The following is a 72,089-nucleotide window of genomic DNA, read 5'->3' as shown; positions in this document are numbered from 1 at the left end:
CAAACAAGAAATGTGCTTGTGTTCCATTGATATACTCGATTGCTCGGAGTAAATCATTAGGTCCAAATAAATGTGAAGGAAAAGTGCATTCACATGAACTTAAGTGGTTTGTATGAACTTCAACAACATCAAAAGACTCACCTGTGTGACTCATAGATTTGTCTTGAGGAGGGGTGTTCATTGACTTCCTCTCAAGACCACAAAAAGTATCCTTTGTGTGGCCCAAATTCTTGCAATATGCACAGAAGAGGTTTGGTTTCTTGGAGTTGCGGTCAAGAGTGTCACTAGATTGCTTACGTTTCCCAATGAACTTGACAATCACAGTTTTGGCGAACTTAGGTTTATTGTGGTCTTTCTTGTTGGGAATATGTCCCTCCAATGGGAGGAACCGACTGTTCAGAAGTAGCCGAAAACTGATAGTCGACAGTCGAAGAGTCGATTGTTTGAACAAATTATTATTATTATTATTATTATTATTATTATTATTATTATTATTATTATTATTATTATTATTATTATTATAGTAATCATAATAATCAATGATATGTAGTAGTGGCTACAATTGTAAATAATATATATGATGTATTAGTTGATATACATCTAGGGCAAAACAAACGAAAGTGCGATGTGTGCGACAGAGAGGGAGAGAGAGAGAGAGAGAGAGCGGTGCCATAGCTGTGTCCATAACAGCAGACGCTAAGAACCCTATGTGGTTCATACACTCATAATCAGAGTGTTGTAATATCTGTCCTTGACATCCACTCTATAGTGAAGTTTTTCCTCTCCCGTGGTTTTCTCCTGTTTTAGGGTTTCCACGTAAATATCTATGTACTGCATCGCTATGTGCCTGTGTTGTATATTTTCAGAATCGTTTGATCTTGTGGTTTTATGAATCGATTCTCAACAAACTAGTATCAGAGCTTGAGCTGCAAGCATGGAAGGAGGTGTGAGCGGCTTCCCAGGCATGATAGTTCTAAACTCACAGAACTATGCAGACTTGAAGATAAAGCTGGAGGACCTTCTCATAGTCAAAGACCTGTACAAGCCAGTCGACAGAGCAGATATACCCAGGGGGGTATTGGAGTCCGATTGGAAACTTCTTAACAGAAAGGCGGTGGCCACCATCCGACAATGCTTCAACGTAAGTGTCTTGCAACATGTAGCGAACGACACAAATTCACACGAGATGTGGTAGAAGCTATCGAGTCTATATGAGAGGAAGAACGCGCTCAATTGAAGTTGACTGATGAAAAATATCATATAGCTGAAATACAGGGACGGTGAGAGCATCGTCGAACACATCAGCACATTCATGGGGTATGTGAATCAACTTGTTGCAACCAAGTTTCCCCTTGATGATGCGATGCAGGCCATCCTGCTGATGTGCACACTGCCGGATAGCTGGGAGAACCTGGTGGTCACTCTCAGCGCCTCCTGTCAAGAAGAGAACTTGTCTTTACAAACCGTAAAGACAAGCATCCTAAATGAGGAGGCAAGGAGGAAGGACAAGGGAGTCTTGTCCCAGTCGGAGTCGAATGTAACACAACATTTGGACAAAGGAAGGAACTGGCAAAGAAGTCCACCAAGGAGAGAAAAGTCCCAAGCCAAATCGAAGTCCAGAGGTAACCTAGTGTGCTTTTACTGTGGTAAACCTGAACACTTCCAGAAGGACTGCCGACACATGAGAAAAGATAAGGGTGTCGAAAACAATGTCGAACCCAGGAAGATTCCTGATGAGAAGAACACTTATGCCATTGCTACGAGCAATGAAGAACTATTGTTCATCTATGAACAGACAAGTTCAAATCTTGCAAGTGAAGAATGCACATGGGTGATCATTCCACATAACTCCGTCGCGAAAGTATTTCTCGACTTACATAGCCAGAGATCACGGTTATGTGAAAATGGGTGATAATGGAGAGTGCAAGATAGCAGGAGTCGGAAGTGTCTGCCTGACGACGTTGACAGGGTGTCGACTAACTCTGAAGGATGTTCAACACGTCCCCGGTATCAGATTGAATCTGATATCTTTTGGAAGGTTAGATGACCAAGGCTATAGTGGTAGTTTTCAGAATGGAAAGTGGAAGTTCTACCAAGGAAATCTTATAGTAGCCCAAACACAGAAAGAAGGCACATTATATATGATGCATGCCCGACTGTGCAAATCGGATGTAAATGTGGCAGCCGACTCAGCAAGATTGAGATGGCATAAGAGGCTGGGACACATGAGTGAGAAGGGAATGCACCTGCTAGCCAACCAAAAGCTTCTACTAGAAGTCAAGGGAATGCACATGGAGAACTGCGTCGACTGCTTGGTCGGAAAGTAGAACAGATTAGTATTCCACACAAGACCACCAAGAAGAAGAGAGGTTGCACTAGAACTGGTACACACGGATATGTGTTATGTAGATGCTCCATCGCATCGAGGTGGATAGTACTTTGTGACGTTCATCGACGACTATAGTCGGAAGACATGGGTCTTCGTACTGATGTCGAAGGATCAAATATTGTCGGTTTTCAAGGAGTTTCAGGCTAGAGCTGAACGAGAGTTGGGTCGGAAGTTGAAGGTTGTTCGAACCGATAACGGTGGCGAGTATAGAGGGCAATTTGAGAAATACTGCAAGTGCCAAGGTATTCAGATCGCATACACAATGCCAAAGACCCCAGACTTGAACGAGCTTGCAGAGAGGATGAATCGAACAATCATGGAGAGGGTAAGGAGCATACTCTCTTATGCGAAACTGCCGAAATCCTATTAGGCTGAGGCGATGTACACAGTTATTTGTCTAATAAATAGGTCTCCCTCAGTACCATTAAAGGGTGATGTCCCATAGAGAGTGTGGACAGGGAAGGATGTCTCCTACCAGCACCTGAGGGTGTTTGGATGTTTGGGGTATATGCATGTACCGAAGGATCAGAGGTCAAAGCTTGACAGTAAGTCGAAAGCATGCATATTCATGGGATACTCAGAAGATGAGTTCCGCTATAGGCTATGGGACCTAGTCGGCAAGAAGGTAGTGAGAAGTCGGGACGTAGTCTTTCTTGAAGATAAGACGATCGAAGACTGGAAGCAACAGAAGTTGTATACGACTCCCCTATCAACCCCGACTATCGTCAATCCAAGGTCAGGAGAACTGACAACATCGGCTGTTCGGAGACGGCTAGTCGGCACAACCGAATCCGAGTCGTTCGACTCGGAGAGACTGACCGACTATGAGTTAGAGTCAGCAAAGCTGCTAAGGTCAATTGAATAGTATGAGTTGGAGTCGTCCAACCTAGAGATGTCGATTGACGTGCAAGAACCCGAGCGAAGAGAAGAGTTGGCAGAGACATCTGAAAGAGAGCCAACAACGAGTGGAAGGAGATACCCACTCAGAGAAAGGAAAGCACCGACAACCCCGCATAGTGGTGAAGGGTTTTCAATAGAAAAAGGGCGTCGACTTCGACGAAATATTCGCACCCGTCGTGAAGATGACATCCATTCAAACTGTTCTGAGTATAGCGGCCAGTATGGAACTGGAGATCGAATAGTTCGATGTCAAAACCGCATTCTTACACGGGGAGCTAGAAGAAGAAATCTACATGCAGCAACCCGAAGGTTTTGAGGAGAAAGGGAAAGAGAACCTGGTGTGTTGACTGAAGAAAAGCTTGTACATTCTGAAACAAGCGCCACGCCAATGGAACAAGAAGTTCGAGTCCTTCATGATGGAACATAGGTTCAAGAAAACACGGGCCGATCACTGTGTGTTCGTCAAAAGGTATGAAGCAGGAGAGTTCTTGATTCTCTTGTTATATGTTGATGACATGTTGATAGTTGGTCAAGACACAAAGAAGATTGGAAGCTTGAAGAAAGCTCTAAGCAGGTCGTTTGCCATGAAAGACCTCGGATTGGCTAAACAGATCTTAGGAAAACACATAGTTCGAGATAGAACTCAAAAGGTGCTATGGTTGTCACAACAAAAGTATGTGACGAAGGTCCTAGAGAGGTTCAACATGTTGGATGCAAAGCCAGTCGGTTCGGTGTTCCCGACAGGTTGCAAGTTGAATGCGAAGCAGTGCCCAAAAGGGGAGAAGGAGAAGGCCAAGATTAGGAAAGTACCATATGCCTCGGCTGTGGGGAGTCAAATGTATGCTATGGTCTGTACAAGACCAAACATAGCATTTGTTGTGGGAGCAGTAAGCCGATAAATGAGTAATCCAAGAAGAGAACACTGGGCAGTGTTAACTCTTAGGGCCGGACAATGGCCTAACAAAGGGTGTCTACGGAAGACACTTCACCAAAGGGGTGTTACGGCAATAGGATTAGACTCAACGATTAATCTGACTTAATTAGGCTACTTAGCAAGATCGTCCTTAATAATCACACGCGTAAGATATAACAATGAATGCAGAACGGCAATTAACACAAAGAGATAAAAACACTAAGCTTTATTAATTAACCGCTCCTCATTACATTGTATCCGGGCCTTTAAATAGGTTTCCGTTCTGTAGTACAAAACGGTGCCATCCGCACCTGTTCGGGATCAGTCCGGATCCGGAATGGCATACCGATTCTGGTTCGTCCATCCACACTAATAGCTTACTTACAACCATTCCTAATAATTAATTAACTCCTCCGTTTCACACTCTGGACTCCTTTGCAGGCCGGTAACACATGGCACGCCCGTGGGACAGTACCTTGTACGTCGAATCCACCATCCGACCCTTGCTATTCTTCGTCCAAAATATCCAGAATGCTTTGTTCGAGAGTCTCCAATGGTTCATCTGGAATTGGTTGATGTTGTTGTTGTGGTTGCTGCTGCAGCTATTGCTGCTCCGTTGATGGCTGCTGCGACTGGTCCTTTGATGGTTGCTGCGGCTGCTCCTCCGTTTGTTGCTCTGACATCGGCGTTTCCGTCGTTGCTCCCTCCATCGTAGTGGTCTCCGGTTGACTGGTTCGGCCTGGCCCTCGGCCGGCGACGGTTCCTCATCACTAAGGTTAACCGTTGCCGCTTCCCGTGCTTTTTCTTCCCGAACCCGGGACCGCTCGTAGCTTTCAAACTGGATTTGAGTGTCCAGCCTATCATCGTCTAGCTGAGCTACGAGTTGCCGGACCTACGCCTGCTGTTCATCCGCCAAGACTTGGAAGTCTTCGGCCAGCTCGTCCCGTATGGCGGTGAAGTCCTCGGAAGTCAACGTGTAACAATCATCTCCTTCCTTCCGCTAGTTTGCCACGTCTGCCCGTAGCAATTGGAGTTCCGCCGCATTTTGTGCCCACTTTGTCCACCATCTTACGGAGCTTTCGTCAATCAAGCGTTTTGTCTGATTCAGCCATGCCCGGAGGATGCACTGAATCCGGCCCGTTCCCATCTGCGATTTGATCTCCGCCGCTTGTCGTTCCTCCTTCAATTGCTTGATGATTTTGACGTTGTCTTCCGCCTGCTCCTTGTAATGCTTCAATTGCCTTTGATATGTGCTTTTTAATTTTTGCAATACCGTTGACGCTCTCTCCTTTTCTTCCTGTTGCTGCCTCTTGAGCTCCATCCGGACCTTCTCCGCCTCGTCCAACCGTCTTGTATTTTCCGCTCGTTCGTCGGCGAGCGCCGTCGCAGCCTGATCAACTTCCTACTGGAGCTCGACCACCCATTCCTTATGCTCCGTTTCCAGCCGTTTGTAGTCCCGGTGCAGGTGCTCAAAATCATTTGTCTTTTGCTTGAGCCGTGCGTTGATCTGTCGACGGGCCCGGTCCTCGCGGTCCTTCTGTTGGCGGAGCTCTTCCTTTAGCCGTTCAATTTCTGTTTCCGCCGTCTTCCGCAACTTGTCCTTTTCCTGTAGCACTTTGTCTTTTTCCTCCCTTAGTCGGTCGTACGCTTGATGGCCTTTCCGGAGGATCTCCTCTGCCCGGCGGAGGTTCTCAGCAGTCTCCTTTAATTCTGCTTCGGCCGCTGTCTTCAATTCTCGTTCCCAGCTCCTTAGCGCTTCTTCTGCGGCAAGTTCATCTCTCAATTCCGCAAGCTCCTGGGCTTGCGCCGCATCTCTCTCTGGAACGGTTTCCGTTGCCGGGGTCTTATTAGTATGTACAGGTTGGTCGGGTTCTTTATTCTGTACACTTACCGAAGTCACCGGTGATTGGATCTGTGTTGCCGTTAAGGCCATTTTGGCCATTTCTGTCGTGACCTGATCCAAGTCTTTTTCAAGGCACCGAATTCTGGACCGAGCCGTCTCTACTTGTTCGGTTGTGACGAGCAACCGTTCGCTGTGCGCTCTTTCTTCCGCCTCAATATACCCCACTGCTCCGGCAATCTGTTCGCCTATCCACCGGAGCCACAGGCTACCGGTGCATTGTTGTTGCGCTTGCATGGAGGTTTGACGGATGGGCTCGCTTGTAGATGGGTGGTCTCGCCTAATTGCGCCGAGTTGCAATTCCGTTTCTGCCCGTGGACCACCCTGCTGTCCTAGTTCCCCTTGCGCTTCTTCTTGGTTGGCCGAGGGAGGCTGTATTGACCTTTCCGGCTCTGGCGGAATGGGACTTGCCGGTGCTGCCGGTGGTGCAGGGGCTTCTGATTCCGGTGCCATGTGCACCGGTTCCGGTTCCTCCCTTGGCATGGGAGTCTCAGTATGGGGAGCCGGTGTTCCCTCCGTCTAAGGGTCCGAACGTTTCCCGGCTGCCTCAACGGTCCTTGCCGATGACCTTCACTGGAGGTGCTCCGTAGGCTCCTCCTTTATTTCCTCTTCCTGATTCCCGGCATTGAGTTTTGCCGCCAAGGGGTCCGCTTCTCTATTCACCGGTCGGCGGAGTGTAACCTTTACGGGCCGTACCGGTGGTTCCTCCTGCGCATCCGTTGGCCGCTTCCAGCTGGTGGCGCTCTCCTTTCCCGCCTGTTCTGCGTCCGCCGCCTTCCCCTTAGTGGCCTTAGAGGCCAACAGCTGTTGTCTTTTGGAAGCAGTCTTTGGGGTGCCGTCCGCCACTCTTCCCCGCTTCTTGGGCTCGACGGGTGGCACAAGCAAGGTGAGCCACTGCGTTACTGCGTGCCATATCCTCCGTCCTTCTCGGCCTTCTTTGTCGTCTTTTCCTCTGACGATCTCGATTGCCGCACACAAACCGTCTGCGATCAATACCGGCCAATCCACCTTGATCCCTTCATAGGTGGCGATGATCATCCTTGCCCGATTCTGCGGCATGACAGGGGGTCTAGGGTACACATGGCCGTATTCGTGGAGCACACGGGCAATCTCGCGGAATAGCATATCTCCGCCGCCCTGTGTCCGGTAGCCCTTGCTGGCTAGGGAGTACTCACCAAAATACTTGATGAGTTGCTTCGATGTCGGATTGTCGATCGTGAATATGCCTCCCTCCAAAAGGCCTGTTAACGCACGGATCGCCTCCGCCGTTATGACCTCTGTGTCGATTTCTTTGATCACCTTGTCGGCTTCTTTGTGTGGCGGTACCTCCATAATCGTCAAGAAGCCCTCGAGCCCGTGTTTCTTTAGCCATTTCTTGGCGGCTTCCGACAGTGTTTGCGGGTCCATGTCTGTGTCGAGGTCGGATTATGGTGGCGAGGTTGGCTGGTGATGAGAGTGAGATTGAGAGAGAGAGAGTTCAGAAAGCGGGGGTTCTCTGTGCGTAGGTTCTCGTCTGATGATCTTCCAGCGCCTTGGTGCTTCTATGCTCCTGGGTTCGCGAAAGTAGAGGGTCTCCACGCGCAGTGGTTTTTCTCTGTGCATTCTGGCGCCTTTTTCGAGTGTGTGCACGTTGTGTACTAAAATAGCATTATGTCCTGTGGTGGCGCTTAAATGCCCACTACGTACCTTTTCGCTCCTCACTCTTTCGTCCATTCATACCTCGCTTTTTTTTTCTTTTTTTTTTTGATAAATTTTAATGTGGTGTGAGGTTAGTTGTCCGTTGGTCCTATCGGACCCTTACCAGCCTCATTACGGTTTGTCGTCACCTTATTCTCCCCTGTTACCAGCTTGCTGTCTCCTCCGTCTTGGTGGTTGTCGTTCCCCTCACAAGTTGTCGTTTCCTCACCGGTGTCGGTCCTTTGCTCAAATGGGTTCTTGGGCATCCGTCCTCTATATGGCTTCAATTGGAATCCGTTGACCCATTTGCCTAGCACTTCGCCGGCAAGTATCCCTAACTGGTAGGACCCATTATACTCACGTGTCAGCCAATACGGGCCGGTCCATCTAAACCGTAGTTTACCCGGCATTTTGCCCATCCAGGTCTGAAATATTAACACCGTCTTGCCGATTGCGAACATTTTTTCATTTCCTTTCCTGTGTCGGTCGACAAATGCTTTCCGTCGCTGTTGTTCCAATTCTAAGTGCAGGATGCTTGCCAGTCGTTGTTCCTCGAGTTCACACAGCGTTGTTAACCGTATTGCCTCCGACTCCTTCACGTTCAGCCGTTCCCGTAGCTGGATCCGTAAGCTGGGTACTTGGAATTCCACCGGGATTACCACCTCTAGTCCGAACGCTAACCGGAACGGTGTTGTTCGGATGCTCCTTTTATATGTTGTCCGGTATGCCCAAAGCGCGCTATGTAACTTGGTATCCCAATCCGTTCGGTTTTCGTTGACAATCTTCCGAAGGATATTCTGGAGTGTTTTGTTCGTCGATTCAGCTAACCTGTTTGCTTGCGGATAGTATGGTGTGCTCCGTTTATGGACAACGGCATAGAATGTCGTCAGGCTTTCAACTACTTGGTCGAGAAACTGCCCCCCTTGGTCGCTTATTAATTCGATTGGGCATCCGTAACGGCACCAGATGTATTCGTATAGAAATTTTGCCATTGACGCAACGGTGTTGTCTCTTAAGGCTTTGGCCTCCACCCATTTCGTGCAGTAATCCGTCGCGACGATGACGTACCGATTACCTGTTCTCATTGCCGGTGGTTTGAACGGTCCAACAAAGTCCAGCCCCCACTTCTAGAATGGTTCGAGTGGTAGTACAGGCTGGTGTGGCATCCGAGCCTGCTCCGTTGGCTGGCCCATTCGCTGGCATAGGTCACATTCTTTTGCGTACCGTACAGCATCTCTTAATGTAGTTGGCCACCATAGGCCACTTTGCCATATTTTCCTGGCCATCGCATCTCCGGCATAGTGACCTCCGGCAACTCCGCAATGGGCTTCCCTCAATATGAGGTCCTTTTCATCGCTGCGCACAGCCCGTCTCCATATGCCGTCCGCGCCCTTTGCAAGGAATAGACCCTTCTATTCACCTTCTTCACTCTGCCACAACCGAGTAAGCGCGAATCGATGGAGCAGAAAATAGGAACCACACGGAGAAACAAAAAACGCGAGTACACAGGGATTAACGTGGAAAACCCTAGACGGGAAAAACCACGGGAGTACAAGACTCCAAACCAACACTATACAGAGAAGTATACAATGGCGAGCTGCAAGGCGACGACCTTGAGCTCGCTGTCCTCGCCACAGGCGGCGGAAATACACAGAGGCGTCTACCTCTTCCTCTCTCGCGCTCTATCTCTCTCACGGCTGCTCTCTCTTCACTCCTCTAAAGTGGAAAAACAGAAAAAAATGAGAAGCAACTGTAAAACTGTTTGCCCTAAGTCATATTTATACTTATATGACTTTGGGCTATTTACAACTGTAGCCTCAGGGGCCCATAGCGAACATATTCACGGATATGTCCCTGCATCCGGATCGCTCTCCGGGTACATTCGTCATCCGGTACCGAAACCGGGGTCTTCGTCATCCGGATCCGAAACCGAAACCGGGCTTGTCGGCATTCATCTCCGATATCCGACCATCCCATCCGAAGGGACCGTAATCCCAACAAACTCCCCCTTCACTTCGGCATGGGATGTCTCTCCAATCCGATCCTCTTCCGGCATGCTTCCAGCTTGTCGGGTGTGAGCACCTTGGTCAGCATATCCGACCCGTTCTCGTCTGTGTGGATCTTTGTCAGCACGAACTCCTTGTCTTCTATCCTTTCCCGGATCCAGTGATATCTTCGCTGGATGTGCTTCGTCCGGGAGTGATAGGCCGCGTTCTTCGCAAGGTGGATTGCACTCTGACTGTCGCAGTAGAGTCGGTACTCCTCCTGTTGGATACCGAGCTCTCTAATGAAGTCCTTCATCCATATTATTTCCTTGCCGGCTTCAACAGCCGCCATGTACTCCGCCTCCGTGGTTGACAACGCAACCGTCTTCTGCAGCCTCGACTGCCAGGAAACAGCTCCCCCTGCATACGTCATCACATACCCTGATGTGGACCGGCTGGTATCTGCATCAGCCGACATATCCGAATCGGTAAAGCCGTCGAGTTCGGGCTTTCCGGAGCCGAATCGGAGGCACACGTTTGCCGTGCCCTTCAGGTATCGGAGTATCCACTTGGCCGCGTTCCAATGCTCTTTGCCGGGATTGCTCATGTACCGGCTCACCACTCCGACTGCATATCCGATGTCCGGTCTCGTACACACCATGGCGTACATCAAGCTCCCGACAGCTGAGGCATACGGTACTTTCATCATATCCTCCTTTTCAGCCTTTGTCTTGGGACTTTGCTTGCTGGACAGCTTGCAGTTTGTCGGGAGGGTCGATCCGACCGGTCTTGCTTCCGACATGTTGAACCGGTGAAGCACCTTCGTCACGTACTTCTCCTGTGACAGCCACAACTGCTTCTTCTTCCGGTCCCGGATGATGTGCATCCCTAGTATTTGCCTCGCCGGACCCAGGTCCTTCATTGAGAAGGTTCGGTGAAGAGCCTTCTTCAGTATCCGTATCTTGACCTGATCCCGTCCGACGATCAACATGTCGTCCACGTACAGGAGGAGTATTAGAGAGTCTCCTTCTTCGAACTTCTTCACAAACACGCAGTGGTCGGACTGCGTTTTGAGGTACCCTTCGTCGGTCATGAAGGAGTCGAACTTCCGGTACCATTGCCGGGGAGCCTGCTTCAGTCCGTAAAGGCTCTTCTTCAACCGGCATACCAGGTGCTCCTTCCCTTTCTTCTCGAATCCTTCCGGTTGCTGCATGTAGATCTCTTCTTCGAGGTCACCGTGAAGGAATGTCGTCTTCACGTCCATCTGTTCTACCTCGAGGTCCATGCTTGCCGCTATGCTCAGCACCGTTCGGATGGAGGTCATCTTCACTACCGGAGCAAATATCTCGTCGAAGTCGACGCCCTTCTTCTGCTGAAACCCCTTCACCACGATCCTGGCTTTGTATCTCGGGGGGTTTCCGGCATCTCCCGGTTTCAGCTTGAACACCCACTTGTTTCGAAGTGCCCACTTTCCTTTCGGCAACTCCACAAGTTCATATGTGTGGTTCTCATGCAGGGAATCCATCTCGTCCTGCATGGCACTCAACCACCTGCGGCTCTGGGTGTCATGCTTTGCTTCTTCAAAGCTCTCCGGCTCCCCCTCGTCGGTTAGCAGCACGTGCTCTGGTTCCGGAAATCTCCGGGGGGCCCTTCTCTCTCTTAGAGGATATCTCCGTTCCGGAGCTTCGGTAACCGGTTCTTCCGATTCTTCTTCATCCGAATCCATTTCGGGATCGGGGCCGGTTCCGGTATCATTTTCGTCTTCTTCGGCCGGTTCGGTTTCTTCACCGTCTTCGGCCGGATCCTCGAGTGCTAACTGGTCCCTTGCCGGTCGGGACTGCTCCTCGTAGAGTTTATCCTCACCGGTTGACTTGGAGCTCTTCATCTTCTTCTCCGACTCCCAGTCGGCGAGTGTCTTGTCCTCCATGAAGATGATGTCTCGACTCCTGAATATCTTCTTGTCAACCGGGTCCCATACTCGGTAGCCGAACTCGTCGTCGCCGTATCCGAGGAATATGCATGGCCGGGTCTTTGGATCTAGCTTTCCTCTCTGGTCCTTTGCCACATGCACGTATGCGAGACACCCGAACACCTTCAGATGCCGGTAGGATACTTCCCTACCGGTCCACACTCTCTGCGGCGTGTCTCCGTCCAAAGGTACTGAGGGTGATCTGTTTATCACGTATGTCGCCGTCGACATCGCCTCAGCCCAAAAACCCTTGGGTAATTCCGCCTGCGCCAGCATACTCCGGACCCTCTCCATTATGGTCCGGTTCATCCTCTCGGCCAGCCCGTTCAGTTCCGGCGTCTTCGGCACAGTAAACTCGAGTCGGATTCCCTTCGAGCGACAGTACTCCTGGAACTGCCCCCGGTATTCCCCTCCGTTATCCGCTCGTATCGCTTTCAGCTTCTTGCCGGATTCCCTTTCCACTCTCGCGTGGAGTTCTTTGAAGACGCACAACACTTGGTCCTTTGTCTTCATCGGTGCCGTCCACAGCTTCCGGCTGTGGTCATCAATGAATGTCACGAAGTACTGGGCTCCGCCATGTGACTTCGTTTCTACTTGACACACATCAGTGTGTACCAACTCCAATGGTACACTACGTCTCTTCGGTGGCCTTGAGTGGAAGGAGGCTCGGTTCTGCTTACCGGCCAGGCAATCGGTGCACTTCTCCAGGTGCACGTGCTTCACTGGAATAAGGTTGTCTTCTGCAAGCCTCTTCATCCCCTTCTCACTCATGTGGCACAGTCTTTTGTGCCACAGCTCACCGGCAGTGTCGGCTGCCACATTCAGCTCTTCCGGACATAACCAGGCATTCATCAGGTACAGTGTGTTGACCTTCCGGGCCCGAGCCACTATCAAGCTCCCCTTGCTGAACTTCATGACACCGTTCCGGATGCTACCCGTGTAGCCTTCATCATCTAGCCTCCCGGCCGAAATCAGGTTCAGTCGGACCTCCGGAACGTGTCGGACATTCTTCAGCAGCATTTTGCATCCGGTCGGGGTTGTCAACCACACGTCTCCTATGCCGGCAATCCGGCACGTACCTTCGTTTCCCATCCGAACACAGCCATGCTCGCCGGCTGTGTAGGATGAGAAGTATCTTCTCTCCGGGGTCAGGTGGAACGATGCTCCGGAATCGACCACCCAGGTCGTCTCATCGCCGGCAATGTTTAGTTCACCTTCTTCGGTGATGAGCATGATCTCCTCTTCACTTGCCGCGAGTGCCGTCGTTCCTTTCCGGTCCTGTCCTCGCCGATCCGAACCATTTCGGTCCGTGGCTCCCCGGTATGCACCGTTTCTCTCCGGTGACTTCTTCGAATCGGTGTTGTCGGTTCCATTGTCCTTTCGGTAATGCCGACAATTCTTTCGGAAGTGCCCGGGCTTCCCACAGTGGAAGCATGTGGGCCTTCCTCTTGACTGCGACCGGGTCCCCGACTTCTCCCGTCTTTGCGGACTCCGGTTCCATTGTCTTCCCCGATCCGATTCGGTAAACAACATCTTCGGGTCGGAGGCCGGTTCCTTATCTCTCCGACGCGCTTCTTCATTCAAAATACTTGTCTTTACCGTTTGTAAGGACAAGTTATCTTCGGCGCAGGAGGTGCTGAGAGTTACCACCAAGTTCTCCCAGCTTTCCGGCAATGTACACATCAGGATGATGGCTTGCATTGCATCCTCCAACGGGAACTTGATCGCCGCAAGCTGATTCACGAATCCCATGAACGTGCTTACGTGTTCCACCATACTCTCGCCATCCCGGTACTTGAGATTCACTATCTTCCTCATCAGGGAGGTTCGGTTCAACGCATTCTTCCTCTCATAGAGGCCCGACAGCTTCCGCCACATCTCATATGCGTTGGTGTCGTTCGCCACATGTTGTAGAACGCTCACATCGACGTATTGCCGAATGGTTGCAACGGCTTTCCGGTTCAGAAGCCTCCATTCCGACTCAAGTACCCCCTTCGGTATTTCCGACCTGTCAATCGGTTCGTACAGGTCCCGAACAATCAGAAGATCCTCCATCTTGATCTTCCAGTCGGCGTAATTCTGTGCATTCAGCACCATCATCCCCGGCTGCCCGCTGCCGCCGCCTTCCATTTTCTGCAGCAGTTCGCTCTGATACCAGTTTGCTAGGAATAGACCCCTCTATTCACCTTCTTCACTCTGCCACAACCGAGTAAGCGCGAATCGATGGAGCAGAAAATAGGAACCACACGGAGAAACAAAAAACGCGAGTACACAGGGATTAACGTGGAAAACCCTAGACGGGAAAAACCACGGGAGTACAAGACTCCAAACCAACACTATACAGAGAAGTATACAATGGCGAGCTGCAAGGTGACGACCTTGAGCTCGCTGTCCTCGCCACAGGCGGCAGAAATACACAGAGGCGTCTACCTCTTCCTCTCTCGCGCTCTATCTCTCTCACGGCTGCTCTCTCTTCACTCCTCTAAAGTGGAAAAACAGAAAAAAATGAGAAGCAACTGTAAAACTGTTTGCCCTAAGTCATATTTATACTTATATGACTTTGGGCTATTTACAACTATAGCCTCAGGGGCCCATAGCGAACATATTCACGGATATGTCCCTGCATCCGGATCGCTCTCCGGGTACATTCGTCATCCGGTACCGAAACCGGGGTCTTCGTCATCCGGATCCGAAACCGAAACCGGGCTTGTCGGCATTCATCTCCGATATCCGACCATCCCATCCGAAGGGACCGTAATCCCAACACCCTTGTGGTAAAGTGTGTCTCGCAGTAAGCATAAATGTCGGCTTTGCACCGCCAGGCGTTTCCTTTCGTCCCGGTTCATCTCTTCCGGAGGCAGTCCTGTGCTCAGAAACTGGTGCATATTTGTGAGCCACTTGTCTTCTTGTGCCACCGTCTCATCTGCTGCCATTTCCGTAGTGACTCGAAACAGCTCCACATCCGAAACTCGTCCGCTACTCCGTCGCCCGTCTCTCCGAACTCTAATCGGCTTAAATAATCCGCTATGGCATGTTGTATACCAGGTCGATGGAATATTTCGAACTCAAATTCCTGTAACAGTAAGGTCCACCGGGCCAATTTACCGGTGAGTGACGCCTTGGACACCAAGTAGAGGAGTGCCGAATGATCTACATGGAAGGAAAACTTCCTTCCCAATAAATAATGCCGAAACTTTGTCACACTGTAGATCATCCCTAGAGCTTCCCGTTCCGTGGTAGAGTAGTTTTGTTCCGCTTGGGATAGCTTTCGGCTGGCATAATACACTGGCCGGTACCACTTTGGCTCCGTAAGCTGCATCAATACGCTTCTGATTGCGATGTCGAAGGCATCCACGAACACATGAAATTCTTTACTCCAATCCGGAGGCTGCACTACCGGTGCTTGCAACAATAGTACCTTGAGGGCCCTATACGCCCTATCCTCGGTGTTAGTCCACTGGAATGGTGTCCAATGTACGGCAGCATGCAACGGTGTAGCCAGGTCGGCCAAGTATCAGAGCATCCGGGTGTGCCACCGGATCTAGCCTAAGAACCGGCTCAATGCCTTTGTCTTTGCCGGCGCCGGTGCTTCTAATATGGCTTACACTTTGTCTAGTTCGACTGCAATGCCTTCCTGGCTCACAATATGTCCTAGTAAGGTTCCACTGGACACGCCAAATACACACTTCGCCGGATTCAAGCTTAGCTGGTACACTCTACACTTTTCTAGACAAAGACGGAGGTGCTGAAAATGGTCCTCCTCCAGGTTATAAATGGCGAAATCGTCAAGGAAAACCTGCATAAAAGCCAGAATATATTCACCAAAGATTTCCATGATGATTCGTTGAAATGTTGTCGGTGCAGTTTTGAGTCCGAACATCATCACCACGGCCACAAACACCCCCCATTCGGTGACGAAAGTCGTTTTCTCATTTGCTTTCGGAGGAATCTCCATCTTGCTCCCGTGTGTGCGTGGGTGATCAGGCGTCGGCATCCATCTCGCCGACCTGATCGGTTGTAACCGTTCGAGTCCTCTGCATACATACAAATACATACATATATTTATATACACACACTAGTGTTCTTATACTCTATCTTCGGCTCAACTCATGTCTCCTGTGTTGTTGGGCCGCATTCCCGTGCGCTTCTTTGTCTATATGTGTGTGAGCGTGTCTCTCTCTCTCCCTTTTCTCACCTATTCCTCGATCCAAGACCCCGGTGGCCCCGCCTTGTCCTCCACGCACGCGCGTAACAACGCGACATCTTTTGGTGAACTCGACGTGAACGGTGGCAGAGGAGTAGAAGATGAGGGGGTCGGATCTCGTGGAAGACATGGCTTCCGCTGTGGACCGTATATGAGTGCGCGCGAAGGCACTGGCTGTCATGATATGGCAAGACTCGAACCCATGACCTTATGCTACATGGGTCGAGCTCTTACCATTAGACTATGAATTGTATTTTTTAGGATATTATTTTCATTTATGCTTTATCATAGAAAATTGATGTATATTCCAGATCTCTCTGGAATATTCTAGAAGCTTCAGGATTATTCCTAAAAACACTATAAAAGGAGGCACAAGGCATTGTTTTGAACCAAATTGGTTCAACGCCAGTCTTAAGCCTCTTAGCCACTTGTACTTATCTTTTCACATAATATATTAGTTGTTGTCATCATCTCTCTCTCTCTCTCATTCTCGCTATCTCTCTCTCTCCTCTTCTCACTTCCTCTCTCGGGAATCTTACGCAGTCCCGTCCTCTTAGTACTAATAGTACTGTTGTTCTTTAGTACTAATTCCATCTCTGCTTTAGTACTATTCCTGACAGTTTGAACCAATTTTTCCTCTAGCCTACTTGTCACTCTCCCTCATCCTCCTACCCTTTTCCCTATACTATGGCTACTATTAGCGCCCAAGAATACCAATCCGTTTTCTCCGAGCTACAGTGCCTAAAAGAAAAGTTTGTTGCCCTGGAACAAGAAAACCAACAGCTGATAGGGGATCTGCAACAAATCGCTCTAGAAAAACAACAAACGCAACAACAACATGGGGAGTTAGCATTACGGGTACAACAACTCGAAGCAGCGTTGCAACAACAAGGATCAAGTCCCCAAGGATTTCATAAAGAGCCCAAGATTGGACTTCCTGTGAAATTTGATGGAACGCGTTCGCAATTCCGGGGATTCCTTAATCAGGTACGCTTAGTCATCCAAATGCATCCTTCCCGATATCCCACTGATGCATCTCGAGTCGGCCTAATAGGCACGCTACTTAGCGGCTCAGCCTTGGCATGGTTCGCTCCGCTTCTAGAAAAACAATCGCCCTTGCTTAATAACCTTGAAGATTTTATTGGTGAGTTTAAAGCTTGCTTTGGAGACACCGATAGCATCAGGACGGCGATCAACAAGATCCGGCGATTGCGTCAAGGCGATCGTCCAGCCTCTGCCTACGCGGCGGATTTCCGCCTACTTACTTCAGATATACCCTGGGATGATCAAGCACTAATGGAGCAGTATCGCTATGGCTCGCGAAACGATGTCAAAGATCTACTTCTAACTTTCCCCGAAGAACCAAAGTCTCTTACGGAGGCAATCAGTCGAGCAGTTCGATGTGACAACCGCCTTTTCGAACGGCGTTCAGAACGTCAATTACAGATACCACGCTCTAGGCCAGAACCCACTTACGCTGCAGTCGCGGCTAAACCGTTTGCACGAGACATACCTCAAGCAAATACTTCGACACCGATGGAGATCGATACCATGCGTCGACGCGGCCCGTTATCGGAAGAAAAAAGCAACGACAACGTGCCAATAGATTATGTCTATATTGCGGTGGACCAGGACATATCGCCATCAATTGTCCCCATAGGCCAAGAAGAAAGGTAAATCAAATCGTCGCCTGTACTAAACCCGAGTCAATTCTTCCCTTCGGAGTGTCTGATAGTATTAATAGTACTAATAGAGTGTCAGATAGTATTTATAGTACTAATAGCCCAAGTATCTCAAATAAATTTGAAATCCTTAGTCAATTAGATGAAGAGTTAAACGATTGAGTCCAGCCAAAATAGGAGCCATTTGGTTGGACAGCAGCCCTAGATCTGTACAGCCCATTAGTGGTTCCATTCCTTCCAAGCAAGTTAGCAATGTGTTCCTAGCCCAAGTCATTGTTAGTACTAAAAGTACTCCCCCAATACCCGTCCTAGCACTTTTAGATTCAGGAGCTAATTCCTGTTTCATGGATCGAAATTTTGCCCAAGCTTTTCAGATATCCTTAAGAAAACTTCCTTGTCCCGTATCTGTAGTGGTCATTGATGGTCGTCCCATTGCTTCCGGGAATATTGTAGAAGAATCAGAACCCATTCAAGTTGTCCTAGGTAGTTTTGTGTGTATAATATCATTTAATATAATTAGTATGCCGATGTATTTGACAAGGTAAAAGCCGGTACCCTTCCTCATCACCGTCCCTATGACTGTCCCATCGATTTACAACCAGGAACCGAGCCACCATGGGGACCAATTTACAACTTGTCACCCACCGAGTTAGAAGTCCTTCGAGCCTACATAGAGGAGAACTTGGCAAGCGGGTTCATCCGTCATTCGAAATCTCCGGCCGATGCACCCATCTTCTTTGTCAAGAAGAAAGATGGCTCACTTCGTCTTGTCGTTGATTACCCCGGATTGAATAAAGTCACCATCCGGAATAGGTATGCACTTCCTCTTATATCAAGTCTTTTAGAGCGAGTTAATGGTGCCAAGTTTTTTACTAAAATCGACCTACGAGGAGCGTATAATCTCATGCGGATCCGACTGGGAGATGAGTGGAAGACCGCTTTTCGCACGCGGTATGGGCATTTCGAGTATACTGTTATGCCGTTTGGCCTAACCAATGCACCCGCAGTCTTCTAACACATGGCAAATGATATATTCAGAGACCTCTTGGATATCTGTTTGATCATTTATCTGGATGATCTATTGATTTATTCAAAGACCCAGGAAGAGCACGATTCTCATGTACTATTAGTACTAAAGCGACTCCGCGAGAATGGTCTTTATGCCAAGCTAGAAAAATGTAGCTTTGACTGCAAGCAAGTGGAATTTCTAGGCTACGTCATCTCCTCAAAGGGCATTGCCATGGATCCAGCTAAAATCCAAACTGTACTAGAGTGGCAAATTCCACGGTTGGTACAAGATGTACAATGTTTTCTAGGTTTTGCTAACTTCTGCCGTAAGTTTATACAGGATTACTCGAAGATTATTTTACCTCTCACACAACTTACGAAGAAGGGCCAAGCATTTCTTTGGTCCATCGAAGCAGATATGGCTTTTCGGCATCTTAAGAAAGCCTTTACATCAGCACCGATTCTAGCTCATGTGGATACAAGCAAACCATTCATCATGGAGGCCGACGCATCAGATTTCGCCCTCAGTAGCATCCTTTCTCAACAAGGCGATAAAGAAGAGTTGCATCCGGTGGCTTTCCATTCGCGCAAATTCGATGTCGCAGAAATCAACTACGAAATACATGACAAGGAGTTATTAGCCATCGTGGATTCATTTGTACAATGGCGGCATTTCTTAGAGGGCTCTCCACATCAGGTCATTTTCTTTAGCGATCATAAAAATCTTGCTTATTTTCAGAACGCTCGCATACTAAATCGACGGCAAGCTCGGTGGGCGCAATTCCTCATGCGTTTCGACTTCAAAATCACATATCGACCGGGGAAGCAGCAAGGAAAAGCAGATGCACTATCACGACGTTCATATCTTGCACCTTGTCCTGGTGACGCAACATTTGATAATCAAAAGCAAGTAATCTTGGGACCAACACGATTGCACACGACGCGGATTTTTCACACCCCGATGGATTCACGAATTACCGATGACATACGTGCAACCTTATAGACAGATAGTTTTGCTCAAGACATCCTAGCGCACATTGATACTTCTCGGGCATCCTGTTCTCAGTCTCAACAACCAGGTATTGACTACCGGCAATTCGAATATCATGATGGTTTGTTATTCTTTAAAAAGCGCGTATATGTCCCCGATTGCTCCTGTCTCCTTCAAATCATCCAACATTGTCACGACACCCATACGGCGGGACATTTCGGTAGTACTAAGACGTTGGAACTAGTGCAGCGATCTTTTTGGTGGCCCCACATGCGCCGTTTTGTCGACGACTACGTTCGGACCTGTGATGCTTGTTGCCGAGCAAAGATGCCACGACACCATCCATATGGCTTGTTGGAACCTTTACCAATTCCAAGTAAGCCATGGCTGTCTATTTGTCTTGATTTTATCACAGATCTGCCGGTCTCGAAGGGGTTCGATGCTATCCTAACCGTCGTCGATCGATATACGAAGATGGCACATTTTGTGCCATGTACTAAAGCCATCACTAGCGAGGAAACCGCCGCTCTTGTTATACGTGAGGTATTTCGGCATCATGGCCTCCCAGACAGTATTATCAGTGACCGAGGCCCGCAATTTGTCTCCAAATTTTGGCAGCATCTCTTCAAGATGCTCAAGGTCTCCTGCAACCTCTCCTCCGGCTACCATCCTCAAACCGACGGACAGGCGGAACGAACAAACCAAATGCTGGAGCAATATCTCTGGTGTTTCCTGAGTTATCAACAGGACGATTGGGCCGAGATTCTCCACTTTGCGGAGTTTGCGTATAATAATGCTATTCACTCCTCGACTCGGGTCTCCCCATTTTTCGCTTATACCGGTTTCCATCCTCGCTGGTCGGTGATCGACACTCCGGAGCTACCTACCAACCCTCGTGCTGAGGATCATTTGGAGAGGCTACGCAAGATCCAGATGGATCTCTCTACTCACCTTCGTCATGCTCAACACACACAGAAGACTTATGCGGATCGTCATCGGATTCCCTCCTCTTTTGCCATCGGAGATCGAGTATGGCTCTTACGTCGTCACATCAAGACTACTCGACCGTGCGACAAGTTGGATTATCGACGACTCGGTCCTTTCCGTCATACGGGGAAGATTAATGATGTCACCTTCCGCCTTGATCTCCCTCCGCAGCTTCAGATACATCCGGTTTTCCATTGTTCTCTTCTTGAACCTTATAAAGCAAACACCATTCCCGATCGTGTGACACCACCGCCGCCCCCGCTGGAGTTGGACGCCGGCCCGGAGTATGAAGTTGCTGCCATCCTCGATTCCAAACTTGTTCGCAACAAACTTTATTACTTGGTCGATTGGCTCGGTTATAGTCCGAGCGAACGTACTTGGGAACCCGTCGAGAATGTTGCCAATGCACAAGATCTTCTTGCTGATTTCCACACAAAATATCCGGACAAACCCGGTCCGCAATTAGCACCGACTCGTTCCACTCGTCGTCTTTAAGGGGGAGATAGTGTCATGATATGGCAAGACTCGAACCCATGACCTTATGCTACATGGGTCGAGCTCTTACCATTAGACTATGAATTGTATTTTGTAGGATATTATTTTCATTTATGCTTTATCATAGAAAATTGATGTATATTCTAGATCTCTTTGGAACATTCTAGAAGCTTCAGGATTATTCCTAAAAACACTATAAAAGGAGGCACAAGGCATTGTTTTGAACCAAATTGGTTCAACGCCAGTCTTAAGCCTCTTAGCCGCTTGTACTTATCTTTTCACATAATATATTAGTTGTTGTCATCATCTCTCTCTCTCTCTCATTCTCGCTATCTCTCTCTCTCCTCTTCTCACTTCCTCTCTCGGGAATCTTACGCAGTCCCGTCCTCTTAGTACTAATAGTACTGTTGTTCTTTAGTACTAATTCCATCTCTGCTTTAGTACTATTCCTAACACCGGCGCCCTTGATAGGGCTATCAAGGCGGTTATCGGTACGATCGGCCGGTTTAGTGGGAAGGATGCCACGAGCTACTTGGCGTCCTACCGGGCTGAGATGGTAATGAGGGACATTCCGGAAGAGAGGCGTCTAGCCGGATTCCCTCGAGTGGCGATGCCGGGCATCCATACGGAGGTGCTCGAGGTACGGGCCGAGAGCCGGACCTGGGAGGAGTTCGAAGGTCAGCTCCTCGAAAAATACGGGCTTGAAGATGCGCTTCGACTTTCGAAGCGGGACTTCATGGAGTGGCTGGAGACCCCCGACAAAGGAAGGAACGCGTCGGTGCTCCTCCGGGAGTTTGAGGAACACTTCGCGCGCCTCTCAGTGCTTGACCGGACAATTCTGGACACAAGTCGTGTCCTATTGTTTGTTAAGTTAGTTGACGAGCGGGATCGGGAGCAAGTAGGCCTCCTATTGGAGACTGATGACGGGCTGACGGCCGACTGGGCCGTGGTGAAGAGGGTCTGTGGCCGTTTCAACAAACGGAGGGAATGGGTTGACAAAGGATCGACAGGGGCGGGCTCTGTCGCAGCAAGGAAGCTTGAGCCAACATCGCCAATGCGAAGGGAAGAGACCCGAGATTGGCTCGAGACCGGATCGGCTTCGACCGGCATGGTCAAGGGCTCGTCCGGGGGAGCAGCTCTGGAAGAACTAACGCGGATGGTAAAGGATCTCCAGATCGCCCAGGCACGGAGGGATGGTGGCGAACAGGCCCGTGACCGACGACCTCTGGCTGGGAACAGGTGCATGTGGTGTGACGCGGTTGGCCAGATCCGGAAGGACTACCGGGACTTCGCCGAGGCGATGAGAAGCAACGTGGTGTACCTATGGAACGGTCGGGTGCACGCCAGCGAGACCCGAAGGGCCCTGGACCTGAACGTCGGGAGAGGAGGTATGAAAGGCTGATGGAGGAGGCGGCGGCACGCCACGCGGAGGTCGTCCACTACTCGGCGTCAGCTGGTATTCGGTTCGGAGGTGGCGAGGCCCCGAAGACGAAAAAAGCCGGGTTCTGGCCAACGATGCTAGAAGGCCTCACCGGCGCACGACAAAGGAAAGAAGAGGCGGACCGCGTGCCACCAAGCACGGGTGGAAAATAGGGGCAGCGACGCGTGCCACCAAAGAACTGCATGGAGCCTGCCCGAATGTACGAGTAAAGATCGGCGATGTCGAGATTGACCAGCACTTCTTCGTGCAGGAGACGTCCTCACATCCGGTTATACTAGGAGAACCGTACATCACGGCAGCACGGATGGAGACCAAGGTGCTGGACAACGGCTCGGCCTATGCAAGGGTCAAGAGCCAGGATGGGCGTCACTCGGTCCAGTTCCTGACGGTGAGACCGAACCATGAGCGGAACCGTGAGACCCTCGGGGGTGAAAGCCGAGAGGATTTTTAGAGAGGGCTATCAAGGCGTGGAGCCGCGATAGTCCGGACACTCCGGGAAACCCCCACAAGTGTACGATAGCGAAGAAGACCTGTACTATAGGTAGGAAATTTTGGTTCTCCGACAAGGAGGGGGTACGATAGTCGACGTCGTTGGCCGGAAGAAGAAAAGGGCGGAGGAGCGACTTCGGGCATGTGGTATCCTCGGGCCTGGAGAGGAAATCAAGGGATACCCGGTGGAGGAAAAGGACGAGACGATCGGACCGGACGGGTGCCGGAAATTCGTGGCGACGCACATCATGACTGCGAGAAGGTGTGCAGAGGTTAGAGGGCACGAGGCTCACCTTCTCCGGGGAAAACTCGGCCTTCGGGAAATTAGAGATCATGGTCGTCGGACACCTATGCGGGTCGTATGGGCAGAAACCGTCTCCGGCTAAGGTAGAAGCCATCTCCGCGATGAAGCATGATTGTAGCTCGGTCACGGAGGTTCGGAGGTTCTTGGGAGCATGCGCGTTCTACCACATATGGATCCCGCATTACGCCCACATCGTGGTGCCGTTATACAGGTTGTTGAAAAAGGGGCGAAAATTCGAGTGGAAAGACGAGCATATAGAGTCTGTCCGAAAGATGAAGGAAGCACTTGTTGAAGCTCCAGCGCTCCGAAAGGCTGTCTACGGAAAGGACACTCCAATTTACGTAACGGCAGACACGAGTCCGACCGGGATCGGATGGGTTGTCAACCAAGAGGACGAGGACGGCAAGCGTTTCCCGATCCAGTTCGGCGCGAAGGTCCTCAGCGAGCGATAGCGAGGATACGCCCAGGTTAAACGCGAGCTCTAGGGTATCGTTTCGGCGGTAAAGGCCGATAAAGACTACCTGATCGGGACAGAGGTAATTATCGAGACGGACTGCCTGCCAATTCTTGGCATGGTTTCCGGATGCGCAACGCCGGACCTGGCAATGCTCGGGTGGATAGCATACATCAAGTCCCTGAATCCGGAAATACGACACATTTCCAGGAAAGACAATGCCATGGCCGACATGCTTTCAAGGCCGAGGTTCGCAAACGAGGGCGGCATGGTTTCGGAGGACGAGGAAGTCAGCGTGGACTTCTTCGAGGCGGCTTACGTAACAACCAGCAGGGAATGCACTCCAACGCTTAACGATTTCGACGAGAGCAAGTACAACGGGGAGTGGTTGCAGATCGACGGGTTCCTGAAAACAATGACACCGGACGCGGCATGGACAAAGGATGAGGCCAACCGGATTCGGAAGAAAGCGTACCAATTCTTTCTCCGGGACGGGTACATATGGAAGCACGCAAAGAAGAGGAACAGCATCCCGCTCCGAGTGGTGGCGAAGAAGGAGGAACATGAGGATTTGCTGGCGGCGTACCACGATAATCCTTGGGCTGGACACCGTGGAACGTGGGCCACGTTCGAAAAGCTAAAGGGGAAGTACTGATGGCCGGGACTATACCGGGACGTGCATCGGTTCGTGACGACTTGCGAAAGCTGTCAGGTGCACTCCATGATCCGACACCGGGACAAGCTTCGCCCGACCTACCCTCCGACCGTCCACTTCAAGTGGATGGTGGATTTGGTGACGATGCCAATGGGGGTAGGACAGATGCGGTATCTGGTGCTGGCTCGGGAGGATCTAACGAACCAGATTGAAGGCCGAGACCTGCAGAACAAGACGACTGCAGCCGTGTGCCGGTTTTTGATTGAGGACGTGGTATGTCGATACGGGTGCGCAGGGAATATCGTGGCTAACCGTGGTGAGTTGGACGCAGAAGAGGCCGAAGAGTTGTTCGACCGGCTAGGAGTCCAACTTTCGCTCACCATAGCGTACAATCCGGAGGCGAACGGGAAGGTAGAGCGCGGACACGGGCCGATTGTCAAAGCGCTAGTACGGGCGTGCGGAGGCCAAGTCGGGAACTGGCCACGGCTGCTACCTTATGCCTTGTGGGCGGACCGGACTACGCACAGTTCGGTAACCGGGTTCATGCCGGCAGAGCTTATGTTCGGACAGAAGCCGATCATGCCAACAGAGCGACCGATCTCCTTGTGGGCCACGGTGGACTGGAGGGATGAGATGAGCCGGGAGGAACTGTTGGCGGCACAAATACGACAGCTCGAGCGGAGGCCGAAGGACGTAGAGCGAGCCGCGGAGAAACTTCGGGTAGCGAGGATAATGAACAAAGCCCGGTTCGACCGAACACACCAGCTCCGGCCAAGGAAGATCGAGGAAGGCGACTGGGTGCTAGTCTATGACAGTAGCCTCGACAATCAGCACAGGGCCACGCGGAAGTTTACGAGGAGGTGGTTCGGGCCTTACGTAGTAACAGGCGCCAACGACAATTGGACGTACCATCTCGCGGAGCTCGACGGTATGAGAATGGCGATACCGGTGACGGGGAAGAGGATCAAAGCGTTCAAGAAACGACACGACGACGAGCAGCCCGAGGCGGAGGACGAACCGGTGAACGAGGAATAAAAGCAAGGACCGGTTTTCTCCAGTAGGAACCCAATTTTGGCGCATACCGGTGGATGCGCGGTTAGGTGGGGGCGGATGTCGTGAAGAAAACCGTCCCCAAGTGCAAACCGTGTATAGCGTGTGTGAACCGGCCCTTACACATGGGCACGCCCCTTGTTGTATAGTAGATAGGTAGGCACAAAGGTCGAATCCTAGGTAGCAATATTCTATAGGGAGAATCGAGAAGTATCTCTGTCTGAAAGGACAGAGAATTAATGTGATGTAAACGGGTGAAACGGCCTCCCTCCTTGAGCTATAAAAGAGAGGGAGTCGGGGGAGAGAAGGGATCGCGCGCTAGAGGGGACGAAGTGCTGTCGGACTGGGACCGAGCTCTTCTTTTCTGTCGTTCTCCATAGCTTTCTTTTGCGCAGGTTCTCGAGAGGCTGATTTTGCTCCATGGAACGCCCGTTTGCTTCCGGAGGAATCTCCATCTTGCTCCCCTATGTACGTGGGTGATCAGGCGTCGACATCCATCTCGCCGACCTGATCGGCTGTAACCGTTCGAGTCCTCTGCATACATACAAATACATACATATATTTATATACACACACTAGTGTTCTTATACTCTATCTCCGGCTCAACTCGTGTCTCCTATGTTGTTGGGCCGCGTTCTCGTGCACTTCTTTGTCTATACGTGTGTGAGCGTGTCTCTCTCTCTCCCTTTTCTCACCTATTCCTCGATCCAAGACCCCGGTGGTCCCGCCTTGTCCTCCACGCACGCGCGTAACAACGCGACAACGCGCGGCCCGATGCACAATAATAATTAAAATCATAGCATGGTAGAAAGTAGAAAGAAAGAAAATAAAATGTAATACAAATTTGATTCGACCAAGAAGAACGCATAATAGAAAAGGAGAGAGAGATTGAGAAAGAAGAATATTGGGTTAAGAATGTTTTTTTGATCCTGTGAAGAGCATGACAAGCCTTGTTAGATCCCCATTGCTCACATGCAAAAAAACATCAAAACAACAAAAAACATTGTTAGTAAATGCTCTGATACCACTATTAAGAGTATATTACAAATCAATAGACCAAAGTAAAGTAAAAGAAGAAAAACATATTGGATAGAAGAACCCATTCCACCCGACCACCCCCGAGCTATGATCTAGACATAGTCGACCTACCACCGACATCCCATACCGCCGGATATTAGGATGACTAATACCTTGGAAGAGATAAACAGGATCGTCAAGACGAAAGCCTAGCCCGCACCATCGGTGTCTAAGACAGCAGCCTTCCGACGTAATGTGCTTATGAGGGTAGCTATGCCTCATATTTATACCTTTTCCTAGGCCCCTTGAATAGATGTGCCTTTCTAAAAGGGTTTCCATTCATTGGTTGCCAAAATCATGATAGTGCATGTACCTATCATTCCTTCTATCCAATCACATTAGCCCCTTTTTTAACATTAGTGAACATACCCTTCACTAATGTAAATATTAGTGACCTACCCTCACCAACGTTATGTGTACATAACAGGGTTGAACCATATAAACATGTTCCTCAAGACCATATAAACCTGTTCCTCAACATAGCCTTGTAGGAACGTACGGTCACCCCTTCACCGCTGCCACCACAAGCAAGACACGTACGGTCCTCATCTTTGCAACCAGCACGAACGTCTCATCGTAGTCGATGTCGTGTTGCTGTGCGTAGCCCTTTGCCACTAACTGGGCCTTGTACCGGTTGACAGAGCCGTCGGTGTTGTATTTGACCTTGTACACCCACGAACAACCGATCAGCTTCACTCCTTTCCATACGTCCACAAGATCCCACGTTTCATTCTCCATGAGTGTGTGCATCTCTTCCTCCATGGCTTTCTGCCAATTTGGATCCTAGCTGCTTCTTCGTACCTCTCCGGCTCACGCACGGCTTGTTGGAGACACGGCCATCTAGTGCGAAACAAATCAACACTCTTCTGGTAGAAGATCATAAACAGATACAATCAAGGTATATTGATGGCAACAGAGACATAGAACAGTGAGCCACTTAGAATGCAAGAGAGAGAGACGTTGGGCACAAGATGAACTATCTTATATCAACCTCCAAAACTAGGTTACAAAGTCAGTTTATATACTGACTTAGGGCAACTACCCTTCTCACTATTTACATAAATAGCCTAGACCTAGTGTTTACAAAAGGAGACAATGTGAATAGATCCATTAGAGACCCGCATTCAACACTCCCCCGTAATGGGCATATACATAGAAAATTTGTAAATCGAAATGAATGTACAATACAAATTGATACAAAGTTTTTGAGCAAATCGAAATTTCATTCAAGTGGGTGAACTTCGAAAACCAAAAAAATCTGAGTTGGCCGAGGTTGGGGAAGCTAAAGCCAAACATCGAATTATCAAAGTTGATTTTTCGAAATAAGATCCTAAGTGTCCGACTTAATTGGACTGATTTTTTGTTACGCACATCTGGTGCCGAAGGGATCGGAATCGATCCGCCAAAAGACACTTGGTCATCCCATCTGCGACATTATCAGTCGTAGATATCTTCTCAAGGCTGATTTTCCTTGAAATAACGCAATCCCGAACAAAGTGATATCAAACAATGATGTGCTTTAAGGCGTTGTGATGAAGCGGATTTTTCGACAATGCGACAACACCATGAATGTCACTGTAGACAATTGGAGCCGAGTCGGATTCGACTTGTCGAAATGTGCAAGCCAACCCTACGAGCCATAAGGCCTCAGTTGTTGATGTGGTAGTGCACTCCTGAAGTTTCGATTTCCACAAGATTGCTCCATTGCCGAACTTAAAGCAGTATCCAGTTGTCGATTTTCGACTGTCCACACAGGCGGCAAAGTTTGAGTTGACGTAACCGACTACGCCTGAAGTGTCATTTGGATCGAATAGAATGCCAAGGTCTTTTGTGCCCTCTAGATATTTGAACACATGCTTTACTGCGTTCCAATGCGATCGACCAAGGTTGTGCATGAATCTGTTGACGGCTCCTATGGCGTGAGCAATGTCAGGTCGTGTCGCGACCATCGCGTACATCAGGGAGTCGATTGTCGGTGCATACGGTATTGACTTCGTAACTTCTCCCTCCGAATCGGATATCGGGCAATCTCGGTGAGACAGTCGAAGGCTAATGGGGAGCGGGGTCGAAGCAGATTTTGCGATTGCATGTTGAAGCGTTCGAGGACACGTCTAATATAGTCAGATTGGGACAAAAACAATTATCTTCGATTTCGATTCCAACTAATCTTCATGCCGAGAATGTGTCTTTCCGGACCGAGGTCCTTCATGGGAAACTTCAACCGCAGTTGTTGAACAAGTTCGGCAAGCTCTGCAACTTGCCGACCGGAGATTAGCATGTAGTCCACGTAGATGATGAGGAAGATGGGTGGCCCATGTCGAGCGGTTTTCATGAAGAGACAGTGGTCCTCATCCCTCTTTGAGAAGCGAACCAACTGAATGAAGTCATCGAACTTCTTATACCACTGTCGCGGTGCCTGTTTTAGGCCGTAAAGACTCTTCCTGAGTTGGTAGACTAGATGTACTTCGTCGGGTGCCGCGAAGCCTTTCGGCTGCTCCATATAAATTTCCTCCTCTAGATCACCATGGAGGAATGCCGTTTTGACATCATGTTGAATCAGCTCCAAGTTCTCAGCTACCACGACACCAAGCATGAGTCGAAGGGTTGTCATTTTCATCAGTGGTGAAAATATTTTGTCGAAATCGACGCCATATTCTTGTTGGAAACTCTTAGCTACTAGTCTGGACTTGAATTTTGGGGTGGTCGAATCAAAGGTCTCTTTAACTCGATAAACCCACTTGCATGGGAGAGCGCATCGATTCATCGGTATTTCGACCAAGTCCCAAGTTTTGTTTGCGCGAGTGGAGTTCATTTCCGACTCTGTGGCCAAATGCCAGGTGGCCGAATCGGCAAATGCCGATGCTTTTTCATATGACGTCAGTTCTCTGGCATCCGTAAAGAAGATACCAGGAGAGTATCTCTTTAGGGGCTACAACAGTCTCTTGGATCTTTGAGGTATGACTGGACTAGTTGCATCGGGTGTCATAGTCGGATGGTTCGCTTTGTCCGGGGTTGGCTACGAACAGTAGTTGGGTGCAATAGATTGGCTCGCCCAAATTCGTTCTAGCTGAGTTTGAACACAAGCCGAATCTGATTCGAAATTCGGGAGACTCGATCCGAAGAGACTATGGTTGACTAACCTAGTCGAGTTGGACCCGAGTATGTCGATTCGATTTCGAATGTCGATTTTCGAGATTTCCGAACACAGAATATGTGTCGACTATCCATGCCGATTCTGCTTCAGGTGACTACAACAATGAGAAGATCAAATTCAACTAATCTTTCCGAATGTTTTCTAGCTAAATGAAGCATGGAAGGGGGTTGTTCTTGGAGCCCACACAACTACGAGTGATTACGACAAGCGTGTAACTAGTGTCAGGTGACCTATTCGATTGTTGTCTAATCCGATGTAGTTCGACTGAGGCTGATCTTTTGAAGCGAAATCTCACTCTGAGTGGATACAATCACAGGAGTCAAGTGCAGCCGATTGGCTCACTTCACGTGATTTAGAATGGTGGAGTATAGATTTTGTCGGCGTTTCTCTTCACGAAAACGATCTTGTAGAGAGTTGCCAACCGAGACCTTCACAGTGTACAGAAGAAGAGTTGTTGATAGAAACTAGATAGACGACAGTAGCAGAAATGAAAGAACCTCAAGCTCTAATACCAGATGTTGGAGACCCGGTCATCTAGTGCGGAACAAATCAACACTCTTCTGGTAGAAGATCATAAATAGATACAATCAAGGTAGTTGATGGCAACAGAGACATAGAACAATGAGCCACTTAGAACGCAAGAGAGAGAGACGTTGGGCACAAGATGAACTATCTTATATCAACCTCCAAAACTAGGTTACAAAGTCAGTTTATATACTGACTAACTTCGAGCAACGACCCTTCTCACTATTTACATAAATAGCCTAGACCTAGTGTGTACAAAAGGAGACATTGTGAATATGTCCATTAGAGACCCGCATTCAACATGGTTGCCACCTTCACCATGTATGCATAATGATGTGTCATATACGCGTTATACCCATACCTCTTCACGGGGTTTTTCTTGCAAGTGGCTCAGCACAATTCGTGATTCGCCAATTTTGTTGCCTTCTCGGCCGATTTCAACCTCTTCCCTGGAGGTTCCTTTTTGTTCATCCCGAAGTCGGATTCGCTCCGATCTGACTCAGCTCTACCGGTGTCATACTCTTGCATCTTCTTCTTCCCCTTCTCTTTGCGCGTGAACCATCTCCTCAGTTCCTTGCATTGGGAGAGCATGGCCGAGTCTTCACTACTCGTCAACTTGTCATCCAATTGACCACTCCGACTCAACCAATCCGAATTCGGTCCACTCATCCGGAGAGAAGTCAGACTATCTGGTTTTTCGGATTCCGTTACACTTCTCTCTATTCCATATTCCAATGTCTCATCCACAACAATCGGCTCGAGCTCGTGTGATGAGAATTACCATGATGCTAATTCATCGAAAATGACATCTCAGTTAACTTAGAGTTGCTTTGACTAGGGGTTGTAGCACTTGTACCCCTTCTACTCATCTGAGTAGCCAACTAGGATGCACTTTTCGGCTTTTGCATCCAGTTTCTTCCACTTCTCATCCGACACATGCACATAGGCAATGATGTTGAACACCCGAAGGTGTGCCAAATTTGGCTTCTGCTCGATTTACAGTTCGTGCGGCGCCACCTTTGTCCCTGAGGCAGATATCCGATTATGTATGTAGACGGCATGATTTTGTCCTCAAACATCGCCCTTGCCGCTTTTACCAATGTCTGGTTTCGATGTTCAGCAATGTCATTCTGCTCCGACATGTATCTACAAGAGAACTCTCATCGGATTCCCTTTGTCTATAGATAACTCTTGAACTGGCCGGAAAAGTACTCTTTTTCACCATCTGATCTCAAACACTTGATCTTCCTCCCGGTTTCTCGTTCGACAAGATTCTTTAGGTCCCGGAAGCACGAGAAGACTTTGCTCTTTTTCTTGATTAAATAGATCCAAGTGTGTTGGCTGAAATCATCAATGAAGGAGACGAAATACTGACTCCCGCCGATGCTCATGTTTTGTGGCAGTCCCCACACATCCGAATGGATGAGATCAAGCCGATTCCGGCTCCGATTCTTCTCGTTGGGGAATGGAAGCCTATGTTGCTTCCTAAGTTGGCAAGCTTCACATATTTGGCCTTTGCGACCACTGAATTTTGGCAATTCAAAAACCACGTGTTTCGATTGCATATCTTGAAGCTTCCGGAAATTGATGTGGCTGACCCTCTTATGCCATAGGTCGATGTCTGACTCGACCTTCTGCCCTTTCGTCAACATAGCAATGACAACATCATTCGTTTTGAGGATAAACATCCTCCCATCTCAGCATCCTTGCACGATGACTTTGCCTTCTTCTTCGATGAAGCACCCGAGATGTGTGAATAAGACCTCCCAATCTGTCCAATTGACACCAAATTCTTTGTGATTTTCGGGACGTGTAGGACGTTCATCAACTTTCCCTTCTGCCCAACATGGTTGAGTGGGACTTCACCGACGTGCTTGATAGTATGTGGGGTGTGATCACTAGTTTCGACAAGCCCTGGTTATTCTGGTTTTTGCAGATAAGAAAACCACTCCTTGTGGCTTGTGATGTGATTTGACGCTCCGGAATCAACGTACCATACTTCATTCTGTTTTGAGGTGCTTGTCTTCATCGAATTAGCTTTGTATTTCATCACAAAGGATGGGCCCGATCCATTTCCGGAACCGGATCCTTCGGTTCTACGGTGTAGTGCAAGCTTTGTCGGCTTCCGCATCCGGCCTTGCCAGATCCGGACTTGTCCGAGTCGGCATGCTTTTTCTAGCACTCGCTCTCTCTATGGCCCTTCTAGCCACAATACCAACATTCTATTGCGGTCTTCTCTTGCTGGTTCTCGGCTCCGCCTTGACTCCCCCTACTTATGGAGTGTCCGGGACTATTTTCGGCACCATCCTTGTGCCTCCAGTTCGGTTCTTGTCAGCTGCTTCCACCGCACGCCGATCCGCCTCATCCACCATGACCACGGGGCCCCTTCGCTCAATGTACAACATCTTGTTGTCGGCGTGCATACTTGTTGACGCACACGCATGGTTCTACTCTACTAGGAGCATCGAGTGAAAGTCGAAAATCAAGTGTCTTCTCCCTTGTACAGACCACAGTCCGGAATGCTCCGAACTTTGATGCCATGGCCCCGAGATAGACATGCACCATTGATCTTCCTCGACGGTCACGTTTATGGAGGCAAGTGAGTCAGGGATCTCTTTAATCCGGACCGTGTAATAGGCCACCGACATGTCCTATCGGACATTGCTCAACTCTTGTTGGAGTTGCACCTTTCGAGCCATGGTGCTTGTGGCAAAAAACTTTTCCAGATTTTCCCAAGCTTCCTTTGGCATCTTGACATCCTGAATATGGTTGAGCAGCTTATCACCGACACTGGACGTGAAGCAGTACATTACCGTGCTTCCCACTTGTTCCCAAGCCGAAAAGTCCATGTGTGCCGCATTAAGTGTTGTATCATTCGCTTCGTCGACATAACTCCAGTAGCCATGCCCAAGTAGGTACTTGTGCATCTTGTATGACCAAGATGCGTAGTTGGATCTGTCAAGCTTCTCCGTCGAAAGCGAGCTAGCCATTCCTCGATCCATTCTAATCTTCTTCCTTTCTGTTCTCTACTAGGTATTATGGTTTCTCTTCGGAAATCGCTCGTCGGTTGTGTAGGTTCTCAACCCTCTCGCTCTGATACCATGTAAAAGTGAATATGCGGAAGCTATGACAAACCGGCTAAGCTAGATAACAACAGAACACGAAGATAAAGGTTTAATGGAATCCTCAACACATATACACGGGAGAGACAGAGTTGAGCAAAACAGCAAAACGTTCATATTTAGAAACACAATAATAATCTCTGTCTATACAAAATGTGCTTGGTAGCACTATTTATACAAGCCCTTTAAGAGGACTAACTAAAGCATTGACTAATACTTTAATGCTCTTACTGAGCTAATGACTCTGACTCCCAAAAATATGTCTGCGTACTAGGCTAGATTCGTAGGCCTCTAACAGCATACCGGTTCATACTGATCCGGATTATGATCTGGCTCCCCGATCCGGCCTCTTTGTTCCGGATATGATACGGATACAACCCGGCTCTGGCTTATTCAGCCGATCCGGATCCGGTTGAGCTTGTCCGCTCAACAATGATCGAGGACAATAATAAAATCTCTCTCTCCTCTCTCTCTCTCTCTCTCTCTCTCTCTCTCTCAAGATGGTTGAGGATATGTTACAAATGACAAAGATAGAACATGGTGTCACACTAGAATGCAAATGGGAAGCTTTTAAGAAAGTCATTCTCTCCTGTACAAACAAATGTTTTTCGACCAACCGCACGTCTTGGAAATGCACCTAGAATTTTAGGAAAAAATGGTTTGATAAATAATGTCGTCAAACTCGAAAGTGCCTTATGGTTTTGGACATAGTTAAGTATAAAGAAAATTACCAAAAACATTTGCATGAGTATAAGAGGCTTATTCAAAGAAAGAGAAGAATATACAAAGTTACTCAACAATTTCTCCAAACGCAAGAGAAAGCACATGCATGTGCTAAATTTTGAGTAAATCTAAAGGGGAAACATGTTGACAGTTATGGTGACTTAACTCTTCATGACTTGTCTATGCATTGTAAGAATTTATATGAGTTATCTCTTTCCGGAAAGATGATGTGTTATGGTTCTCTTTCACATATGTCTCCCTTCTTTACAATTGAAGATATATGCATAGGACTTAAGAAATTGGCCTCTCGAAAGGCAAGCGATCTTCAATGTATAAAGGCTGAAATGCTCAAATGGATGGGAAAGGAAACACATGTATGGATAAGGGATATGTTTAATGATGCACTGCAACATGATATGTCGTATGATTGGACTACAAATTGGATCAAACCTTTACATAAAGGTGGAGATATAAATAATGTAAACAACTATCAAACCATCATGGTTGTCTCGTTAATGACAAAACTATTTGGATGTATAATGGAATCAAAGATAAGTGTATGGGTTGAGAAAAATGGTAAGAGAGCTTATGGAAAACTTGGCTTTCGCAAACACCATAGCACCATTGATCATCTTGTCACCCTTCGAGTATTAATGGAGGAAAGTCGCCTTAGAGGTAAAGGTTTATATTGTTTCTTTGTAGACTTCAAGAAAGCTTTTGATATGATACCTCGTGAGCATCTTTGGAGGTGAATGGAAGAACTTGAGGTGTCAAGTGAATATATGCTTACCATTTCCCGAATATATGAGAAGCTTATATGTTGTATGCGTATGAGAGATAGACTTTTAGATTTTTTTCAATAGCACTATTGGTAAGCAAGGATGCCCACTCTCACCAACACAATTTGATCTATGCATTGATGAATTGGAAGAAATGTTTACCAAGTTTGTAAAGGAAGAATGTGTTGAAGAAGTTGTCATTGGGAATGTTGTGATTATACTTTTGATATATGAGGATGATGTAATGCTTTTTGCAAATACTTTAGGAGATGCACAAAAGCTTATGAAAGCATTGGAAAACTTTTGCTATAAAACAAAGATTATGCTTGTAAAGAGCCATAAAAGAAATAAACTTGCATTATGTACAACAATGCGTCACTTAAAAATGTGTGGAATGCTTCAAATATCTTGGCCTTGAAGTTCCTTCAAATCATAGATGGAATGAATCTGTTACACGTCGCCTAGAGGCAAGTAATCGAGAATACTATGCATTTGACAACACATGCAATCTTGAAGATATTAAGTCTTGGGTCCTCAAGAAATATCTTTTCGACACTTTGGTGACACCGGTTCTAGGTGGAAGTATGGGCCAGTAGCATCCCTAAATCTACGTGGAAAGAGTTTGAAAATGTCCAAAAACATTTTCTTTTAAAGTTTCTACAAGTTAAGAAACAAACACCCTACACCCTCCTCCTTGAGATGGATCGTTTTGCATTGAGATCATGGCCATGGAAAGGGTTGTTGAATACATTGTCAAGCTTAAGGTTCAAAACAGTCCAACACATCAACTTCCTAGAATTGCATGAGAAGCAAGCAAAAAGTTCCAAAAGACGCATAAAAGCAAAATTTTGTGTTCCAATTGGCTGCAAGATATAGAAAAATGGTTTGGTAGATGGGATGCAAGACACTAGCTTCATGATGCATCATTAGATTCCTTTGTAAATGAGGCCTTTTTGCAACGCCAATGTATCATGATATGGGAGAAATGTGGAGGCTCATGCTTCACACATTATATTACACATGTTGTACCTAACTACAAAACCACATTCTTCGCAGAACGGGGAAATCGTACACATCGATACATGTTAGAGCCCATCCTATTATCTGCCATTCGAACCATTGCTTCCATGTGACTTACCTCGTATGCATTGCAATGTGAGTGTTGCGGGCATGACCATATAATATCCTGTGGTGAGAATTTACCGTAGTATTCTCTATACACATGGATAAATGTGAGGGTTAAACGAGAGTGTAAAGAAGGGGAGGATTACTTTTAATCCTCAGGATTGAGACAACCCATTAGGCCAAGTGTGAACTTGCCTAGGGGCCTAGGGTATCGCTATAAATAAGAGGCCTAGCTACCCTCATTTCATCATCTTTTGACTACGTCGAGACTTTGTTCTTGTGGTGGGTCAACTCTTGTAGCAAGCATGCCAGCACCAGGTACGACTCGATGCCACAACGGTGGTATGGGACGCCGATCGAGGGTCGAGTCCGTCTCGATCCCTTCACTCGGGGGTGGTCGGGTGGATCGGCACCCTTCTTTCTCTCTCTCTCTTCTCTATCTAGATCTATCATTTATCCTTATCCTTTGCTTACATTAGTACATATCTCTAATAGTGAGACAGGGCATTGGGGCACAAGTGATGAGAGTGGTCGGCAATGCACACTTTGCCCTAAACAAGTTCGCGAGTCTGAGTATCACACTTTGATACAATGCTCCGCCTTTGATCATATTCGACCATGCTTTCCACATCTCTTCGACCGAGCCCAATCCTTGCATGAATTTCTCTCACAACCACAATGTGCACTCTCGATTGCAATGTTCATTGGTAAAGTTCTTGAACATCGAGAGTCACTACTCACTTTCACACGTATCACATGAAATGTAATATTTTTGGTCTCATAGGTCATATTTGACCTCCGAAGATGATAATATAATCTCTCTCTCTCTCAAGACTTCGCTCACAAGACTTCGATGTGAAATGGGAGGTTGGGCTATAGGTGATGTGGACTCATCGACTATGCACATTGTGCTCTAAACAAGTTCGGCAGTGTGGGTATCACATTTTGATACAATGCTCTAACTTTGATTACATTCGATCAGGTTTTCGACTGATCTTCAACCAAACCCAATCTTGCACTCTCAACAATGACACTCATTAGGAAAGTTCTAGAAAAATAAACTTTTATTACTCATTTTCACATGCAATATGTGAAAACGGTATTCCTTTTGTCTCATAGATCATATTGACATCCTAATACAATATTATTCCATTATCCTCTAAATCTCTAAAAATGTTATCTAGAATGTGAATTCCGTTGAGTCTTGGAGTATTGGATTGGAGTCTATGACCAATTAACTAATTACTAGCATTCTATACATCTAACTATGCTTCCAAAATATCCAAATTGCCACCCAAACAAGGTGTTGAACATACTTGAATAAACGAGACCATGAATTCATGTTGAACAAAAAGAAAAAGGGTAAGAGTGTCCCACCATGAAGAGATTTATAAACAAAGGTACCATGCTTCTTAGGAAAGAAGCCCAATTTTGGGGTGCATTTTAGTACAAGACTTGTCCCATATTTGTTCAACTTGTTCCTTGCATGCTCGAAAAATATACATTTATATGCTTTGTAAATAATTAGTGATCACAAAAAAGAAATGTGAACTTAATTAAACATAATTAGCGTTGGCTTATGCCACCTTTGCGTTAATAACTTTATGAGAAATACCATAAATATATTTCCCTTGAAAAGCGTGGACTTGTTGATTTCATCATTACTTTTGGCCTATGATTAAGGTGCATGTTTATGAAAAATATGCCATAGAATTTCTATAGCTTGACTTGGATAACTTTGATATTTTGAGAAACATCATAAGTAGATTTGATTTTACCTCATACATGAGGTAAAAGATAAACTACTCAACTTATGCTGTTTTCCTTAACTTTTTTAACCAAAATTTAAAATATAAACTACTCCACTTTTTAACTAGCGGCATGTGGTGATGCTTTGATACTTTTTACTTCTTCTATTACATCAATTACTCAAAGTCCTTACTTCATTCATTTACTCACATGAGACAATTTTAATGGTTTTCTACTTTTTCATTCATTCACCACATGATTTTATGTCACCTTCATTTTTTCTTAATTGATTCATCATAGAGTAACTTTCTGTTGCTTCAAAGGTCCATTCATTTTCTTCCAATGAAAACGAACACAAACATACTCCTACAATCGTTCCCATATTTAAAAAGGTAAAAGTTCAAAATTTTCAAATATTCAAAAAATACTCTAGCACATTTCATTATTTTAACATTAAAAAAACCCTCTTTTAATTAGGACCAACAAACAATTAATTGGTTTGAGCTAGGAATTGCTTGAGATGGTAAGTTGCCCTTATCTAGTGATTAATAGTTGCTTCATTTCTTTTGCCTATTGAATGTAACTAATTAATCATCCTATTGTTAATGAACCTAGGTCAGAGAACTTACACCTTTCATGAGATTATAGAAGCAGAACTCTAAAAAATGCATATAATTTCAGAGAGTTAATGTGAAAATCACAATTACATTTATTTTTAAAAATGCCATAATGTTGCATACAATGTTGTAATTGTTAGCAATCAGATAAAAATATATTAAACCTAAAATTCAACTATGGTTGTGGTATATGTTGCATATCATACACTTATATACTATGCATGCTATATGTTTGTCAAATATTTTATATTTTTTCATGTAAGTACTTTGAATAGAAAACGCTAAAATCCGGTAGAATAGGTTGAATACTTCTAATATCAATAGCAAAAATGTTGATTTAGAAATGTGTTTAGACACTTTCATCAGATCTTAGTGACAATATAAACCATTTCCATTGAGAGGCTCACTAGTAAATTTATTGAAATATATTTATCAGATTTTGGTGGTGAAAACATATATATGGCAATGACGTTGCAACAATCAAAGAAAAAGAAGAATTGATAAGAGTAACGTTGCCAAAAAACTCCCAAAAAAAATTCTTTCTTCAAAATAAACCTACAACAAATTTACAGAAATTTAAATTTGTTTTATTTCATAGAAATAATAGTTCTAAAGCATTACAATACATTTGAATACGCATGAGTATTCTAAAACAACCTTGAATTCAACAATATCGTAAACTTGCAGATCCACCTAAGATATATTGTGTAGAATGTGCGTTTTTAAACAAAGTATAAATTCCACAATATTGCTAAACTTTTGGTTCCACCGCTAAAACCATCTAAGCAACCATTGGTTTGCCAATAACTGCGAGATGCTTACCCTAGTAGTACAAGAGAACTGGGTTGGGCCAACCTATAGTGTTATGGTGTTTACTGCTAGCAACAGCACTAGGTAACTAAGTTGGTAGGAAGAAGCACTGAAAGCATCTAAGCAGGAAATCCTTCTCTAGACAAGTTTTTCTACCTAGTGAAAGAACATTACGTCAATAGAGGAGAGACGAAAGCACCACAAAGATGATGTGCTTCCTCTTACCAAACTTTTTCCAACTTTCTGAAAAAGAAAGAGATACTCGAATTTCCAATTAAGAATGTTTACAAGTGATTAAGTTTTCAAGTTCCCATTAAACTTTAGAGAGAATATGACCATGATATTGTGCAGAAAGAAGCAAAGAATATATTACATTACCATTACCAGAGTTTAATGTGAGCTTTGTAGTAGAAACATACTGCGTTTGCACATATGGTTTCATCGTTCATCAGATATCTTGATGGCATGGCCGCCAACAATCCTTATGGGAAGTATACATCCAATGCATCTGCTAGAAGATGGAGATATACTGCAATCTATATACAGAATTTGTGAGCTTCCATTGTATAGTAAATGTTATTATGTCATTACAGAGGTTATATTATTCGAGTTGTTTGTTCTCTGTCGAAGGGGTTTATTCAACTTTACACATGACATGTTTCAAATAATATACAGGAACATCTAAAGGCAAGTTGCAGAAAATCCTTGAATAATATCAATCACATTTAATTTAAGATTACAAAATATACATTACTCGAGTTTACGGGAGAACCATGTGATAAACTTGTTAACTTCAGTTGTATCAGAAACTCAGTTAGATTATACCAACATCACATTCATCACAACCGAAGCTATCGAATACATATACATCAATGCAAATGAAACATACAGGCACAATTATTTACAACAGACTATAGACAATGATGTGAACGTTAAAATGTTCCTAAACCATTTCAATCTAGTATACTCCCCTACACATAGCAGCAATACACATACTTGATACAATATAGACTTTCCGGTGTATCCCTCAATCACAAGGCCTGCCGTAAGGCCTAGCACTGCCCATCCACCATTAAATGCCTCCACTGCTTGTTGCCTCTGTAAAAAGTATCCATATTAGCTAGTTACCATAGACGGGCAAAGAATGAGGAGGTAGCTAATAAAGTCTCACTTTATACAACGCTTTGGCTTGTAGTTGCTGCATTTGCTCAACTGCGAGCCGTTTTGCCTCATTTGGATCTACCATATTAACTTCCTTTGATTTTGAGCTTGCCATATTCTTGATTTTGATGGACCAGAATTCAGGTTCAAATAAATCAAATAGATAGTTATGCACGTGTCAAGAATATCAAGGCATTTTCCACATATCTACCTGGATAGGCCTAGATTTCGTTGTCCTTGGGAGAAGTACACGTGGTGCTTGTAACAATCCTTGTCTTCCTATAAAACACAAAAAAAGCAAACAGAAACCAGTGTCATATAAGTGAATAAGACCTGTATGAGTTTGAAAACCATTTACGTTCATCTCCGCTGGAGCTTTAAACAAATGAAAGGCAAATGGTGTTGATAGAAAATCGGTGATCCCTAATGACTTCTAATCTACATAAGAGTTTCACATATATACAAAATTCCTGTAAACCATCAATATGGCATTGTAAACCTGGATCTGAATCATAGACAAGGAATGAGAGACGCAGGTTCATCTCTGGATTAATATTTCACTAGTAGCTATAATGACCCAGTAACAACATACCAAACAAAAATGTAGGGGGAAGTGCTATCAAAAGGGCTAGACATATGATGCAAGGAATACAGACAATCAGCTGTTCAAAGATACTATATTTGCACTAAATGCAGTCATGAGAAGCTGGAAATAGAAAGTACAGTCAAGGAATGTCAAGAAGCAAGACTCATCCAATGGTACCTGAAAACATTTTCGTAACTAAGAAGGAAATGATGTCTTGGTAATGCTATTGAGGTTAGTGCCGTCCATGTGCTGTCTTCTTTTAATAATAGAGCTCTGGTATTTGGCTTAGTCAGCATCATCTTTCTGTGTTTTATTTAGTGTTGCTATGCATTGAAAAATTATCATTAAAATGTAAGAATGCAATGGCTGTCTTGTGTAGGAAGTCCAGATCAAGTGGGCAAATTTATAACCAAATCATCGCCAGTAAGCCAGCTAGAGAGAGTGATAATTGATCCCAGAAGTAGAGAGCAGGAAAATAATGGTATATTTCAAGTGATGCAGACTGCACTGATGGTGTAGAGTTCGTTTGTAGACAAGAGTAATGCGTGAGGGTTTTCAACTACAAGTATATAAAATGAAGAATAGTTTACAGTTACAGTTACAACACTGGAGAACTATTTGTGGTTACAAAAATGGGAATGGTTTGCTGTTACAACAATGGGAAATTCTACTGTCGCGGGGGTACACAAACGGTTACTGGAATGGAATTTCAAAATGGCATGGTTCGAAAGATGCAGATTGAGCACGGTAGCTGCGATGACTTAAAATAGAACTTTCTAAACAAAATAAAGCCTCTACAGATATACAAAACTATCCCTCACAATAGATGAAAATTAAGAGACGCATAAAAAGAAGATTAAGGTTATAATTTATACACTGTAAGTTCACATATACCAATTGGTGTTTTGACATTATACTCATCTTGCTCCAGAATATGGGAAGACATATTACCTAAGCATCCAGCTCCTTAAAACTGTGAAATCTCCTTGGCATGGTTAATTTCATAGAGACATATAAGGATTCATAGTTGGAACACCATGCCCCTTCGGACACCCTTGCTGCATATTATAACTCCTCCCTCCTTCAAGTCTTACGGTCGAAGAACAAGCAAATCACTCTCCTTTGTCCTCAAGTTTGAAAATTTCCGAAAGGAATTAAGAACCAACACCAATAGGTACAAGTACCAACTATTAGTATTTAGGATGATCAGGATAGGGAAGTGCATGTCAATAAACCCCTACGAAAACGTGAACCCACATAGGGCAATAGTATGAAGCATCATCAGACATTTCATAATCATTTATACTCCTCCCTCATTCACGGTAGCCCTTAAACCGTCCAATTTAGCTTCACGCATATATCCATAACATATATATGTAAAAGAACACGTGCATTAGGCACATATGAATAGCACACATTCAAACATTCCAAAATGGAAAACAACCTCTGTAGCATAAACAAATCCTCCATCTAGGTAAACTTAGCATTGTGAAACTACATAAGGAAAGGATGCATGATAAGCCCAACTGCTTGATACTTCTCTCTCCTTAATCAACAGTGTTTTTCAGTCAAAAAAGTACGAAAACAAAATCATGTGTGAGGGATTCTTGAGACATTCTAGGTTTTCTAGCAGTTTTAGGGAGACAGGAGGCTGTACGAGGACGATTAAAATATGTGCAACAAGAAAAAAAGAAAAATCAGAAAAGAAGCCTTTTCACAAGGCTTACATGGGGAAGGGGATTATTCCGTAAATTCTAGTATTCATCAACTTAAAAGTAGTGACCATAGAATGGAGGTTACAAACATTACAAAACGATAAGGAAATTTTTCTGAGATAACCAAAAAGAAGAAAGAAGAAGAGGCAAGGAGCTTCTTAAAACCTCGAAGAGAAGGTGTTGTAGGAAGCAGAGAAGGGCGACGGTGGTTGCCAGTGATCGACGAGACTGATATCGCCATCGCCATCGCCATCGCCAACGGTGTCGTGGCTCTTTGATCTTTGATCTAACAACAACAAATATGATAATATCACTATCAGAGAGAGATAAGTAGAGTAGACTCTAGAGTAGAGTAGAGTGCTTTTTTGCTAAAGAGTAAGTGGGATGGATTATTTATTGTGTGTATGTATTGTACATATGTATGTATGTATGTATGTATGTATGTATGTATGTATGTATGTATGTATGTATGTATGTATGTATGTATGTATATGCATGCGTGTGAAGTCCATGTCCAAGTCCAAGTGGATGATGGGCTTAGTGGCTACAACTGCACACATGTATATACATATATACATACATACATACATACATACATACATGAGCATAGACAAGTCATATCCACAAGAAGAAGAAGAAGAAGAAGAAGAAGAAACAACGTGGATGGATGGACGAAGTTCGATTTAGATGCTCTTTTATCTCACGTCCAATTCGATTTAGAAACGTGGATGGATGGATTCAGCCTAGACTCACATATCCAATTTGAATGGATGCGTAAGTGCACCACCAAAATGCACGTTCTTTTTACTGTAAAAACTCATCGCACAATTCTGAAGCCCATGTATAAAACACAGCAAGAGGTGAGTCGATGTTATCTATGCCCTCGAAATTCCATGCCTTACGAAAACAAAAGTCGGCCAACCAAGGTAGGAAAGTTGAAATTCCATGATACGAAACAAAATTATTGGTCAAATAAACAAGCAAGGCAACTTATATATGCCACTTAAGATGAAACCTAGCAAGAGTCATCTACGTTGGTCACTCTTCAACAATGTAATTTAATAAATAATTGCCTATCAGCATCTGTTTTTTTATAAATGGTTTGAATTGCCCATATCGTAAACCTACGTGTTATAATAACACATGAAAGTGCTTGACTTGTAATGCACAAAGCATCATGGAGTCATTTACGTAGCATCCACAATAATGTTGCAACTACATATTAGGTTATATAGTGTTTATTATGTCACCAATACAGTGACTATGGGTCAAAGGGTCATTGTGGGATCATGTGAGCATAAGACGGAAGAAAATCTAGGCCCCATATTTAGATTATGGAAACAAAGTAGATAGATCTCCACCTACAATAGCAAAGGCATGCATAATTCCATACTTTATACTAGACGGTTGTTCCAAATTTGATAGCTTCTACACGTGGCTGGATGGTGAAATGATGGCTGTTATTAGAACTAAACCATTTGTGTTGCAATACTTGTGCAAACATCAAGTGCAAGGCAATATGGGTTTTCACAAGATGTTCTTAGTTTTCTTTTTGTCACTAGGATATGGTTGGAAGTCTTCGTCACCATCCTCATGGCATCAATGATTTCAGTCACATCTAAGAAATTGTGAATCAAGGCAGATTCAACAGCCAAGAATATTGCGCCTCACCCTTTCAAATAACATTCTAATCATGAACTGCAAAATATTGAGTCAGCCTATGCTTTCACCTACAAGTCCAAAGTACAGTAGTAGACGCTACAACCAATCTAGAACAACAAAATCCAACCAAATGGTGTCCCAACAAGATAAGTACCCTTCAAGGATAGCAGTTATTTTTTACACCATCGTGCTTCTGAATTGTAAAGACACTAGTGAGCCATTTGACAGCACAGCCTAATAATGCCACCCAGAGAATGCAAAACTTTGATCATCATTTAGAGCTACAATCACTAATGTTAACCATTTCTTACATTATTCAATCATCTTGGGCTGTCACAATTACTTACAGAAACTGTTGTCATCTTTTTAACATCCAAACAACCAATATATGAAAGCAACATTATGAATTATCAACCAAGGATACCGTATAATAATATAAAACCTTGACAACACCTCTCTTAATACAACCAATAAATCTCATTCTTGATTACACTAAGATTATGTATATAACCAATATAGCAGCTCAAGACAGGCTTCTTGTTCTTTCTACCCATGCAAGCAATTGTACTTTTCATAACAAAAACTATGAAAAAGGTGCTCACATTTTACACAATCTTTATATCTCTATTGAGGACAGTATAACATAACTTAATTACAGAAGGATAAGATCAGTCAAAATGGCGATACCCTCAATCAATGGCAAAACAATTACATGTAGTTTCATCGATGAAACTAAAAAACTGGAGAGAAAACAAGGAAATGAAAATCTTTTTAATAGTAGATTGTCTAGCAATGGAGACTCTCGTCATATTAAGAGCCATGAGACAGTCAATTGCAATCTCTATAGAGCAATTCAATAGAAAGTTGTAACAAACAAAAACAAAACCACACTTGATAAGACACCAAATACAACATCCACCAACATGGGCACAAAAAACATAGTGAACATTCACCTCTCTAGGATTCGTTGGGGCATTTTCAGCATTTTCTAAGGGAGATTTCCTCCCAATCATACAGGTCCAATTTGATCTTTATACTGTAAAGTAAAACGACACAGCCTCTTACACAGAGTGAGAGAGAGAGAGAGAGAGAGAGAGAGAGATTTAAGTTATACTCAGTATGGCAATCTGCTCTTTGCATAATAAATTTAAGCAAAACACATGAGGAAAGGCTGCTATAGAATAACACACTAATCACTTCCCATGAAGTGAACCCAATGTTGAAATACTCCTTGTAAGTTGTCTCTCTCTCTTTTCCAGAGACCTGTTCTCTCACGCAGAAGGGACGAAAGCATTCATTCACTGATCTCAGTCTGTGTTGTCTCGGCAATTATCATTCCTCTTGCAAGGATTTATATCTATTGATTATCTTCACAGTTAGTCTTTCTGCCTCACATTTCATCTTGGGTTCCTGCCAAAAAATGTCCAAAACTGTTACTCAGATCAATGCACCAAATGGGATTTTTTTAGAAAAAATGCTAATGGTAGTGAAAAAATAGATCATGGGTACATTTTAACAATCCTAAACCCTAAATAAATACAGTGGACATGGCTCCTACTTAACAACCCAGCAACCTATTATAACAGAAACACTTACTACCCAAAACTATTATGAAGCGGACTCTGTTTTAAATGAATCTCTACAACTGTGGTGGTGATAGCACTCCAACAAGAGGTCTTGTTCCATGCTGAAACATTTCAACCCGCGAAGGGGTCAATATGATGTGACAAACTGAAATGCGCATTACATACATATAAACTTAAAGAAAGCAAGCAATAGTGAGAGAAGGGATGAAGATTTCATAACGAAGCAAGAGAAAAGACAAGTGTGAGAAAGAAAAAGGAGATGAGGTCAGCAGATAAGCAGAAGGGAGTAGTAGGCTGAAAGAAAAAACGAAAAAAAAGAAAGATCTGACACCTGAAACGCGTGATGTTAGAAGATACATTATTTACAAACATATACAGGAAGTATGAAAATCCACTCATTAAGGCGAAGAATAGATGAAGAAATGAATGCATTCAGTAAAACAGTTCAGAATGCTGAAGTTCAAAGTTCGATCTCTACACTTCACTATGAAAAACATGGACAGGTGCCGCTCAAAGTCTAGGAAAAGCACACTTGTGTTTGCATTTTAAACCTCAATTTTTACACAATCAGCCTGCAGTTCGTTTTCTGCAAGAAAGAAAACGATGCGGAAAATTAAATAAAAAACATGGCTATACATGGCAGTATGTCCACAACTTAGCATATTCCAAATATGCACGAAGGCTATAGATTTCTCTTTTTTATTGTTGAATGAAGCCTTCAGCTATATGCATCAGCCTATGTGCCAGCCAACCAACTTTTAGAATTGCGGTTGTCAATTGCCTTTATGTCTCATGGGATAGCTTATGAACTTTGTTCCTTCTTAATTAGTTCCCTGATTTCTCTGGAAAATTTAGAAAATTTGCTGCCAAAACTGAGGTTAGACATTCTTCAAATTAGGGTTTCAAATTAGTAAATATGTGAATGGATTGTATAGCCGTGCATACATCTCAGACCGATTAACTTTTGTGGTTAGTTCCAAATTTGTTTTATTTTTTATTATCGATAATGATATGAAGAAAAATGTCTGTGAGCACGCTATGTTTTAGTGCCTACCAATCATATGTTTTCTTGCTCGATTGTTTCAAAATGAACTTATTATTATTTCATTGTCTTTCATGTGTCCAACCACCAAACTCAGTTATCCATAAACCTCCACCTTCAGAGAGCAAAGAAGCCTCACTCTTGTGTAGACAGTCGCACCATGAACTGAACTATCATTAAAAAGTCGCATACAGAATATGTTCACCCATCAAACTGGAAAGCTTCTCCACTTTGTAGATACAGTTTACATAGTATTGTATCCACTAAAATTCCTTGAGGATCTTCTAGATTACTAATATAGAAAGGAATATTTGTTATAGTGGTCTCTAGGCATGAAAGCTAAAACATCAGATCAATTCAAAATTGATACAAGCGATTCCCTGACTTAAAAAGGATAAAAGGCAAGAATGATAAGAAAGCCCGAAAGAAAGGAAAAAGAAAGAAGAAACATAAATTTCAGATAGGGGCTGCTAATTTTACATGGCAACAGATTATCTGTGCCAGATTCTGAAAGCATGTCTAAAGACAAGGTAACCAGGGAACACGTGCCCTTATGCAGGGTTGTCATACTATAAGTTGATCATTCATTAGAGACAACTAGACCTAATTTACAAAAGTACACCCAACCCCAACAAATTAGGTTGGAAAGAAAAAAAAGCATTAACTTGATATCTAGGTGAAACTACTAGCAAACATCAGTCTAAACACTAGTACACCTGAAGCCAATGAACTAGGTTAAAAATATTAACTTGATATCAACACGAAACTACTTGCAAACACAGCAGAGTTAAAATAATAGTACACACACCCGACACTGATCAGGTTGGAAAGACATTATTAACTTGATATCTAGGTGAAACTACTCGTAAAGACTAATACGCCTGATGCCAATGAATCAGGTTGGAAAGAGAACATTAACTACATATCTATGTGAAACTACTTGCACACATCATTCTAAACACTAATACACCTGAAGCCAATAAATTAGGCTGAAATATTAACTAGATATCTGAGTGAAACTACTTGCAAACATCAGTGTAAACACAAGTTAGTTCGCCTGATGTCGATGAATTAGGTTGGAAAGAAAAAATATTAACTAGATATCTATGTGAAACTACTTGCAAACTTCAGTCTAAACATTAATACACCTGAAGCCAATGAATCATTCTGTAACTTGACATCAAAAGTGAAACTACTTCCAAGCATCAGTGCAATAACACTAGTACACCTGAAGCCAATGAATTAGGTTAGAAAGACGATCTGTTAGCTGTGAATCTAGATGAGCTTACTGGCAAACATCAATGTAAACACGAGTACACCTGATGCCAATAAATTAGGTTGAATTATTAACTTGATAGCTAGGGGAAACTACTTGCAAACATCGATGTAAGAACAACCTGATGCCAATGAATTAGATTGGAACAACAAAATATCAACTAGACATGTAGGTGAAACTATTTACAAACATCAGTCTCAAGACCAGTACACCTGATGCCAACGAATTAGGTTGGAAAGAAAAAACATTAACTTGACATCCATGTGAAACTACTTGCAAACATCACAGTGTAAACACAAGCTAGTAAACCTGATGCCGATGAATTAGATTGGAAGGACAAAGTATTAACTTGACAACGACGTGGAACTACTTGCAAAACATCAGTATAAACAGACGTACGTATGTTACCTGATACCAAAGGATTAGGCTGGAAATATAAAGTTATTCAAACTGACACAGTGACAGAGTAAAAGAAAACCAACCTTCCTGAATGAGACTGTGACGCATTCAGGGACCCCCTCGCAATGCTTTGTCGTCTCGCAGGGTCTCTATCAACTCGCATTGCAGCTACTTCTTTCTCCATATTGGACATCTCTCTGCGCATCTTCTTGGCCTCTACATCCATAGCTCTCATCAACGTCTCAACCTTCTTGTCTAACATCTGAAATACATTTGTTTCAACATTAATAAATTATCTCATGAACAGCCACATTTTCACAAACGGAAAAATGGCTGCTCAACACACCTCAATGGCATCATCTTTGTCTTTCAGGCTCTGATCTTTTTCATGGCTTGCTTTCCTTAATGCAATCACTTCTCTTTGCAACATATCATACAGCACCCCAGATACATAGTCTTCATTTCCTTCTAGATTGCCATCTTGTGTTTCTACTCTGGAAATTGGAAGAGCTTGTTTGTGATGATCTGTGAAGCCATTGGAGCAAGCCTTTCCACTCCTATTTAGAGAATCAGTTGTTCCTCCACCATTGAAGGATAATGATGTGGACTTTGCATTTCTCACTAATATAGAGCTAGATATGGAGCCCCTTAATTGTGACGTCGCGGTACGTCGTTTACTGTTGTAAGCACTTGCACCTAATCTAGAAGGATCTTCTATTCCACCAATGGATTGTCTCCTAGAAGGCCCGTTTGATCCATTCCGCATCCCCTCCTCTCCACCATTAGGTGCCCTCAGTGATGATCCATTAGATGAAGCTTTAAGTCCTTCTTCTAAAACTCTTAAGCGCAATTGTGATTTTTCCTGCAAAAAATCAGAAAGTTCTGTGTAAGAACAATGTATATACTCAAAATCTAATGTATCCATCTGTCATATAGCCGATAAACCCAAAGAGTTTTATCAGGATATTTGGAACCTTTAACTGCTGTTGAGTCTTTGCTGCACGTTCTGCTATAGCCAATTTATCACGGAGTTGTTGCATCTCACCCTAAATCATAACAAGTCTAGAAATTAGAAAAATACAGAGTTTTAACCTTAGTAAAGAAATGTATACCTGCTTGACTGACCTGAATAAACTTCCTTTCCTCCAACCACTGCTTTACAGGCATAACTTTGTCATTGCCATCTTTCCATTCGTTTGCAACCACAGTAGCTACTCTATTAGCTGATACTCTGGTTCGCGCCAACTCTCGTTCAAGGGTTCTTTTCTCTTCCTGTAAGAATGAAAAAAATTACAAATGACATGAGCCATGGCTGCCGTGAACTTTTACGATGAATCGCACCGACTCCTTTACATCCATGACACTACATGTCTTTTCAAGCACAAATCACCCAGGAAAATATTGAAGATATTATATTCAAAAAGGACTCAACGCATATCATGGATAGTAGATTCCTGCAGAAAATGCACAGTAATCGCATCCATGAGATGATACAAGATTTTTCTTTCTCAAACAACTTAAAAAAACCTAAAATATTCCTGCTGAACACACGCTACTTGCATCTACGAAGCTGCAAATCATTTTCATGCTCAATGAACCTACAAAAGTCTTGCACATCTTACATGCACAAAAGAATTGATCGACCTTGTGAATGGCAATTTGCTGCTGAAAGAACACTACTCGCATCCAGGAATTTACAAGAATTTTCAGGCTCAAACAGTTAACAAAACTCTCTGATATGATTACATACATAGAAATCAATGCACATCATGGATATCATATTCCTGTAAAAAGCACACTACCCACATTGATGAAGGGAACAATTCAAACATCTACAAATTACAGTTTCTTCCAAAATGCACTATGCAACTTTACCAATAGTTGCTTGACTTGTCGTTGACGTTCTCTAACAGCATTGGCAGCAGCACCTCCTGCAAGTACTGCTTCTTCGAGTTCAGCAACTGTTGTACTCAATTTTTCAACTTCTGCTACCTTCTGTCTGTGCATTCTATCCAGAATTTTGTTCTCTTCCTATTTTCTCCAAAATATTCAAACAACATTCTTTATAGTGAGAAAGACAAGTTCATAAGGTTATAGCAAGATAACACAAAGACAACAGAGAATTGACCATTAAAAACATTGACATACACCTGGCAAATGTCGATTTGTTTCATGAGCTCTTGGTTACGATTTTGCAAATCATCCACCATCGAAGCTTTGAGTTCAGCAATCTGGACTGTCCGTTCAGCCTCCAACAATGCTGCTTCCTTGGACTTTGTGAGCCTATCAAGAGCTCGATTATCATCTTGTAGCTTTGCAATCTGAAGATACACAGAGAGAGAGAGAGAGAGAACACACAAAAAAACATTATTTGTTGTGTAAATAATGTGTGATATGTTACTCTTTCAGAATAAAGTAAACCAAAACCATAAACAAAGCATGCCTCTTGGCGAGCAAGCTTCAGTTCTGCTTCTAGAGGTGCAAGGATAGCTTCTATAGGAGGCATATCTTCATCTTTCTGTCCAGCATGAACTCGACGTAGTGTTGCTTCAGCAGCAAATTGAGCAGCAAGTGCTGCTTTTTTCTCATCATTGATCTTCTTTGCTTCAAGGTTCTGCAGCATTGCGAATACAAATCCAAAAAAAAGAAATATGAGACAGAATACGGTTTCCTCTGTATGGCAATTTGTTTGTATCAAAAGCCTCGACTGTTTTGTACCTTATTGTCTAAAGCAATTTCTGTTTGCTTAAGCTTTCCCTCGACTTTCGTGAGCACATCGGACAGCTAATAGAGAGACAATAGCATTTAGTACAATCAGCAGGTTAATAAAGATAATAGATTCCACATATCGGAGAGCTAGTAACAAAAATACATTCAGAACTAAAGCCATAGAAGCAGCAGAAATAGATCAGAAAAACAAAATTCCAGACCTCTTCGAAGGCCTTCTCTCTTGATCTCTCAGTAACTTTCAACGCCTTGATTTCAGCGTGTGCATCTGTCAGTTCGCGTTCTTTTTCTGCAAACCAAAAAAGAAAACTCATACCGAACCCCCATGAAAATTCACTGAAACGAAAAAGAAGAAGACACAGACACTAAAAGGAAGCTCGAAACTGAGTCATACACACCTCGAACTTCGTTCTCGAGTCTTGTTAACTCTATCCTGAGTGGATCAGAACCGGGAAGAAAATTGAATATATCATCAGCATCAGCATTTTGCTTAATGGAGGCTTTTCGCCTTAATCTAGGCTCGGATTTGGGCATAGGTAAGGTGCCATAAGAGCTGGGGACAAAATCATTAGCTTGCCGAGAAATTCTATACTGATGATCAAGGAAATTATCATCTTCATCAATGCTGCTTGCTAGGTCTGACATTCTCTAAAGAGTAAATATCATGCGAGGCACAAAGCTTTATACCTAAGGTTATATATATGAAGCTTGAGGGAGGAGGGAGGAGGGAGGAGAAGAAGAAGAAGAAGAAGAAGAAGTTTAGGCAGAAGATCTGTTTGTGAATTAGAAAGCTTATGATGATTATAACAATGGCGAATGCAAGATTTGCAGGTTTCCGAGAGAGAGAGAGAGAAGGGAGAAAAGGCTCTAGAAAAGATGAAAGAGAAAGAGAAAGCGGCAAAGGTAAGGACAAAAGGGCACGTTAAGATACCTTATATATATGTGTATGTGTGTGTGTATGTATGTATGTATGTATGTATGTTATGTATAATAAATAAAACCTAAAGATGAGCTTTGACCATGTGAAGAAAAAAGGAGAGAGGGACTAACTACAACGACAACGAAACGAAAAGAAGAGAGAAGAGAGAAGAGAAAAGAAGAAGAAGGGAAGGGGATGGAAATTGGAAATTCAGAGAGGAGGTGAGGTGAGGTGAGGAAGCAAGAAACAAGGGGGTTTGCTGGTTTCTCACAACATTCTTTCTGATGATCGATCCTGGATTTTCTTTATGGTGGTGGTTTACGTGAAGAAGAAGCTTCTTTCTCCTTTCTCCTTCTCTGTAGCTAGCGGTAAGGCTGGCTTATTAGTCAGACGAGTAAGTAAAAAAAGAAAGAAGAAGATAGAAGAAGAAGCAGATAGAAGAGTACTAGGATGATGAAGGTTTAGGTAGGGTGGTCCAGAAGAAGATTAAGAAATGGCGAATAGGAAACTCGGAACGCCTAATTCTCTGCCTCCTGTCTGCTCTCTGCTACGTTTGCCAGACACAGAGAGAGAGAGAGAGAGAGAGAGAGAGAGAAATGCATAATATGCAGGGAGGGAGGGAGCAGTTACTTCTCTTCTCTTCTCTTCTCTTCTCTCTTTCCATAGCATACATAGCATAATACCTACCATAGCATACCAAACCAAACCATACCGGAAAATGCAGCAAAAGCCGGAGTCGAATTTCAGTAATTTTCGCGCCTCTGTTTAGAAAGGTTGTACATACTGTGAGTGCGCACACAAATTTAGTACGTTTACTGGTGGTACATACATAACTTGGGGGGAGAGAGAGAGAGAGAGAGTTAGAGATTTAGTCGTCAAAGTTTGCAGAGATCCGGCGGAATCTGTGAATGGAAGCAGGAAAGGAAGGAGCTGAAGGGGGGTGGTGGGTGGTAAAAAAAACAAAAAAGTAAAAAGAGAAGCGGCGATGAAGAGCTGGCTGTCTCGGGTCTGTCGGAAGAAGAAGGGAAGGTATGATGCAGGCAGGAACTACATATATATGTATGTATAGAGATCTGAGAAGAAATCATAGGCAGTCTAGTCTGTCTCTTTCTCTGTCTCTGTCTCTGTGTTATATGGCGAACCCAAGCTTTTTGGCGTTTGTTTGGCTTTTTTATTTGCTTTGGCCTGAGCGGGGTGTGTGTGTGTGTGTGTGTGTGTGTGTGTGTAGGGTAGAGAGAGAGAGAGAGAGAGAGAGAGCACACGTAGGAATCGAATTGCAATTCATTCATTCATTCATATCAATACATACATATGTATTGAGTATCATGTATGTATGTATGTATGTATGTATGTATGTATTGAGTATGTATGTATGTATGTATGTATGTATGAGCATTGAGTAGTATGTACGTATGTACATACATACATATGTTGGAGGAGGGAGGAAGGAAGGAAGGAAATGACTGGGCTGACTGACTGACTGAATCCTTTGTCTGGCGTTCTGCCGTGAAGTATGTAAAGTGGAGCCTTTTTCTCCCACTTACCTCCTCCTCCTCCTTAACTAACTAACTTATATAATAATAATAATAAGGGGGTCAGGGTATTATACATACTCATACAATATAAGGTGCTTGTTGTTTTAATCCATTTCTCTCTCTCTCTCTCTCTCTCTCTCTCTCTCTCTCTCTCTCTCTCTATGAGGTGGGTGTGCAGGCAGCTAGCTCTACGAATAGTGGAGAATCAATCGTTGGTTGGATGGGCTACATATATTCTTCTTCTTATTATTATTACAAATATTATTAAGATCGGCCACAAATTACATTGTTTCTTCATCAGATGGATGTGATTCCCTTTACGTGTATGTGTGAGAGCTACTATGGATGTTTCAATAGACTTATATCATTCATTCATTGTCGCCAAATAGAGTGGTATACTTCGGACCTTTGTTAGAATTTGAATTTTTAAGACACGTGAAGGCTTTGTTCTTTTCCTGAACATACAAATGCTGTCAAATTTTTAATTGGCAAAAAAGAAGCCATTCTGATTTGGCAACGAGGCTTATCTCAACTCTCATAATCATATAACCTTTCCCTTTGCATCCTCCTCCTTTAAAAGGCAACAACATGATCATTTCCAATTTGTAAACCCAGGACATACATATTCAAGAGAAATCAGCTATTATTGGGCATGACCTTAAACTAAAATATGAAGAATCTCTACCATAAATGTTGCGTTCAACCCATTGCCTAAATCTGGGAATTCCAATAAGGATTTATCGCGAAGAAATAATTTATTAGATTAGATTGGTGGGCACGTCTAAGGTCTCTTATATGATGTGTAAAAAAAGTCATGCTTCTAAGCCTCCTTTAGAGCACATGATGCCTTGTTGGAACCAATGATATTTCAACCGAATCTTTCTCTGCAAGAGAAAAAACAATGATGCATTGTTTACGATCGGCATAAATTTCCCTCATCTTTATAAATCCCAAGAAGCAATGTTATTCTAGCGTACAAACTACTCGTCTTATTAATCGCAATGAGCTACATGGCATTTCATCCTCAAATCTGAAACATTTATTACATTATTACATATGATGACATTGATCTTTACTATCAACTCAGAAGCTAAGATGTTCCCTGAATCTACCACATGTCAGTTGCACATTAAATGTACTCTATTATATCACTAAACTTGGTGCATTTCTTAAATGTCCTCTATTACAACACTGAACTTGGTGCATTCCTTGTTATTCTATGCTAAACTCTTCTTATGCAATTGCAGCCATGCTTTCATTCACCAAAAGCTCTTGCAATAGTTTCCTTCAACATTTCCTCTTCGGAGACTCCGACGAGACCATATGTGCAATTCTTTTGCTCGTATTTCCTTGTCTTCACACTTCCTCATTTAGGAAGACGTATCGGTAACTAAAATGGAGCTCGGCCGGCAGACATTCCATTTGTGCACGATGGTTCCAAGTTGTGTGCAAATGCTTACGAACAAGAATGGAGTGTTGCAATTCTTACAAATTATGGAGTTTGCGTGGTGATTTAAGATAGATGAAGTGTTGAATATTTAGTACATTTTCAACGCAGTGCCTAAATATGAGTTCATATTTGTACCTTTCTATCAAGAGTCGACACCCCCTTACACTTGTGTGTAGTTTGTAGTGAAAAGGAAAAACATATTTCCTTAGTCTCCCTCTAGATAGAAGAGCTCACAAAATGTCGTTCTCTAATTCATTCATTAGAAGGAAGCCACAATGTAAAAAAGAGACCCAAGTTTCCAACCTTTTTTTATGAATGTTATATGTAAAGATAAAAGCAAGAAGCTCAAGTTATTTTATTCTTCAACTTTAATGTTGATTTATTCTCTTTGAAATAAGGGAAGTTATATCTTTCATAAATTTATAGGTTAACTCAATGACCATGAGATGTAATATGATGATCTCTTGATAGCTCAGCCCATCCATCATACATTAACAAAGGAGAGGTAGTGCATCACTATGACTTTCGCTCGTTATGTCTTGTTTCTTAAATTCTCTTTGTGGAGAGGTCATTTCATTTTCTTACTCTAGATCATAGTATGGGCTTCATTGGAACGTTATAATAATAGAAACATCAAGGAAATGCCCTACCTTTTTTACACAAGTTGCACTAAAGGAAGGGAGGGAAATTTTGGAAATGAAACCCCAAAGCACATGCTAATCACCACCATTCCATGCATTGCTACGAAAAGATCCTATGGAAGTGTATTAACTTGTTAGTTACCCCCCCTGGACACATTGCTTTTAAAAGATCCTATAGAAGTGTTTTAACATGCTAGTCACCACCATTCCATACATTGCTTTTTTAGGTCCTACATAAAGAGGCCAATTTGGCCTATATAAGAGCATAGCAATATATGCATTATAGCTCAACTTGTCATTAACCTTTGGTTTTTTTTTAGGGAAAAGTACCAGGATACCCTTGGAAGTTCGTCTATTTACCAGAATGCCCCTGGAAGTTCCAAATTTACCAAACTTACCCCTATGTCCAAAAAATTACACTACTTGGAACTTCCAGGGGCATTCTGGTAAATAGATGAACTTCCAGGGGTATCCTAGTACTTTTCCCTTTTTTATATATATAATGTCTCCTCCACGACTAGTAAAAAATTCACCCTCCCATTAGATTCACATAAATAGAACATACAAAGAACCCAAATTTCATATCACCAAGAAAACCCTTGATTGTCATTCAACTCAGAAAAGAGATGCTAGAGCATTTAGTGTTGAACTCAAATAGTTTCTGTCTTTTATATATGTGAAATTTAGAATATGAACTACTTGATGAAAATTTTGGTATATACATGAAAAAGATGGTTCTATGTAGAGAAACATATAGGAAAACATATGGTAAATAAATGACACCTTTGGTTTTATGTGAACACAAACTTTAACCTATATTTGTTAAGGGGACAAAAGTCATTTATAGAATACACCAAACCTCAAATTTCACCAAAAAGTCTTAGTTTAAAGCAATGGGAATAAAGAACCGTTCATCAAGAAGTTTTCCTACAAATTGGATCTAAATCAGCAAATGCTAACCTATTGGATTAGAAGCACAATATATAACTATAAGTCCTTATGAATCTAAATACAAGCTAACTAGTGATTTAGATAGAGTACTCTCCTTGGATGTGAACATAAAAAACTTATAGCATTTTTTCATATTCTTCAAGACAATAATACAATCATACCAATTACCCCATTTTCCTTCAATTTTTGGGAGTAACTTGTATTACTAGAGAGTGGGAAACCTCTCAATATGAAGCGAAAGACCCACAAAGAATGTTAATGTACAAAAGAGCGGGGAACCTGAATATGAAGTGAAAAACCAACAAAAGAATGTTAATGTACAAAATGCTTTCTTGATTATGGTGCTTCAAAGCACCGAAAGACAATCTGAAACTGGTCTAGTGGAAGGTCCATGATTGCATCCACTATATCACCAGAGGTCCATGTCTACCCTAACATCATTTGCGTATGTATGGCTTTCTTTCATACACGCCGGTGAGGACAATGCCTAGTTCTGAAGTGTTAAACTCATGTAAATAGAATACATTCAATTATGAAAAGATGCGTGCGGTTCACATACAAAAAACAAATAAGCACTGCCACTTGAATCCACCCACTTGAGGCTTTCCGGCTGTGCAGAAACCATGTTTTTCAGTCTCATGATATCAACCATTTTTGCATCCTCTTGCATACCAGCTGCTGCATAGATACTAGACATAAGCACGTAAGCTGCAGCACATGTATTATCGAGTTGTAGTACCCAATCAAAAGCCAATCTCCCAAGTTCCACATTTCCCCATTTTCTACAAGCGCCCAACAGTGCATGCCAAATTGGACAATAATCACAAGGTGTTGGTATTGTTCGAATCACAGACATTGCCTTATCAAAATCTCCCACAGAAGCAAAAATAAGCACCATCCAAGTATAGTGCTCCACATTTGGTTTGATGCCATATACATTGCCCATATTCATAAAATGCATTTCAGCTTCATCCACCAGCCCTGATTGGCTGCATGCATTCAGCACACATAAGAAAGTTATATCATTCGGGGAGAGGCCCTCACATTGCATTCGGTAGAAACAGTCTAGAGCTTCGTGACCTCTCCCCTTGTGTGCATATCCAGCAATTAGTGCATTTGAAGAAATTATAGTTCTAACAGGAATCTGCTCATGTACTTCTTGTGCTTCTGTGAACATGCCACATTTGGCATACATATCAACCAAAGCATTGCCAAGCACAATATCTTTCTCTAGCAAGCCCCTACGAAGAATCAAATCATGGATTTCTTTACCCTTGTTTATAGCTCCTGTAATGGCACAAGCTTTCAAGATGCATGTGAAAGTGACCATATTTGGATACAAACCTTCTTCATTTTGCATCCATTCGAAACAGTTTAGTGCTTCATGACCTTGTCCTTGTTCTACATACCCAGCAATTAACGTAGACCAAGAGACAACATTTCGATCTTGAAGATTGTCATGAACCTGTTGTGCTTTCGGAAGCATACCGCATTTGACATACATATCTACCAAAGCATTGCCTAGCACACCATTCTTTTCTAGCAAGCCTCTGCTGATAATCTCATGGTGAATTTGTTGGCCCTTATGAATAGACAATGTACCACAACAAGCCTTCAAAATGCAAATAAAAGTAATAGTATCAGGAGAAATGCATTCGAGTTGCATTCTTCGAAAACAATCAAGTGCTTCATGGCCGTGCATATGTTCAGCATACCCAGAAATTAGCGCCGACCAAGAGACAATGTTTTGAACATTGGATTCATCATGCACTAGTTGTGCTTTTGCAAGTGCACCACATTTTGCGTACATATCCACCAATGCATTACCAAGAAAATTGTCTTTCTTCAGCAATCCCCTGTCGACAATTTCATCATGTATCAGTTGACCTTTTTCCAGTGCATATATGCTGCCACATGCCTTCAAAATGGAAGTGAAGGTAACTGAGTCTGGAGAGAGGCCCTCATATTGCATCATCATGAAGCAGTTAAATGCTTCATGAACATGCCCTTGTTGAGCATACCCTGCAATTAATGCTGACCAAGTCACTTCATTTCGTTCAGGAAGCTCTTCTAGAACCTCCCATGATTTCCTCAACATGCCACATTTCACATACATATCCAACAAGGCTGTCCCAAGGGTGATATTCTTATTGAGAAAGCCTCTACAAACAACCTCCTCATGAATTTCTTTTCCCTTATTGATATCTCTGGAGCTACCACATGCCTTCAAGACAGAAATGAATGTGATGGCATCTGGAGAGAAGCCCTCATTTTGCATTTGCCCAAAACAGTTCAGTGCTTCGTGACCTCGAGCTTCTCGGGCATATGCTGATATCAATGCAGACCATGAAACTGCATTTCTGACATGAAGCTCTTCGTGAACTTTCTGTGATTTTGCAAGAACCCCACATTTAGAGTACAAAGTGATTAGAATGCTAGCTAGGTAAGGACTCTTTTGAAGCAATCCCTTTTTAAAGATATCATCATGAAGTCTAATACCTTCAGAAAGGTCTTTTTTCTTGGTGCAAAGCTTGAGCAGCTCAGCAAAAGTGTCACTTTTTTCACCATGACTGCAGTGAAGCAATTTCTTTGTCATACTTTTTCTTCTATATCAGACATTCTGCTGAAGTATATATAACGCACTCTCTTTTTCATTTCTTATATGTATTGGAGGATGTATCACTTGGTTTCCAATCTCACTAATTTACTAGGACCTTGTGAATGTGGGGATTGGGCATATTATCTTGAGTTCCAATCCTACTAATTTATTTATGGGGTGACCTTGCAGAAGATAGGGATCAAATGCACGACCTTCTGGTATCCATAAAACACCCTTACCAACTGAAGAACATCAGTCTGGTCAATGTCACATGCACAAACAACGTACCTCCCCCAATGTGTTGTATCATACAACACTGAAGATCCAAAGTCCCAAAGATCACACACATCCAAGCCATGGCAGTCATTGCAACCTTACATTTGACAGATCTGCTGTAGAGCCCAACGACGCACAAGCACCTTCTCCGGTGATAAATATTTATGAGACTTCTATAGAGATGCATGTTTCAAATGGTAGATATGATGCTCAAAAACATGTTAGGCATAAATGCTGAGACACTAAGTGACAGACATGCACCTCTTTGGGTGACAAATGTCTAGGGTACTCTAAGAATCTACAATGAGGATTGTTCGAATGGTGGGTATGATTCACTGTAATACCATGTTGGGCATAAAGAAAAAGAAATGCATTATGTGTCAGCTTAGAGCTAAATACAATCTAAACCTCTCGATATGTATCTAAGAAACGCGAAGAGATGGTTGGGCAGGCAGACTCCTCTCTCAAATGATGGATTTAGCTATGTGTTGTTTTAACCTTAATACGTGATGATTGATCCTATTTCAGTGTTCTTCAAATCGTACAGATTTTTTCGATTTGAATCAGAGACAATGAATGATTGCTATGTACAACCATAAGATGTAATATGTATGTATATTATTACCTGAGATATTTTATAATCTGTTTTCCAAACAAAAAGCGATGGTCTGAGGTCTCTATGTGTCTGCCTGCTGCCTGTTGTATGCTGTTTCTGCACTCTGAAATTGGTCATCTCTTTGTTTGGCAGCCTTAGCTTCACACTCGAGATGGCTCGCATTTCTAAGAGCCTAACTAAGTATGTATGTATGTATGTACCCAAGGATCCTCTCTATAGCCTCGTCTCTATTCGACCTCAGGTTCATAAATGTGAAGAGGGAGTGAATCTAGGGCTTGGACGGCCTTGAACTCATCTCGGGAATCTCGGATGATCAAGGCCGTCCAAGCACAAATAAAAATAAAAACAAATAAAAACAAATAAGAAAAAATAAAAAGCAAAAAAACATTAAAAAACAAAAATGAAAAGTAAGAGAGAGAAAACTATTTTGGGGTCTATTTGGGGGAAATTCAAAATCGTGAATTTTTGTGTCTTCTTCTCTGTTTCCTCGCTTCTCTGTTTCTGTATCTTCTGTGTCTTCTTCTGTGTCTTCTTCTCTTTATCACAAGCAAGAATCACAGGTGTGCAAATAAACTTTTCTCCACTTATGAACATGATGGATTTCTATTTTACCCCATACATATTTATGCTTTTTTCTGTTTTTTCATTTAGGGTTCAAAATCGACATATTCTGTGTCTTCTTCTCTCTTTCCTCGTCGACCACTTCTCTATCGCAACTTGCAAGCAAGAATCACAGGTATGTAAATGAAACTTTTCTCTTTTTATTTCTATGATTTTCTTTTGTTTTACCTCATACATATTTATGTTTTTTCTGTTTTTTCATTTGAACATTTTTATGTCTCAATATCATGAGATAATGAAAACATATAATGTTTGGTGACATAATAATGAAAACAGAGAAAAAAATAGAGATTTCAAGATTATTATGTCACCAAACATTATATGTTTTCATTATTATTGAGTAAAACATGTTTTCATCATTATTGAGACATAAAAAGGGAAATAGTAATTTGGTAAAGTGAGATAGGAGAAGTGATATATGAAACATGATATTGAGACATAAAGAGGGAAACAGAAAATTGGTAAAGAGAGATAGGAGAAATGAGCACTATGAGCACATACTAGAAAGATATTGAGTAAAACATGCACTTATATTCCCTTTTACCAAATTTTGTTTGCATACTTACTCTTGCTTTTATTTTCGTGGTTTCAATCTTTAATGTCAAACTTGAATATTATGTGTGTTTAGGGGCATGAACGATGTTCGACTTAAATAGAAGTCCATCACATTGTTCTACCTCTTATGCAATTGAGGAACACGATACGAATGCTTCGCATGATGCATGGGTGTCATTAGATGAGAGTGATATTTATACCACTAGTGATTCTGTCAATTCAGATGCACACACAACAAGTGAGACTGCTAGTGATGATGACTCAATGGATAGTGATAATGTCAATCCAATGAATATAGATCTTGTGAAATATCCCGACGCACGCTTATTTATGCCTAAGGGTTTTTTTACCTTTAATAAAGCATGTTATCAATTAATGGTTAGTGATATATTAGGCCTTTGTAATATATCACTTGCGGTATTGAGAGATGCCAATGACGGAGTGATAGTGGATCTTAGATCATGGAAAAGAATGAAACAAGGATTAGTGTTAATGGAAGATAAAGAAATATATTTAAAGGATTCTCCTAATTTGAGGATACCCTATGTTGAACAATGGGAAGAAATAGTGGCAAATGCCCATGTTAAAACTCGTCATTTGGGGTTAAAAGATACATTGCAAGAAATTAAAAAAGGTTGGTCCATAGACACACGATATCATGGGTTATCAAGGGTATATGTGAAAGCATGCATTGAGAAATGTGGATGTCAAAACATACAAAAAACAACCCCTTTAGACATGCAACATCATTATACAAGTAACGCCCCAAATGAAGAGTATGTAGTAGAAGAATCCATGTTGAGGGAGGTATTAGATGACATTCAAGTTAAGTACTCCACATGCTTAAAGAAGTGTCATACAAATGCCAAATATCTAGAAAGTTATATTTGTCATCGTGGGGGAGAATCAAGAAGGGGTAGCAAATGCATTCGTCGATGTAAGACTACCAAACGATGTGGATGCACTTTTCGTGTGAATGTTCATAGGTTAATTGGAGACCGAAAACAACTCTCCATTGTTGTATACAATCAACATAGTGGCCATGACCCAAGTGCACCACATGAGGTATACCATTTAAAGGTGCATCCAAATGTCATTAAATGTTGTATGGATGATCTTTTTGACATTGGGTGTGCGAGGCATGTAGCACGGATAAGCATGAGAAAAGCTCTTATCCATAAGGCCAAAGTGAGTCTTGTTGAGAGAGTTGTGTTTAGGTTTTTCATGCTCACGAAGGAGGTTCATAACATGGCGAGCAAATTGAATATTAAAAAAGCGATAGCAGTAGATGATTGGGTTTTGATGATGCAAGAAGCATATGCATTGAAGGAACAAGGTAAAGTAGCATATGTTGAACCATATATGCCTGGAAAACAACCATTTGTTTTGATAATGCAAGATAAGTGGATGTTAAACATGTGTATTCGCCTTTCAAAGAATAATGCTTGGGCAATTGATTCTACATTTAAGACTAATGTATTTGGATTGCCTTTATATGCTGCGGTTGCACCAAATGAGCATGGTGTTGGCATCCCGTTGTGGTACATGCTTTGCACCAATGACACGGGATCTCAACATGAACAACTTGCGCTAGAAATGACTTTAAAGATCATATTTGAAAAAATGGAAGGTGTTAGACCTAAAGCATTGGTAATAGATAAGTGTTGGACTGAATACATCGCATTGAAAAATGTTATTGAAGTTGATTCAGGTTGTTGGGAGATAGTGAATGGTAAACGACAACAAACATCTTGCTTGATTTTGCTATGTTGGTTCCATGTGAAGAAGGCTTGGGTTGAACATCTATTGCCAAAAGTTCATGGCATGGAAAGAGACAAATTGTATGATCATATGTGTCGGCTCATGTATTGTAGCAAAGAGGAAGAATTTAATCAGGTGTATGGTTCAATCTTGGAAGTATACAAAGAACATAAAAATGTTTGCCTTTACATAAAAAACTGTTGGTGTAATGATACGTGGAAAAAAACTTGGCCCAAGTTCGGAAGGATGTTTTCATATGGCCATGTGAACACTACAAATATTGTAGAGAGACATTGGCAATACATCAAGTACACTGCGTTTAAAGGAAGGATAAATCGACCCATTACTGACTTGGTACATGCATTAATAGGTGATAGTGTGACAGGGTCATGGATGGGCGGTACCGTTCTTGAATGGTTTAAACAAAAACAAGAACTAAGTGATAGTGGAAGATTCTTGCCTCGAGCCAATTGTAAAGATGAGGCTAATAGAATGAGAGAGGCAGAAAAGATAATTGAGCGATATGTTGCAAATCCAACAACTATTCAGGTAATGGATGAGACAAGATTGTATTTTAGAGTTTTAAGCATGTCGAAGGAAGATACGTGGTATAATGTATATTTTCAAGCTTCTTTTTGTGATTGCGATGATTATGCATGTAAATGCAAGCACTTGATGTGTATTAGATTATTTATTGAACAACACATGCCTGACTCAAGAAAGGAGCTACATCTTATTGATGATGCATTAGAAATGCGTGGTCAAGATGCAAATGCCAACTTTGAGGGTGGCCATGATGAGTCTATATTTGCAACTATTTCTCTTGTTAAGGAAACAATAAGGAATTTTGAAGAGTGTCTACATTCTATGTCTAAAGAGGATGTTAATGTTTGGAATGAAAGTATGCTTGCATTTTGTCAGCAAATGAGGTCTGATATTTCTCCTTTGATGAAAGATCTGCCTCAAAATGAGAGTATTAGAGGTTTGCAACAAAATGTTATTGAAAACCCCTATGGCAACAAAAGGCCCATTGTTAGCAATGTAGTAGCTTTCGAAGATATCGGGGTAGCTCCTAACAATAAGGATAAAGGTACAAGAAGGCATGGATGGGGCATACAAGGATGTCGAAAGCGAGTTCGTCTACCGAGACGTATGAAGGTTCGATGTATGCATTGTAATTCTTTGGTCCTAATATTAGATAAAAATCAAACATCACATTGCAATCATTGTGATAGCATGTTGCCGTTAAATCATAATCATGGTGACATTTCGATCGCTATGAAAGCTTTGAAGGGAAAATGTATATTGATTGATGATGGGGCAGAGTGCATAACAAGTGCTATGATTGTTGATGTTCATTACCCAGATAATGGGGGAGAACGATGGTTCACAATAACAAATAGCAATGGAGTATCTACCACTAATATTTATGCTTCTAAAGTTAGAATTCTTGCTACATAGCTTTATTGTTTAAACAGATCTGTTCAGACTATGGTGTGATTCAGTTTTGCCAGGTTTGATTCTCATTCCTAAATCTATATTGTTTCTCATTTGCAGCTTTCGTATTTGTACATTGTTGACTGGTAACCTTGTTTGGTGCCTTTTGTAGGTTCATGGGCATGAGAAAATTTGGATGCCTTTTTCCAACTCGGATATTTATCGACAATTTAAATTTTGGATTATATTGTAAATACACAAACTCTGAATAGTGTATCTTCAGTCTCAACTTCTATAAATACACAATCTGCCATATTGTATCTTCAATTACAATTTTTGTAAATACTCAAACTCGAATATTGTGTATTGAGTGTTATGTAATGGTTTCATGCGTTAATGACATATTTGCGTAAACTTTCTTCACTTTGTATCTTCACTTTTGAATATATTTATGTTGTGTGGTCATGTATGGTTTTATGCAATGATGCATTGCGTGAGATATATGTAGTATGGTCTTGTCTAATTCCTGAAATGATCTCTTTGGTAGGCACACAATTTGTTAAAGTTTTAAATTTCATGCATCGATTCATTGGAGAGCTACGTAATATGCATCATTAAGTCTTATTAATGTCTATGTTATATATGTGAAGCTCGGAAGGATGCTTTTTTGATAGTGATTATTTAATGTTTGAACTCTTGTTTGAGGTTGTTCTTTGGAGATCCATTTGAAGCAACCAATCATCTGTATGAAATGTATGGTAATGATGTTAAGACACAAAGGGATGATAAAGGACTCTTTCTATTGTTCAACCTTCAGAAATTATAGTGTTGTAAGGGTGAACCTTTATCAACAGGTGAAGGGCCTTGAAACAATCAACAAATTTGCAGCACCCTAACACAGTTTGAATTTTGATTGCATTATAACTCTTGCATAGGACTCTTGCATAGGAAGGAAATTTGTGAGAGCTCATTATTGTAATTGTGGCAAAGCAAAACAAATTCCTTTTGCATCCATGTTGCTTTAGGAAGTGCTAATGATGTCAACCTGGGTTCCGTTTCTCTCTCTCTCTCTCTCTCTCTCTCTCTCTCTCTCTCTCTCTCTCATGTTGGCTAAATTTAAAGCAGAGGTATGCTTGTTCTTTGAAAAAATATATGAGAGCATGGAAGCTGCCTATGCTTGACATTCTCATGGTATGCTGCTTTTGGTGTCCTTAGATGACAACTGAGCACATCTCCCATTCCAAGAACCATGAACTGAATTATGTTTGTTTGCTTACAATTGTAACACCGACTCTTTCTATTGAATAGAAATTTGGGGACCGAGCCTTCATAGGATACATAACTAGACAATATAGGGGAATGGTTGCCTTCATGATAAGGAGCGATACATCAATGCCCCATGATATTATTTGAGCATATATGAAAGCAGACCCTATTGTGACCATGGTGATTGGTGTCCAATGTATTTGGGAGATCTTTATGCAAGGGTACTCAAGATGGGCGCTTACATAATCAAAACAAAATGCTAGGTATGTAGGTACTCATTATTGGTATACTCATGCAAGAATGTTTTCAATGATGTATCACATGGCAGCTCAAAACCTCTTCACATCCAATAGAAATAGATTTAGCCAGATATGCAGGTCTACAGAACACCTCTATAGAACAGATCTGCCAATCATATAGTTGGGAACTGGAGTCAGGAGAGAACCATGTTTTCTCTTGTGTCGTCTTCAAACAGAGCTTTGATTAACTGCGCTAAGTTAATAAAATACAAAGACTAACAGAGGTTAGCCCTGTTCTTGTTAGAACGCAAGAGACATACGAGATGTTGTTGAACAACAATACAACCAAAATAGCTCATCAACTCAGAACAGTCAGTCACGGCTTCCTCATTAAAACAAGGATGTGTCGATGCATCTTCGTTTCCTCAATGAGCTAAGGGAGCTCATGGGTAGAGTGGTCTCTATTCCAAGGTTATTTAGGGGGTATCGATGAGGATGGGAAGCATCATGAAGATGGGCGGTTAAGTGAGGGAAAGAGAGAAAGGGATTTGAACATGAGAAAGAGATTTCAAGTGCCCTATATGCATATAGAAAGAGCAGCATTCTTTTGCTTGTTTCAACTCTGATTTGGGGGAGGGAAAGAGAGAAAGGGATTTGAACATGAGAAAGAGATTTCAAGTGCCCTATATGCATATAGAAAGAGCTGCATTCTTTTGCTTGTTTCAACTCTGATTTGGGGGAGGGAAAGAGAGAAAGGGATTTGAACATGAGAAAGAGTTTCAACTCAGAGAAAGAAAACGCAAAGAAAGGGAAGGGAAAGAGAAAAATAAAAATAGAGAAAAGAAAATGCAGAGAAATGCAAGGGAAATAGAGAAATAAAAATAGAAAACCATAGAGAGAGAGGGGATTTTCACACACAATTTTGAATTTCCCCCAAAAAGTTTTCTCTCTCTTCTTCTTCTTTTTCTATTTTTCTACTTTTTTTACTTTCTTCGAGGTCTTTTTCTTTTTTTTTGCTTTATCTTTTTTTCTGTGCTTGGACGGCCCTGATCATCCGAGATTCCCAAGAACAGTTCAGGGTCGTCCAAGCCCTAGATTCACTCTCTCTTCACATTTATGAACCTGAGGTCGAATAGTGACGAGCCTCTCTATAGCTTCCGGGGACCGGGGATACATTATTGGAACGAGTTTTGGATGCCTATTAAGTTGAGTGTCTGTCTGCCCCATATCTCTAAAATGAAGATTATGCTTGTCATGAATAAAATTAGGGATAAACCATGCAATATCTACAATAATGAGCCACTCGAAACCCCGGAAAGCCCTAAATTCCTTGGCCTTGAGTTCCCTCCCTCAAATCATAGATAGCATGAATGTGCTACATAGCAAGAAAGAAAACATATTACATTTGAGAACACATGGTTAAATGTTGGGTCCTTAAAGACAACATTAGTACTTCTTTGTGGGTGGAAATATGGGGTGCTAGCATGCATAAGGCCACTCGGAAAGAGTTTGAAAAATGTCCAAAAAGCATTTTCCTACAAGGTTTCTCCAAGTCAAGAAACAAATGGCATACACCCTCTTATCTTACTCTTGAGATAGAATCACTTCCCTCTGAGGTCATGGCCATCGAAATGGTTGATGAACATATTGGAGGTTCAAGGATGTCGCTCACATCGATTTCCTAGAAATACATAGGAATCAGGCAAAAAGATCCAAAGACACATAAAAACAAAATTTTGTGTTCCGGTTAGATGAAAAATATGGACAAATGGTTTGGAAAGTGGGATGATGCAACACACTTGTTTCACGATTAGAATCCTACAACCCCTCATCAACATATGTTAAAACTAACTTACAAAGCCACATTCTTCACCAAAGGGGGAAACTGCACACATGAATACATGCTAGGCCCATCTCAAATTTGTCATCCGAACGATTCCTTCCGTATGATTTAATTTACATTGACTTTGATGTCATATGAGGATGTTGGGCACAAGTGATCTAAACTACTTTGGGAGTTTGAGTATCATAGTTTGATACAATGCCCTTTGCCTTTGATCGCAATCGACTATGCTCACACATCTTCGACCAAACCCAATCCTTGCACAAATTTCTCTCACAATAATTATGTACACTTTCAATTGTGACATTCATTAATGACATTCTAGAACATAAAAAATCACTACTCACTTTCACATGAATTATGTGATATATTTTTTGGTTTCATAATGTGAAAGTTAGCGTGAGGAAGCGTATGCCAAACCGGCTCTGCCGGATAGTAACAGTAAGAGAAGAAGGTTTAATGGAAGCTTAACACAGAGAATAAGCATACACAGGAGAGAGAGAGAGAGAGAGAGAGAGAGAGAGAGAGAGAGAGAGAGAGAGAGAGAGAGAGAGAGAGAGGAGAACATAAACACAATTCAATTCAAAATAATACTCTCAAATATTCTGTACATAGAATGTGCTCAGAGAGCACTTTTATACAAGTCCATAAAGGAATGACAAAAATACTGACAGGTACTTCAATACTCATATGAGCGACTGTCACTGACTCCCAAAAATATGCCTACGTACTAGGCTGGATCCATAGGCCTCTAACGGCCTACCGGTTTCAATCCGATCCGGCTCCTGGTTCCGGATATCATCTAGACACCGATTCGGTTATCCGTTCGACTCCTTCGGTCAGCTCGGCTTCCTTTATCTGCTCATCTCCCCCCCTTGGTTCTTGTTGGGAGACAGGTCCCTCCGGATGGGAAGGGAGAAGAACAGTGTTGATGAACCGGATGAGGAGTACCCGGCTACGGAGAGCCGGATGGTGCAGACCCGGTGAGAACCGGATGAGGAGTACCCGGCTACGGAGAGCCGGATGGTGCAGACCCGGTGAGAACCGGATGAAGAGTACCCGGCTATGGAGAGCCGGATGGTGCAGACCCGGTGAGAACCGGATGAAGAGTACCCGGCTACGGAGAGCCGGATGGTGCAGACCCGGTGAGAACCGGATGAAGAGTACCCGGCTATGGAGAGCCGGATGGTGCAGACCCGGTGAGAACCGGATGAAGAGTACCCGGCTACGGAGAGCCGGATGGTGCAAACCCGGTGAGAACCGGATGAAGAGACATATTCGCAAATATGTTTCTGAGAGTCCATCGAGGCTATATTTGTAAATAGTCGAAAAGTCATATTAGTATAAATATGACTTAGGGCAAACTTATTGTGGTTGTTGTCATTCTTGTTGGTGCAAGAATAGAGAGTGTGCGTAACTGTACAGAGAGAGAGAGAGAGAGAGAGAGAAAGAGGTCGTTGCCTCTGTTGTAACCGCCGCCTGTGGCGAAGATCTGTGAGCACAAGGTCGGTGCCTCAGTAAACTCACTGTTGTACATTCCATCATAGTGATAGTTTGTAGCCTGTGGGCTGCCGTGGTTTTTCCCCTAGTTTGGGGTTTTCCACGTAAACCTCCTGTGTACCTTTTCTCTCCTTTGTGTCGTGCTTTTCCGTTTCCTGTTTTCTGTGTATGATTCGAAGCTCGGTTGTGGCCGAGCGTTGCGTATAAGGAGCGTTGAGTTCCCATCAAGTGGTATCAGAGCGAAACGACACAGAAAATGGACGAATCGTTTGGTGGCATGTTCAAGCTCACCGGCTCCAACTATTCAGTATGGAAGTCGAAGATGAGGGACATGCTCGTGGTTAAAGACCTTTGGCTGCCGGTTCAGTTCGAGGACAAGAGACCAGACAAAATTGACGCCGTGATATGGGAGGTGATGCACATGAAGACAACGGCGTACATACGGTGCTTCATTGACATGAGCCTGTACAACAACTTCAATGAAGAGAGCAAGGCTCATGAGCTCTGGGAGAAGATCAGCATAATGTTTCAAAACAAAAATGTTGTTAATAAGGTTTCGATATTCCGGAAGCTAGTAAGACTCCGGTACCAAGATGGCTCCAGCATGGCGGAGCACATGAATGCCTTGCAGGGGCTGATCCACCAGGCAACTTCATTGGAAGTACCTCTCGTCGATGAGGTACTAGCGCTACTCCTGCTCGGTTCCCTCCCGGATAGCTGGGAGACGTTGGTTGTCACTTTGGGCAACGTCGGGCCGGAAGGAAAACGGTTATCCCTAGCAAGAGTAAAGTCGAGCTTGCTAGATGAGGAGGCGCGTCGGAAAGATAAAGATACGAGCTCCGACTCCAAAGCGCTCCTTACCGAATTGGAACGCGGAAGACATAGAAACCGTAGTCCCCAGAACCGGGAGAAGTTGGGGACACGGTCAAAGTCAAGGGGGAGGCCCACTTGCTTCTATTGCGGCAAGCCGGGACACTTCCAAAAGAACCGTCGGCATTTCCGAAAAGATAAGGAGACCGACGGTACCGATTCGAAGCGAACCCCGGACCGGAACGGTAAAGACCGGAGGGGGCCAGACCGGAAGGGAACGACGGCAATCGCGGCAAGTGAAGAAGAGTTGATGCTCATCACCGAGGAGAGTGAGATAAACCTTGCCGGCGACGAGACGAACTGGGTGGTAGACTCCGGAGCGTCGTTCCACCTTACCCCGGACCAGAAATGCTTCTCATCCTATTCAGCCGGTGATCACGGCTGTGTCCGGATGGGGAATGAAGGAACATGCCGAATTGTCGGCATAGGAGACGTGTGGCTGACAACACCAACCGGATGCAAGTTGTTGCTGAAGGATGCCCGACACGTTCCGGAAGTTCGTCTGAACCTGATATTAGCCGGTCGGCTAGATGATGAAGGCTACATGGGTAGCATCCGAAACGGTGTCATGAAGTTCAACAAAGGGAGCCTGATTGTGGCTCGGGCCCGGAAGGTCAACACACTGTACCTGATGAATGCCCGACTATGTCCGGAAGAAGTGAACGTTGCATCCGACACTGCGGGTGAGCTGTGGCACAAGAGGCTGTGTCATATGAGCGAGAAGGGGATGAAGAGGCTTGCAGACGACAACCTCATTCCAGTGAAGAACGTGCACTTGGAGAAGTGCACTGACTGTCTGGCCAGTAAGCAAAACCGGACCTCCTTCCGACCAAGGCCATCGATGAGATGTAATGCACCACTGGAGTTGGTGCATACGGATGTGTGTCAAGTAGACACGAAGTCACATGCCGGAGCGCAGTACTTCGTGACGTTCATAGATGACCACAGCCGGAAGCTGTGGGCCACACCGCTGAAGACGAAGGATCAGGTGCCATCCGTCTTCAAAGAGCTCCACGCGAGAGTGGAAAGAGAAACCGGCCGGAAGCTGAAGGTGGTTCGAGCAGATAATGGAGGAGAATACCGGGGGCAGTTCGAGGAGTATTGCCGCTCGAAGGGAATCCGGCTCGAATTTACCGTGCCGAAGACGCCGGAACTAAACGGGCTGGCCGAGAGGATGAACCAGACCATAATGGAGAGGGTCGGGAGTATGCTAGTGCATGCAAAACTACCCAAGAAGTTTTGGGCTGAGGCACTGTCGACGACGACATATGTGATAAATAGATCGCCCTCAGTACCCTTAGACGGAGACACGCCACAGAGAGTGTGGACCGGTAAGGAAGTATCCTACTGGCATCTGAAGGTGTTCGGGTGTCTCGCGTACGTGCATGTAGCTAAGGATCGGAGAGGAAAGTTAGATCCAAAGACCCGGCCATGCATATTCCTCGGTTACGGTGACGATGAGTTTGGCTACCGAGTGTGGGACCCGGTCGACAAGAAGGTATTCCGGAGTCGAGATATTATCTTCATGGAGGACAAGACGCTCGCCGACTGGGAGTCGGAGAAGAAGATAATGAACTCCGAGTCGACCGGTAAGGATCGACTCTACGATGAGCAGACAGACCCAACCGGAAAGAGACCGGTTAGCACTCGAGGAACCAGTCGGTTACGGTGAGGATACCGAA

At 43.5% G+C, this 72,089-nt stretch overlaps 4 protein-coding genes and 1 long non-coding RNA gene across 6 annotated transcripts; 2 read left to right on the top strand and 3 right to left on the bottom strand.

The window, feature by feature from the left end:
* Positions 1-39,423: 39,423 nt before the first annotated feature.
* Positions 39,424-42,931, bottom strand: LOC147865098 (uncharacterized). 2 transcript variants are annotated; one of them, XM_087317838.1, is made up of 5 exons: positions 42,802-42,931; positions 40,547-40,614; positions 40,346-40,453; positions 40,171-40,272; positions 39,424-39,703 (listed from the first exon to the last, which is right to left on the bottom strand). In XM_087317838.1, exons 1-5 carry the CDS (start codon positions 42,887-42,889, stop codon positions 39,686-39,688), a joined length of 384 nt encoding a protein of 127 aa, XP_087173964.1. In that variant the 5' UTR covers positions 42,890-42,931; the 3' UTR covers positions 39,424-39,685. The 2 variants fall into 2 exon arrangements, with proteins under 2 accessions (XP_087173964.1, XP_087173963.1); XM_087317837.1 differs by having other exon boundaries at positions 39,424-39,710; positions 42,802-42,927.
* A 2,238-nt stretch (positions 42,932-45,169) lies between these two features.
* Positions 45,170-52,056, bottom strand: LOC147865097 (microtubule-associated protein 70-1-like). The gene is made up of 11 exons (XM_087317836.1): positions 51,727-52,056; positions 51,532-51,617; positions 51,320-51,385; positions 51,045-51,215; positions 50,752-50,922; positions 50,477-50,632; positions 49,727-49,873; positions 49,576-49,647; positions 48,948-49,463; positions 48,685-48,863; positions 45,170-45,708 (listed from the first exon to the last, which is right to left on the bottom strand). The coding sequence occupies exons 1-11, from the start codon at positions 51,971-51,973 to the stop codon at positions 45,696-45,698; spliced, it is 1,824 nt and encodes a 607-aa protein (XP_087173962.1). The 5' UTR covers positions 51,974-52,056; the 3' UTR covers positions 45,170-45,695.
* Positions 52,057-57,350: 5,294 nt separating this feature from the next.
* Positions 57,351-60,477, bottom strand: LOC147865096 (pentatricopeptide repeat-containing protein At1g06140, mitochondrial-like). The gene is made up of 4 exons (XM_087318635.1): positions 60,325-60,477; positions 60,206-60,282; positions 58,641-59,394; positions 57,351-58,436 (listed from the first exon to the last, which is right to left on the bottom strand). Exons 1-4 carry the CDS (start codon positions 60,475-60,477, stop codon positions 57,351-57,353), a joined length of 2,070 nt encoding a protein of 689 aa, XP_087174761.1.
* Positions 60,478-60,919: 442 nt separating this feature from the next.
* On the top strand, positions 60,920-64,164 carry LOC147865095 (uncharacterized; the record flags this gene model as incomplete). The annotated part of the gene is made up of 2 exons (XM_087318634.1): positions 60,920-61,051; positions 61,565-64,164. A coding segment is annotated over exon 2 (2,589 nt), but the record flags the coding sequence as incomplete, so codon positions are not given.
* A 13-nt stretch (positions 64,165-64,177) lies between these two features.
* On the top strand, positions 64,178-65,112 carry LOC147865094 (uncharacterized). Its single transcript, XR_015529610.1, has 2 exons — positions 64,178-64,766; positions 64,862-65,112. It is a non-coding gene; the product is annotated as an uncharacterized LOC147865094 (long non-coding RNA).
* The last annotated feature ends 6,977 nt before the right edge of the window (positions 65,113-72,089 follow it).

The sequence above is a fragment of the Azolla caroliniana genome, unplaced genomic scaffold (assembly GCF_043228905.1).
Source record: "Azolla caroliniana isolate FFs.n. ecotype wild unplaced genomic scaffold, voAzoCaro1.0.p SCAF_4, whole genome shotgun sequence".
In the NCBI taxonomy this organism is placed as follows: domain Eukaryota; kingdom Viridiplantae; phylum Streptophyta; class Polypodiopsida; order Salviniales; family Salviniaceae; genus Azolla; species Azolla caroliniana.
Note: the sequence above shows the minus strand (reverse complement) of the source record. Positions and strands in the feature narration are given on the sequence as shown.

Coding starts and splice junctions, on each gene's coding strand:
- LOC147865098 (XM_087317837.1), bottom strand. CDS start 42,889: ATGGCGATGGCGATGGCGATATCAGTCTCGTCGATCACTGGCAACCAC. Junction 40,615..42,801: donor TACAACACCTTCTCTTCGAG/GTTTTAAGAAGC, acceptor TGTGTTTTATAG/GAAGACAAGGATTGTTACAA. Junction 39,711..40,170: donor GAAAGTCTATATTGTATCAA/GTATGTGTATTG, acceptor TTCTGTATATAG/ATTGCAGTATATCTCCATCT.
- LOC147865097 (XM_087317836.1), bottom strand. CDS start 51,973: ATGTCAGACCTAGCAAGCAGCATTGATGAAGATGATAATTTCCTTGAT. Junction 51,618..51,726: donor ACTCGAGAACGAAGTTCGAG/GTGTGTATGACT, acceptor TTTGGTTTGCAG/AAAAAGAACGCGAACTGACA. Junction 48,864..48,947: donor ACAAAGATGATGCCATTGAG/GTGTGTTGAGCA, acceptor AATGTATTTCAG/ATGTTAGACAAGAAGGTTGA.
- LOC147865096 (XM_087318635.1), bottom strand. CDS start 60,477: ATGCGAGCCATCTCGAGTGTGAAGCTAAGGCTGCCAAACAAAGAGATG. Junction 60,283..60,324: donor CAGATTATAAAATATCTCAG/GTAATAATATAC, acceptor GGTTGTACATAG/CAATCATTCATTGTCTCTGA. Junction 59,395..60,205: donor GAAATAGGATCAATCATCAC/GTATTAAGGTTA, acceptor GCTTCACTGCAG/TCATGGTGAAAAAAGTGACA.